At 44.0% G+C, this 58,407-nt stretch overlaps 1 protein-coding gene across 1 annotated transcript; it reads right to left on the bottom strand.

Moving 5' to 3' along the window:
* Window positions 1-15,084: 15,084 nt before the first annotated feature.
* Window positions 15,085-34,998, bottom strand: SEC61A1 (SEC61 translocon alpha 1 subunit). Its single transcript, XM_030205593.1, has 12 exons — window positions 34,867-34,998; window positions 32,940-33,007; window positions 31,415-31,480; window positions 31,255-31,333; window positions 29,164-29,295; window positions 23,562-23,671; window positions 22,961-23,114; window positions 22,289-22,449; window positions 20,546-20,743; window positions 20,015-20,206; window positions 18,113-18,189; window positions 15,085-17,366 (listed from the first exon to the last, which is right to left on the bottom strand). The coding sequence occupies exons 1-12, from the start codon at window positions 34,871-34,873 to the stop codon at window positions 17,180-17,182; spliced, it is 1,431 nt and encodes a 476-aa protein (XP_030061453.1). The 5' UTR covers window positions 34,874-34,998; the 3' UTR covers window positions 15,085-17,179.
* Between the last annotated feature and the right edge of the window lie 23,409 nt (window positions 34,999-58,407).

Below are 58,407 nucleotides of genomic sequence, written 5' to 3'. Positions count from 1 at the left end.
AGGGTCTGCTGATCCATGGGGTTGGGGGGAAAGAAAACAGTGTTAGATTGCAGGAGAGGAGGGAGTTCAGGGGGAGCAAGATTAAAAGTTCGCATCAGCCCTGCAAACATCTGTAATGTGACTTTTGTCCTGAGAAGATGGCCAAGCAGTATCTCTATATGCAAGGCAACTGTGACAGTCTACACGAAGTGCTTCTTCACCCACCTTGGTATCCTTGTGGTATGCTGTTCTAGCAAAAGAAATTCTGGACTCCTGGATGGACTGGAAGCATGGGGTGGCCAGTGATCTGTTGGGCAGGAGATCCCAGTTGAACAGTCTTGGGACTGAAATCAGTCCTGGACCTGGGAGAGTGATCACTTTTAATTCTTTGCCAGGGGATGTAGTAACAGCGGTTAGCATATCTGGGTTTAAAAAAGGTTTGGACAAGTTCCTGGAGTCTGCTATTGAGACAGACATGGAGAAGCTACTGCTTGTCCTGGAATTGGTAGCATAGAATGTTGCTACTATGTGGGTTTCTGCCAGGTACTTGTGACCTGGTTTTGGCCACTGCTGGAAGCAGGATACTGGGCTAGATGGAGCATTGGTCTGACTCAGTACAGCTATTTTTATGTTAACAACGTGACAAGGTAGTGGCCAAGGCCAAAAATGCTTGGCTGTATAGAAAGGGGCATAACCAGTAGAAAAAAGGAGGTGATAATGCCTCTGTATACATTTGGAGTACTGTATTCAGTTTTGGAGGCCATATCTACCAAGGATATGAAAATACTCAAAGCCACCAAAATACTATGGAGTCAAGTCAAAGTCGTTAAATCGCTGGAGGATTGTGAAAAATTACAAGAGGACCTTACGAGACTGGGAGACTGGGCGTCTAAATGGCTGATGACGTTTAATGTGAGCGTGAGCAAGTGCAAAGTGATGCATGTGGGAAAGAGGAACCCGAATTATAGCTACGTCATGCAAGGTTCCACGTTAGGAGTCACGGACCAAAAAAGGGATCTGGGTGTCGTTGTTGATGATACGTTGAAACCTTCTGCTCAGTGTGCTGCTGCGGCTAAGAAAGCAAATAGAATGTTAGGTATTATTAGGAAAGGAATGGAAAACAAAAGTGAGGATGTTATAATGCCTTTGTATCGCTCCATTGTGCGACCGCACCTCGAATATTGTGTTCAATTCTGGTCGCCGCATCTCAAAAAATATACAGTGGAATTAGAAAAGGTGCAGAGAAGGGCGACGACAATGATAAAGGGGATGGGACGACTTCCCTGTGAGGAAAGGCTAAAGGGCTCTTCAGCTTGGAGAAAAGGCGGCTGAGGGGAGATATGATAGAGGTCTATAAAATAATGAGTGGAGTTGAACAGGTCGATGTGAAGCATCTGTTTACGCTTTCCAAAAATACTAGGACTAGGGGTCATGCGATGAAGCTACAATGTAGTAAATTTAAAACGAATCTGAGAAAATTTTTCTTCACTCAACATGTAATTAAACTCTGGAATTCGTTGCCAGAGAATGTGGTAAAGGCGGTTAGCTTAGCGGAGTTTAAAAAAGGTTTGGACAGCTTCCTAAAGGAAAAGTCCATAGACGTTATTAAATGGACTTGGGGAAAATCCACTATTTCTGGGATAAGCAGTATAAAATGTTTTGTACTTTTTTGGGATCTTGCCAGGTATTTGTGATCTAGATTGGCCTCTATTGGAGACAGGATGCTGGGCTTGATGGACCTTTGGTCTTTCCCAGTGTGGCAGTACTTATGTCTATACCGGAAGATGTATGATGAGAGATGAAGATTTTAATATGTATACCCTGGAGGAAAGGAGGGATAGAGGAGATATGATACAGACATTTACATTCTAGTGAGATATTAAGGAACCAAACACACAACCGGAGAGGCTACAGGGCATGAAATGAATTTGTAAGGAGGGAAACTTAAATGCAACATTAGGAAAAACTGTTTCCAGGGAGAGCAGTGTCAAAAACAGTGACTGAATTCAAAAAAGCTGTGGGTTAAACACAGAGGTTCTCAAATAGAATGAAGATGGAACAAAAATATTGAGCAATTCCACTTACAGTAAATGTAAATAACTCAAAATTTAAAGAGGGAATAGACTGCACCAGGCATCGACTACAATCCTATAGACAAAGAGACAGGGAGTCAGAGGTACAACCTAACCACTTTTCTGAGCAGACTGGAAGGGTCATGCTGGTTTTTATCTGCCATTTACTATGTTACTAGTATTATAAAATACAATCCTAACAGTAGACAAACTGATACTCATGTTCACTTGTTCTTTTAAATCTCTTCCTTCACCTCAGTTGGTAAGAAGTGTCTGTGTGAAGAGGCTGTTTTGCTATTGCTTGTGAGATGGAAGCATGCAGTGATTACGCAGTGTGATTTAAGCAACATGCTGTGATAGAATTTCTGTTGAAGGAGTCCATTCAATTGAATTGCAGGTTGTTTATGGTGATGACTGGGTTGAGGTGAGTACTGTGCATTGCTGGGCCAAAAAATGTAAAGATTGTAGAAGGGAAGGGCTGATTTTTGTGATTAAAGTGGACAGACAAGTCTCACATAAGAAAGGTTGACAAACTCATACAGGGCAATGAAGGATTAATCGTTACAGTGCAACCCTGAATACTTTGAAAGAATAATTGAGACGACTTCGGAAGCACAGAAGGAAATTTTCTAGCAACATGACAATACCAGGCCTCACACAGCATGAAACACGACTGAGGTCATTGCAATATGGGTATCACAGTCTTACCTCATCTGCCAAACAGCCCAGACTTAGCGCCATGCGATTTACTTCTTTTTTTTTCCATAATGGAATACCTTCAGGGCAGGGGTGGCTAAAGGCAATCTGCCGCCTGAGGCAGGGATGAGAGGCTGCCCCTGTCCGTCCACAGTCTTGCATTTCCCCCTTTCCCTCCTCAACCTTATTCTCTGCGTTTACCTTTGTTTTTTCTTTTCTAAAACATGGCAGCAGCAATTTCCATAGGTTGCACTGCTGCTGGCACTTGCCTGTTCGCTGCAGTGTGTCTTGAACTTCACATGTCTCTAGTGTTGGGAGTATCAGTTTTTCACTCTGCCACTGAAGAAACTCTGCCATTTTCTTTACTGAGGTTCTTTATTTATTGAGATTATTTTATACTGTAATGGTTAGTACAGTGGACTGAGAGCCAAGGGAACTGGGTTTGATTCCCATTACAGCTCCTTGTTACTCTGGGCAAGTCTCCATTGCCCCAGATACAAAATAAGTATCTATATTAATAAATCCCACCTTGAACGTTCTGAAGCTCACTCCAAGGCAGAGAAGCACAAAAATCCTGTAGTCTTCATAGGCTAGGACCAGTCACCCTCACTCATAGACCCGCCCTCAGCCACGCCCCATCTGTACATAAAACGCTACCTCAACATTCTGAAGACAACTTGCTGAAGCCATCTGCAAAATCCCTAAACAGTTCGTAAGTTCATGGTGGTGAAGCCATCCAACTCACCATGTCTCTCTGCCCTGCCCTCGAGGGCGGAACACAGAGAGTAAAGGGATCCATAAAGGCACCCCTACCAACTGGCAACCCCCTCCAACAAACAACGACCCAGGCAGGGGGAGTGTTTCCATACTCCTCCCCCTGCCTAGGAATCGCTAAAGACTGCTGGCAAACTCCCCAACCACACGACCACAAAAGCCATCTGCAGCCCCCCCACACACACACACACAAAAACAAACACATACACACACATAAACACACACAAACGCAAACACACACACATAAACACACACGCAAACACATAAACACAAACACACACGCAAACACATAAACACACGCAAACACACACACATAAACACACACAAACAAACGCACACACACACAAAAACACACAAACGCAAACACACACAAACACATACAAACGCACACACATAAACACACACATAAACACACATAAACACACGCAAACGCACACACATAAACACACACAAACACACACAAACGCAAACACACACACATAAACACACACACACACACAAACACACACAAACAGCCTCGACGGTGCACCTCTAAGTGCCCCCCCCCCCCGCCGCATCGCCACAACAACCCGTGCAACGGGGCATCAGAAAGCCCCTACACCCCTTCCCTCCTTGCCACATCACCCAACCCCTCCCCCGCCGCTTCACCAAGCCCCCCCCCCCCCCCCCACATCGACCGTCTCGCCACCCGCGACTGCTAATACAAACTCTGTCCGGCGGCTGCTGCTGCTTCTATTCAGCAGCAGCAGCCCGTACATAAAGAAAACAAAAAAAAAACAACACAAACACACACACAAACACACATAAACACACACACAAACACACACAAACAAACGCACATACACACATAAACACACACACAAACACACGCAAACACACACACAAACGCACACACACATAAACACACACACAAACATACAAACAAATGCAAACACACACACACAAAAACACATAAACACACACACAAACACACACACACACACATACATACAAACACACACAAACAAACACACACACAAACAGCCTCGACGGTGCACCTCTAAGTGCCCCCCCGCCGCATCGCCACAACAACCCATGCAACGGGACATCAGAAAGCCCCTACACCCCTTCCCTCCTTGCCGCATCACCCAACCCCTCCCCCGCCGCTTCACCAAGCCCCTCCCCCCCCCCCACATCGACCGTCTCGCCACCCGCGACTGCTAATACAAACTCTGTCCGGCGGCTGCTGCTGCTTCTATTCAGCAGCAGCAGCCCGTACATAAAGAAAACAAACAAACAAAAAAAACCACACACACACGCAAACACACATAAACACACACACAAACACACACAAACGTACACAAACACATAAATACACGCAAACGCACACACACACAAACACATACACACACATAAACACACACACACACAAACGCAAACACACATAAACACACACACAAACGGAAACACACACACAAACACATAAACACACACACAAACGCAAATAAACACACACACACATAAACAAACACACACACGCAAACACACAGGCAAACACACACACACGCAAACACACACACATAAACACACACAAACGCACACACATAAACACACACACAAACATACAAACGGAAACACACACACAAATGCACACACACATAAACACACACATAAACGCACACACACACATAAACACACACACACGCAAACACACACACAAATGCATAAACACAAACACACACACAAACAGAAACACAAACACACAAAACATACACACAAACACATACACACACAAACAAACACACACATACAAACACACACACACAAACAGCCTCGATGGTGCACCTCTAAGTGCCCCCCCCCCCCCCCCTGCCGCATCGCATCGCAACGGGGCATCAGAAAGCCCCTACCCCCCTTCCCTCCTCGCCGCATCACCCAACCCCTCCCCCCGCGACCACTAATACAAACTCTGTCCGGCGGCTGCTGCTGCTTCTATTCAGCAGCAGCAGCAGCAGCCCGTACATAAAGAAAAAAAAAAAAAAAAAAAACCAACCTCCTAAAACGCATCTCCGTGGAGAACCATCTCACATTGGCTGACGTCTCTGCAGCCGCTCCTCCTCTCCCCTCAACGTCAGCGCCCCTGCTGGAAGACCCCGGAGAAACGCCGAGACGTCAGAGGGGAGAGGAGGAGCGCATGCTGAGACTTCAGCCAATGTGAGATGCTTCTCAACGGAGGTGCGTTTTAGGAGGATTTTTTTTTTTTTTGGTTTTCTTTATGTACGGGCTGCTGCTGCTGAATAGCAGTAGCAGCAGCCGCCGGACACAGTTTGTATTAGCGGTTGCGGGTGGCGAGGGTGTTGATGAGGGGGGGGAGGGGCTTGGTGATCTGCCACGGTGGGGGGGGGGTCGGGTGATGCGCGAAGGGGGGGACAAGGGGCTTTCTTTGGGTGCTGCGCCGGCTGGGGGGGGAAGGGGGGGTCTCGCTGGACATGGGTGGCTGGAAGGAAGCAGGGGGAGGGGAGGGTCGCTGCACATGGGTGGCTGCAGGGGGGGCAGGGAACAGGGAGATAGGGATGGGGCTCCACACACCACATGGGTGCCTGCAAGGGGGACAGGGGATACAGGACGGACACTGCAGGGTGGGCAGGGGGACAGAAGGGTTGGTGGTCATCAGGGGGAACAGGTGGGTCGATGGACATGGCTGGCCACAGGGGAGGAACAGGGAAAAAGGAGAGGAGTGTCCTCAGACATGGGTGGCTGCACAGGAGAGGGTCGTCGCTGGACATGGGTAGCTGCAGGGGGACAGAAGGGTCGCTGGACATGGCTGGCTGCAGGGTGGACAGGGGAGAGAGGAGGGACGCTGCACATGCGTGCCTGCAGGGGGACAGGAGGGATGCTGAGGGGGGGGGCCTGAGACCAAATGGGTGGCTGCAGGGGAGACAGGAAGGACGCAGCAGGGGGAGAGGAGGATTGATGGGCATGGGTGGCTGCAGGGGGATGCTGGACATGGGTGGCTGTAGGGGGAACACGGGGAGAGGAGGGTCGCTGCACATGCCTGGCTGCAAGGGGGCAGGGGTGAGGGGGTTCCTCACACCACACACGCAGTCACTCATTCTCTGTCTGCCACATACACTCTCACTCACACACGCACTGTCTTTGTCCCTCTCTCTCACACAGAAACACAAACACTGTCTCTCACACACTCTTTCTCTTGCACAAACACATACACTGTTTCTCTCTCTCTCACATTCTCTCTCTGACACACACGCTCCATCTCTCACACACGCTCTTTCTGAAACATACACTCCAAGGAAAACCTTGCTAGCGCCAGTTTCATTTCTAACAGAAACGGGCCTTTTTTACTAGTCTCTAATAAAAGGCACCTTCAACGTTGTGAAGCTGACTCCGTGGCTTCACTGAAGTGAAGGGTTCGTAAGGATCGTTAGGTTCGTCACTCTGTAACCATTTCTCTCAGCCCCGCCCTCGTGCCTCTGATAAGTCCGCCGCCCTCGACGTCATCACGTTTTGACGTTGAGGGCGGCGGACCTATCAGAGGCTTGAGGGCGGGGCAGAGAGAGATGGTTACAGAGCGACGAACCTAACGATCTTTACGAACCCTTCACTTCAGTGAAGCCACGGAGTCAGCTTCACAACGTTGTAGGTGGGTGGCGGGAGGGGGGGAAGAGAGGGGGAAACTACCCTGGAACTGGGAGGGGGAAAGAGAGGGGGGCAATGACCCTGGAACTGGGTAGGTGGGAGGGGGGCCGGACCCTGGAACTTGGAGGGGGGGCAGATGGACCCTGGCACACACTCTCATTCTCACACACACACACACTCTCGCTCTCTCTGTATCACATACTCACTCTCACACACACTCTGTAAAACACACACACTCCGGGGAAAACCTTGCTAGCGCCCATTTCATTTGTGTCAGAAACAGGCCTTTTTTCCTAGTTTGTATATAATATGTAAACCGCTTTGATTGTAACCACAGAAAGACAATATATCATCCATCCCCCTTCCCCTCCTGAACCAACGCCACAGAACTCCAATTGATCTAGCATTCCTTTCACCTCGCCACCCGGGACCCTCTGCACTTATCCCTTCCCATGCCTTTTAAAACTCTTATTGTTTTTGTCTCCACCCCCTTCATCAAGTGTGTGCTTCATATATCCACTACTCTTTCTGTGAAGAAATAGTTTCTGGTGCTGTTCCCGAGTCTACCTCCTGGAACCACATCCCATGACTTTTTTACACCTTGAAGTCTTCTCTCCTGATTGGTGCACATCAGTTTTTTTATCCACCCTTCCTTCTAACTCTGGACTGCGCCCATGAAATTTAGCATTCCATAATGCATGCACTTTTTTTTTTCTTTTTTGGATCATTATTGGGCTGATCTACCAATCTTATCCTTTCATGTCTTTGGCATTGAAACTTTCATAATATAGGACCCCAAAATTCCCAGAGCTTCCACTTCACCATGACACTTATGACCTCTCCTCCCTCCCACAAGTTGCCTGCTGTCGAGAAATCCAGTCTAGATTCACCTTCCAGACTCTGACCTGACCATAGACAGTTTGTGGTGCAAGAGATGGTCAACCACAAACACACACAAGTCTGAACTTGTACAAGATCTGGCTAGTCAACTACCTGGTTTAAGCTGCCACAATCAATTTTGGTTAGGCTGTGACCACTGTGCATCCAAATGGCTCTGATACTTTAGAGGTGACCTGCCCTGCCTCTCTGGGGTTACCTAGACAATGGAATACAACTCTTGTTCACTTGCACATCTACCTGATGGTTCTGAGGCTTTGCACACCGCATGACATCAACTGGCTTAGTGGAGTGACAAGCATATGCCAAGAAGAAGGGGGAAAGATGATGGTTTTTTTTACTTTGGTCCCAACTGTTTATTGGCAATTTCAGTCATACTGAGGGAGCATGATTTTCTAACAGGACATTTACATAGGTAAATTGCTATGTACCCTAATAAATGGCGTTGGAAAATTGTTCCCTCAATGGCCATTAGGATTGTTTAAATTAGAAGTCAGAGAAACACCAACTTCTAAATTTGGTGATTTCAGTTTCAGCACCTATTTAAGTTTGTATGTCTTTTGGCCGAGCATAGCTCAGTAGCACAGCTGTGCAAAATGTATTCAGCCATTGGCTCAAGAGGATAGCTCAGTTCTGTTGCAGTTGTCTGTATTATGCTGCTGCTGCTTCACTGTTGTAAAAAAAAAAGTTTCATTTTTACCAGCGTTAAGGTCTCTCTCACTCTCACCACACAATTCACTGTGAGCTCTTAACTTACAATACCTAAAGCTGCATCCAGTCAGACTTTTTCTCTGGCTGCGCAAACATTTTTAGGTATCCAAAGAGAGTCAGCAATACAGGAAATCATTGGAAGGAGGAGATCAGGAAGGAAGGAAGTCTGTCCAGGGCCTTGTGTCACAAGTATTCACTGGATCACCTCTCATTGGGGTTCAGGGTTTAAGAAGTGAAAGCAGTGCTGTTAGTGTAAGGTTTGAAAGAGAAATTCTTTTTATAGGGATATTAATTGTCCGAGTTATTTGCATGAGACCTATTTTGCATACAATGGAGACAGTGAATACAAATAGATTTCATGCATATGCATTGGGGAAATCCTGAAACCCCAACTGGATTGCAGCCCTTGAGGACCTTTTTTAGTCCTTTTGACTGTCACCAAGTGCCATTAAACTTACATCTTGTCCTTGAAGAAGAGTGGAGTTATATAAAAACGGTGCGCCTGTCACAGATACGTTATAATTTTGTGATGTTCAGCATTTATTGTTGCAAGGAAAGCACGTGCACAGGAGAAAGAATTCAAGCAGTGGGAAGTTAAACCCTGCCCATTAAGCAGAGGAGTAGCCTACATGCAAATCTCTCTCATGCCTGCAGGACCAGGTTTGGGTACCACTGGCCTAAGGGTTAGTGGAGTGGGCTCAAAACCTGGGGAACTACAACTCCTTGGGACCCTGGGCAAGTCACATAACCTTCCAGGTACAAAGCAAACAAAAAAACCCACATTGTGAATCCACTAGGAACAGAGAAAGTACCTACATATAATAAATACAAATGCTTTGGTTGTACCACAGGAAGGCAGTGTATCAAATCCATGACCCCTATCCACTGCACCCTTAGAATGCACCTCCACCCAACTGAAATGAAAATTGTCAACTTACATTTAAAAAAAAAAAGCTGGCCTTGCTGTTTTTCCTAATAATTCTCTCTCATGCTACTGTACCTTCTGTCTTTGGGACCTAGAGATGGAGACTGCAACTCACAGCTTTCAAACTTGTGCTTAATGCAATGTTTTCAAATGGCTTTGCTATTTTGCAGATTTTATCACTGCTTATTGGGCTTTGAACTTCAGCAGATATTCGTCCACAGATAAGTGGGATTTCTTTTCCATCTTTGTCTTATCCTTCCTTCGTATCCAAAGGATCTCTTTAGATCCTGGTACAAGTGAGCTCTACCCTGGTTTGAAGGTATCATTACAGTGCAGCACAGAGTAGTGCCCCCTACGGACTGAATGTACTACCCCTACTCTAGTAAGCCATGGGCTTGCTTCTAGGTGTTTTAAGAATGGATATCTGCAGTATAATGAAAAGCATCCATCCCTTTCTCTGGGTGTCTGCTCTGTTCCACCATTTCCTCCTAAAATGTACTGCCTTCTACCAAATTATCCCAGCCCTCAAACCTGCATACATTTATTACAGCATGTAACACACTATCAGAATCTGCCAAGTAAAGCAGTATTCTAGTTTAACCAATGGTGCTACAGCATCCCCTGGTGGACATTAACCAACAATTTCAAAAGAGACCAGCAGCTCCATAGAAAGTCCAAATATACCCTACGCTCCACAAGCAGCCATTGTTTGAACACCTGCAGCTCCCTCGTCACAGCTGGGAGGAGGTTGCTAAGCCTTCAGCTTTCTGGCCAGAGTCCAAACCAGGACCTTTTTTTTTTTTTTTTTGCAACAGGAAGCAGACATAGCAAAGGAAATACAATATTACTCATTTGTCCAGCTGTACATGCACTTACTGCCCTGACCTGATAAAGCTCTGCAAATTGGTTGCAGTGTAGCATGATGTAGATGGGCTGCAGTGAAACCACTAGCTGCATCCCAGGGATCACTAAATTACACAAAAAGGTCTTTCATATCTACAAGGAAGCAGTATCATTCTTCCCAGAGCTGGTGCAGCTTAGAAGCAGCCTAGTGGTTAGAGCACCAGTCTTGACATCCAGAAGTGGCCGGTTCAAATCCCACTGCTGCTCCTTGCGGTCTTGGAAAAGTCACTTAACCCTCCATTGCCTCAGGTACAAACTTAGATTGTGAGCCCTCCTGGGACAGAGAAATATCCAGTGTACCTGAATGTAACTCACCTTGAGCTACTACCAAAAAAGGTGTGAGTAAAATCTAAAATAAATACAGTAGTATACAAGCATTTTCCTGTAATAAGCGTGTGAGACAAGCTTAACATTCTCATTTACTGTTGCTGGGCCAACATATGCTTCAAGAATGAGGGAGCAGCACTAGTGGCCTTATTTAGGCTGTAGCAGAGAGACTAAATGAATTCGGTACCTCAGTCTTTACTGAGCAGAATATAGAAGAGATCCACTTGTACCAGAATGTACAAGGGCAATGATACAGAGAAACAGAAATAAATCTCAGTGAATCTGGAATATGTACTGACCCAAACAGACAAGTTAAAGAGCAGCATAGTACCTGGACCAGATGGTATTACAGCCCAGGATACCGAAAGAACTCCAAAATTAAACTGCTGATCTACTATTAGTGATCTGTAGCCAATCATTAAAATCATCCATGGTACCTAAAGATTGGTGTTACATTGGCCACCTTCCAATTTCTAAAAAGGTTTCCAGGAGTGATCCAGGAAATTACAGACTGGTAAGCCTGACGTTCAGTGCTGGGCAAAATAAGAAAAACTATTATAAACAATAAAATTACCAAACATATAGACAAATACGGTTTAATGGTACAAAGTTGACATGGATTCAGCCAAAGGAAATGTGGCCTCACCAGTTTCACTTTTTTGTTTAAGACATGAACATATGAATATAGATCAGCTAGTTGCTGTAGTGTACCTAGATTTTCAAAACCTTTTCTCAAAGTCCCTCCTGCGAAGATTAAAAAGCTATGGGACGGAGGCAATGTTCTATCATCAACTAGGAGCTGGTTGAAAGCAAACAGAGGGTAAAGTTAAATGGCCAATTCTCTCAATGAAGGAAGGCAGGGCAGACTAACAATTTGGGCAACCAGGTACTGCCCACAGGCACAGAGACCTGAAAGGCCCTGGTGGTCAAGTGGCTTATTCAGGGGCAGGAAAGAACAACACGCCTTCCTGCCCACTGCCATTTTTCTGTGCCTGGTGCTGCTGTGTTTTTAAAAACTGGCTACTGAGACTCCCTGTGACAGCCTTGCAAGACTGTTGAGACCTGTGATACTAACGCGGGAAGTCTTAGCACCATTTTGAAAACATGGTGGCACCAGCCAGAAGAGCAGTAGGTAGGCAAGAAAGAGTGGGGTTCTCTCCTGCCCCTGAAGAAGCCACTAGACCACTAAAGTCCCTTCAAGGTAGAACCGGAAAGGACGCACCAAGGTTCTGGGGGGGGGGGGGGGGGCAACAACCTTTACTGTCCTGGGGGCCCAGATCACTCAGTCCACACCTACAGGAAGGTGAATAATACAGCCACAGGGGTCTGTATTGGGACTGGTGCTTTGTAACATTTATAAATGACCTGGAACTGGGAACAATGAGTAAAGTAATTAAAGATGCAGATGCCACAAACCTATTCAAAGTTATTAAATCAAATGGACACTGTATTGTTATTATTGTAAGAAACTGTAGGAGGCCCTTAGGAAACTGGAAGACTGGGCAGATGAAATTTAAAGTGGACAAGTGCAAAGTGATGCCCATTGAGAAGTATAACCCAAATTATAGCTATCTGATGCTAGGATCCACCCATTCCATTCCACTCATTGTCTATAAGATGAGTGGAATGGAACAGGTCGATGTAGAGCGTCTGTTTACGCTTTCCAAAAATACTAGGACAAGGGGGCATGTGATGAAGCTGCAGTGTGGTAAATTTAAAATGAATCGGAGGAAATTTTTCTTCACTCCAACACGTAGTTAAACTCTGGAATTCGCTGCCGGAAAAGGTGATTAAGGCAGTTAACAGCGGACTTCAAAAAAGGGTTGGACGGCTTCAGGGAGGAAAAAGCCATAGAATGTTATTGAATGGACGAAGGAATACAGTATTTCTAGGATGGGCGGGACCTTGAGTATTGTGTTCAATTCTGGTCGCCGCATCTCAAGAAAGATATAGTACAATTGGAAAAGGTGCAGCGAAGGGCGACTAAAATGATAGCGGGGATAGGACGACTTCCCTATGAAGAAAGACTAAGGAGGCTAGGGCTATTCAGCTTGGAGAAGAGACGGCTGAGGGGAGACATGATAGAGGTATATAAAATAATGAGTGGAGTAGAATAGGTGGATGTGAAGCGTCTGTTTACGCTTTCCAAAAATACTAGGACTAGGGGGCATGCGATTAAACTACAGTGTAGTAAATTTAAAACAAATCGGAGAAAATATTTCTTCGCCCAACGTGTAATTAAACTCTGGAATTCATTGCCGGAAAATGTGGTGAAGGCGGTTAGCTTAGCAGAGTTTAAAAAGGGGTTGGACGGTTTCCTAAAGGACAAGTCCACAAACCGCTACTAAACGGACTTGGAAAAATCCAAAATCCCAGGAATAACATGTATAGAATGTTTGTACGTTTGGGAAGCTTGCCAAGTGCCCTTGGCCTGGATTGGCCGCTGTCGTGAACAAGATGCTGGGTTCGATGGACCCTTGGTCTTTTCCCAGTATGGCATTACTTATGTACTTATATTGCTTGTTCTTTTGGCTGCTGTCAGTGACAGGGTGCTGGGCTCGATGGACCCTTGGTCTGTCCCAGCAAGGTGATGCTTATGTACTTACTAGCCGTTAAGCCCGTAAAAACGGGCGAGTATTGCAGCCCTCCTCTCTCCCCTGGCCTCACCCTGTCCACCGATCCTCCCCCCCCCCCCCATATCCAGCGACCCTCCTCTTTCCCTTGGCCTCCCCCCTCCCCCCATGTCCAGCAACCCTCCTCTGTGCCCTGCTCTCACCCCAGGTCCAGCAACCATGGCCTCGCCCCTCTGCCCTCCCCCCATGTCCAGCTACCCTCATCGCCGCCGCTCCCTCCCCCCTCCGTGCCGGGCCCCCTGCACTGACCTGACAGCGCCTCTCACCTCCGTGTGAAAGCGCTACAGGCAGCAGCAGATCGCTCTGCTGCTGCCTGCAGCGCTTCCACACGGAGGTGAGAGGCGCTGTCAGGTCAGTGCAGGGGGCCCAATACGGAGGGGGGCGGGAGTGGCGGCAGGGAAGGGGGGGGGGGGAGGGTGGAGGTTGTTTTGCACGATGTTCCTTTCCAGGCGGCGTCCAACAATTCGACTCCGTTTCCCTCTCTGTTCCGCCCTCTGAGGTCATGACGTCTTGACGCGAGGGCGGGGCAGAGAGGGAAGTCTGTACTGCGCATTTGCAAGTGAGTTATGGTCACTTGCCGTTTATATGGTTGATAGGGTGCCCAGTTGAGAGCTGTTGCTGTTAGGGATAGTTGAGATGAAAGTTCATGGTCCAACAGCCTAAGAGAAGCCAGATTCAATTGAACTGGAAGTGCAAAAGGAGGAAGGAAAAGCAGGCCAAACAAAAGGTTTTTTTTTGTTTTTTTTAACTTCTTTAGTTAAGGTAGCAACATGGTCTCCCTTTTGCCTACATCATTGTAACCCATGTTATGGCTGTGCTACTCTACATTCATCATGAGTTACAGTCAAATGTTAGCTCCTTCTTGATCTGCCTTGTAATTACTGACATCATGCAGCCAATAAACCACACCTTCAGTGCCACTAGCAGAGGACTATTATCTATAATTAATCTGGATCCAGACTCATGGTTTATCACAGAAGCAGAGAAATTAGGAGCCAGAATGAATTACAAACACTGCTGACCCTAATAATATATTTTTCCCCTTTAGGACTACGAATCCTCAGTCCTACTAGACTAGTCCAGACTGCATAGGTTCGCACCCCTAGCACCTGCAGGGAGACTGAGAAATACTGACTGTGGGAGGGACCTGCACAGCTAACTTTCAGGCTGCACCAGTCCTCTGTAATTCTCAGTCTCCACCCACCTGCTGGTAGGACTACATAAGCCATCCGTCTAGGCCAGTCGGGAGGGACGCTAGCAAAACTACATTGCTACCAATGCTTTCTAACAAACGCTGAGCTAGATATACTAAAAGCTGCGAATGTGTTACCAACAGTAACAATTTTTGGACTGACATTTCAACACAATACCAAATACACCCAAACACAGCACAGGCAAGAAGAAGAGACTTATATAAAGCAAGAACAAGGAAACTAAGACAAAGGCCAGTACTGCAATTGTATGCACAGGATACTCACATCCTCTCATTCATGTACAAAGGTGTAGCTTTATTCATTAGCAAAGCAGGGACTATACTTGTAATTTCTTTTATTGTGAACATCCACTGGTTGGTCAGCAGGTCCTGCCTCAGGACATAACTGCTCAAGAATACAAATTTTCCAGCACAAGTCACCAAAATACAAATGCATAGACCAAGTGTATGTACAAGAAACTCTAGAGCCAATGGTGAAAAATATGGTACAGGGTGGTTTACAAAAAAAACTCAAAACTATTTCCATGGAAGGGTGAGCTGGTTATCAAAATTCTTCAGCCTTTTCTCTGGCAAGGACCAAGGGCTTCATATGTTTTATTCCCCTAAAAAAACACAACACTAAACATAAAATGCAGCTGAATGACAAAATGTACTTGATTCCACTGAAGTCCTGAGCCAGACATTTCTCCCACTTCAACAAAGCTCCTAGATTTTAAAGTGGCATCTGGAGGTATATCCTACCCTAGGGAAGTTAGTGACAATGATTACAGAGGAATTCACTGTGGAAGCAGATGGGAACAGGGAATCGGCTGTTAGCACCCAACAAAATAGGCCCAAGTCAGGGAGGATGCAGCTTTGATCCGGCAAACCTCAAGAGCAGCAAAAGTTACAACACTATACACAGAACCACAAGTCAGTGGGAGAAACACAGTGTCCCTTAACTCTTCCCCCTCTGCACAACACTGGCTTCAGGAAACAGACTTAGTCCTTGGCCTCCTATAGTAACTGTCTATACAACTATAGGTTTAGCTTGTCCAAATAAAATGTGCAACTTTGTTTTTCTCAAGCAATTTTATACTAATGCCACCAAAAATGAACACCAGTAGAAGCAGATTTGCTAAACATTTATGGGCATCTACCTGCTTAACTGGAAGCGTATAAGAAGTGCACCAGGAAGTGGCAGAAGACTTTACTTACCAAAGGCTCAGGAGTATGAGAGACAAGGAACAGTTATTCCATCCACCGATACAGGCCACATACACTCCGTCACTGCCCAGTCATCTCTTACTACAAAAGGGATGAAGCTTAAATATTTTAGGCAAGAGTTTCTTGCACCCACCAGGTTAGACCTGGCCTTTATAAAGAAAACCAGAACAAAGGGGAACTGAGGCAGCAGTAAAACAATTACAAAAATTTCATATCTTCACTTCTAGAAAGAATCCCTCTTCAACCCAGAGGAACCTGGGCTAACCTGAGATCAAGAGGCTGAAAGAAAAACATTGAATTCTATCTCAAATCAGCACTGCACCTTCTGACAGTCACTGTACTTTAAACTTTAAAGCTCGGTAAGAATGCTGACCAAGACCTGCTTCTCGCCCCACATGGGTAAAGGGATGCCTTTTGATGCCCATCTCTGAGAGGCGAGATCTTTCCAGGAAGAACATTTGACAGGACCAGAGTGAAGCCACAAAATGTTATTTACAAACTTGTCAGCTGAAAAATAACCCATAATCCTGGGTTTTATTTATTTCAGATCCCTTCCTGGATGAGTAAAACCCACAATTATTAAGCCGCAAAGTGTCTGCCAGTCCCTACTGGTACCTATTCAGAAGCACATGAAGCAGCCAAAAGCTTCTTAGACAAGGAGCAATACACTGAGGGCTGCAGCGATGGGGGTTTGCATTAACAGTCTCAAACTTCACTTTAAGAAGTACTCCCAAACACAAGAAGTGGAACATGGTCAAGGCAGTTTGTGCTTACAGCCAAAATCAACTCCCTCCCCCCCACCAATACACACAATGTTTCCTGCAAGATGGGCCTTAACTGAACAGCCAGGGGAGAGTAGGGAACAAACTCCTTCCCAATTTAACCAAAAGAAAATACAAGAAAATATAGCTGGGGATGGGATTTAAACAACTACCTAAGCCACTTCATTAAAAAATTAAACATTTTTCTTAAAAAAAAAAAAAAAAAAAAGTTACATTTTCCAAGAATTTCAAAATGCAAATATACTAACAAAACAACTACACAAACGGGTATGCTGTGTGTAGCTATTATTGTCAAAAGATCTGTTATCACTCCTTGATACAGTGCCCTCCCTCTTGGAGTTGCTGGAATAACCGATTTTCTCTGCCTGCCTCCTCCCCGTTGAGAGTTTGAGAATGCTTTCCTCTGGCTCCTCAGGAGGTCTGTTTCAGAAGAGAAGAGCGCCCATGCTTCCCACTTCACTCTGCTCCTTTACAAAAATTTCAAAGTACTGGTAGATGATGGTCACTGCCAGTAAGATTCCAGTTCCAGAGCCGATGGCCCCGAGAAAATCCGCCAGGACAGATAATGCGCCGATGCAGAGCCCACCAAACGCTGCTGCGGTGGGGATGTACCTGATAAAGAAGAAAAGGGAAACACGTTTTTAACTTATACAGTACTTTATTACTATGAATATCACGTGTTCCATCTTTACTCCACGTGTTCACTTTGTCTATGTAGTCAGTCTCCCAAACAGGGAGAAAGGCCAGGTTTCATTTTTCTCCCTTGTGCAAATGAATGGCATTCTGATATAAGCTATACAATTATTTATCCTTCTCTAAATCATTAAAAACCTCTTTTCAAAAAATTCATTCTTCACAATGCTTAACATTCTCTCAACTGTAATATTGATACATTGTTACTGCAGCTCTTTACTCCATTATTTATTTTTTTACATTTGTACCCCGCGCTTTCCCACTCATGGCAGGCTCAATGCGGCTTACATATTGTATACAGGTACTTATTTGTACCTGGGGCAATGGAGGGTTAAGTGACTTGCCCAGAGTCACAAGGGGCTGCCTGTGCCTGAAGTGGGAATCGAACTCAGTTCCTCACTTCCCCAGGACCAAAGTCCACCACCCTAACCACTAGGCCACTCCTCCACAGCCAACATTCCTATCACTGATATTCCTATTAAGCCTATAATTTCCTGAATTTTTAATATTTATTAAACGTAATATATTTTCATAAATTGTGTATAAGCCACATAGAACTGAAGTTTCTTTGGAAAATGTGAGATAAATTCTTGCCCTTTCACAGTCACAGATGAATGAAAATTTACTAGCTGAAACACACAAATGTCTTTCTCTGTCATACGCACCTGTTCAGCTCATGCACCATGGATGTCTCCCGATGGCCTCTCATTACCATTTGCTGCTCTTTTAGCTGTTTAGCTACCTAAAATTCAAACAAGAGAAAAATTATTTTGCAAAACACAGAATGTTAATAAATCAAAAACAATAAAAGATGGTTTTTAGGAACATGAAAACAGAAAGCACTCCTATTTCCTCATTACATTTATTTATTTGTTGCATTTGTATCCCACATTTTCCCACCTATTTGCAGGCTCAATGTGGCTTACATTATGCCGTAGTGGCGATCGCCATTTCCGGGATGAGAAATACAAAGTGGTATTGCATTAAAGTTCATACATGATAGAGTAAATTAAGCAGTCAAGTATAGAGAGTTCGTTTCCGGCTTCAGAGATAGAGTGGTGGTGCGTTAGAGTTCATTAGTGACAGAGTGAACGAAGCAGTCAAGTGTAAAGATGCATTATGGGGATCTTTTACCAAGCTGCCGTAAAAAAGGCCTTGCAGTAGCAGCGAGGGCCATTTTTGCCACATGCCAGGGCCCTTTATATTGCAGCAGGTAAAAATCTCCTAAAAATAATCATGGCCATGCTTACCGCCACCCACTGAGGTGCGGGAAGGGTTCATACGGTAACCAGGCAGCACCGATTACCACTGGGTTAGCGCTGCACTAGAAAATACAGAATTATTTTCTGTAGTGCCGGAAATGGTGCGCGCTCGAGGCAGAACTACCGTCAGCAGCCGAGTTGGGACCACTGTAGTTCTGAGCTGCTGCACAGCAACCCTTTAGTAATAGGGGCCCCTATGAGTCTAAGGCGACAATACAGGAAGAGCAAGATCAAACTGACTGCATTGCTTTCCCTGCGTACTACGCTTTCTCTCAGTGCTAAGATTCCTTAGTCCTGACTAGGCCTCTCCCCTACCATCTCAGCGCCACATTTCATTGAAGAGACGGCTATACTTGCATCTACCCCACCCAAGCCGATCTCTGGTACACCAGGGCTAAGCAACATGTTTCTGTTACAAAGGCATAATGAGCACAGAGCTGTCCACATGCAGCTCGATACAGAAAGGTTTTCGGACAACTGTTACCCTGAAATCTGGATTTATTTATTTATTTATTGCATTTTTATCCCACATTTTCCCACCTCTTTGCAGGCTCAATGTGGCTTACATTACATCATGAATAGTATAATGATCCCAAAATACCTCAGTCTGCTATCACAGATAATGACATCATCAAAACTACTAAAACTGCAAAAGAAACATGATCTTTACTCACACAATCATTAACCTTACAAAATAATAACATAAAAATACAAAAAGGAACGTTTTCCTTCAGAATGAGCCAAATTTCAAACCATCATCTTTAGGGCCCCTCATCTTGTTCACACAGAAGTCATACAAATAATCCCCTGTATTTACAGATTAATGCAGAGAAAAACAATTTTAGGACTGAATGAACAGATCAGAAAATATGAGTATTTTGATGCATGTGTGTTTAAAACCGTTTGTTCTTAACTATTTAAAAACTTGGTATATGAGTGGTTTCTTAAAATGGCTCATACAGCTTCAGGAGAACATTTGCTCTAGTGTTCAGATTTATTTCTATTACTGCTGCCACGAAGGACTTGAGCCCCCTCTCCATTGGCATCTCTTGCCTACCCCCTTCCCCCCACAGTCCCTCATCCTTCTGTCTTGCCCATTCTTGCTCCTTGCTTCCTCCAACTCTCCATTTCTGTCCTCCCCACAGGCCGCACCTTTGTAACTGAACAGCAGAAACCCTGACCTAGCTACTGGATTGCAAATTCTGAAAATGTTTAGCACTACTTTTTTTTTATTTTAATCAGTGCCCACATTTGGGCACCATTTATAGAATTGAGTCCTATATGATTTTGAGGACCACCACTTACATCTTTAGCAGAGGATCCAGACACTTCAATCCATGTCTTGGAGAAAAATGCACAGGAGCCCAGCATGAAAACTATATAGACAACCGCATGGACGGGGTCATCTAATACAGATCCAAAAGATTCTGGTGGGGACAGGTAGTAACAAAGTCCACCAACTGGGTATGCTCTAGCAGGCCCTCCAGCAGACGTATCCTAAAACAAACCCAAATGTTAGTTACACAGAATGTTTCTCATAAGGTAGCCCCTTTCTTATGACCATCCACTTGTGTGGAAAGGGGGAGCCACAAACAGTATTAAGACTACAGAAACCTCTAAAATTATCAAAAACCCAACTCCTTCTACCCTCGCTATTGAACCATCAAATCGGACACAGTGTAATAAAAAAGAAAATTTCAAATTCTGATGGGCATCACTACTGGAAATATTGCACAGCTTCACCACAAGGTGTTAAAAGACCCCAGGGTATTACAGGCTCTGTTGCCCAATTCCACCACTGTGAGGTGCAACAACAGAGTCTCTTGCTATACTTACAGACCAGGTGCCCAGCAGATTAACCAGCAAGTTGCCACTGAAACGGGCAGACAGCATCTGTGAGATGACGTACAGATTGGACACCAGGGCAGACTGAAGGATGATGGGAATGTTTGAAGTGTAGAAGAGCTTGATGGGATACGTGTTGTACTGGCCACGGTATCGGGCTGACTTGATAGGGAGGTCAACTCTGAAGCCCTGAAATGAAGTTTAAATGTATAAATACCCCATAAAACTCCACAATTTTTTGTTATATATTTGATTAATTGAACTTAAACTAGGACATTTCCAGCCTTAGATGAGAGTACATTTCTGAGCAAATTCAAACTGTCAACCTCAATAAATACAGCCTCAAAAGAATAGCTACACTGGGTCAGACCAACAGTCTATCTAGCCCAGTATTCTGCTTCCAACAGTGGCCAATCCAGGTTACTAGTACCTGGCAGAAACCCAAACAGTAGCAATGTTCCATGCTACCAATCCCAGGGCAAGCAGTGGCTTCCCCCATATCTACCTCAATAGCAGACTATGAACTTTTCTCCGCCAGGAACTTGTCCAAATCTTTTTTTAAAACAAAGATACGCTAGTCGCTGTTACAACATCCTCTGGCAGCGAGTTCCAGAGCTTAACTATTCTTGGAGTGAAAAAATATTTCCCCTTGTTTTAAAAGTATTTCCACGTAGTTTCATCGAGTGTCCTCTAGTCTTTGTTCTTTTTGAAAGAAAGAAAAATCAATTCACTTTTACCCCTTCTACACCACTCAGGACTTTTTAAACCTCAATCATATCCTCCCTCACCTGTCTCTTTGCCAAGCTGAAGAGCCCTAACCTCATATGAGAGGAGTTCCATCCTATTTATCATTTTGGTCACTTTTCTTTAAACCTTTCCTAATTCCGCTATATCTTTGAGATACTGCGACCAGAACTGAATGCAGTACTCAAGGTGAAGTTACACCATGGAGTGACAAGTCCTTATAGCATTCTTGGTCTTATTTACCATCCCTTTCTTAATAATTCCTGGCGTTTGCTTTTTTGTCCGCTGCCGCACACTGGGCAGAGGATTACAGTAACGCTTAGATCTTTTTCTTGGGTGCTGACTCCTAAGGTGGATCCTAGCATCAGGTAACTATAATTTGGATTATTCTTCCCAATGTGCATCACTTTGCATTTGTCCACATTAAATTTCATCTGCCATTTGGATGCCCAGTCTTCCAGTTTCCTAAGGTCTTCCTGAAATTTTTCAGTCTGCATATGTTTTGACAACTTTGAATAGTTTTGTGTTATCTGCAAATTTAAGCCTCAACTAACCTTCAAGAAAGACAATAAACATACTGATGCTACAGTAAAGACACTAAACCATCTGCTGAGTATATTGACTTATTTGAAGAACTGCATATGAGAATTCAGACAGTATGATTTTAAGCCAACTTCCTCCCCCCCCCCCCCCCCCCCCCCCATTTCCTCAGCTTCTGCCATCCCCATCTCTCCTACAGATAGACTGCTTAGATGGTACTGTTGACTGTCGCTAACTCCAAAAATGGAGAAGAATCACCGGAGGCGCACCTTCAGTGCCACTAGTGAGCCGGTAAAGACCACCACTGTGACAGCAACCATTTCTTCTCTCCTTGGTGCACTCAAACCCAACTGGCCGACTAAACAGGGGATCCCAATTTGAACCCCTAATCCGAAATGTGCAGACTGAGCTACAGAGGCTAATCAGATTCAGGCTTTAAAGTTGACTGACCTGGAAGTATATAACAACGGCAAAGACAAAAATGGTGGCAATCAGATTCATGAGGTTGGGCAGGTTCTGACGGTAGAAGGCCTCACGGAGGGCTCGGACTTTGTCACTACGTGTAGCCAGAAGATGAAACAGGGCAATAATGGCTCCTTCAAACTCTGTGCCTAAAGGAAAGGACAGAGGGAAAATCTGCAGGTGAATCAAAATGTTGGAAATGACAGAAGACCCACACCATATTCATTGAGACAGCGGCTGCTTCACAAGACAAACTAAAATATACAGTATTTTTGCTTTAAACAAGTGCCAAGTTGAAAATATACCTGGAAAATAAAATGTAATACTTAGTATGATGATTTAAGGCACCAAAACAGGTCTGTTTAAATTGTGCCAAATACTTTCTCTCCTTTTTTTTTTTTTTAAACAGGTATAGTGAGGCAGAAATACAGTTCACCCACTGGTAACAGGTGCCAAAACAAATCTGATTTTTTTTGGAAGGCTATTAAACCAAATGGGTGGGATAATGTGGGATACAAATGCAATAAATAATAATAAATAAAATAATTTGCCTTTCACCCCAATAAGTCATATTTCTATGAAGGGTGCAAAAAGGAGAATCACTTTCATCTTCATGTGCCTCGGTGAAATTGTACAGGACAGGAAACGGGCATATTTTACCTCTACCAGTGTTGACAGTGGTGGGGCTAAATGCCTTCCACACAATGGTCTCACAGATGTTGGTGGCAATGAAGAGAGAGATACCAGAGCCCAGGCCATACCCCTTCTGCAGGAGTTCATCCAGAAGCAGAACAATCAAACCAGCAACAAAAAGCTACAAAAAGAGAAAAATACTGAATGGAAAAACACATTTGCAGAACAGAAAACGAAAACCACACAAGAGCCATTAAGGTGAATAATGAAATGTAGTACCTATAACCTACTACTACTTAACATTTCTAGAGCGCTACTAGGGTTACGCAGCGCTGTACAATTTAAGAACAAAATGTATCTAAACGCATCACTGAACCTGTTCTGACCTCATCTAACCCCTCCTGTGCCAAAAGAATCCTTTACTCAATCACACAAGGCACTCTCCAATAATTTTACCAGACAGAGAACATATTTCAATAGACAGATGCCATATATTACTGCAATGCAGTGTTTTCTTCTAACCATTTGACAAACAACTAATAAAGTCAATTTTAATTTGAAAGTGAAGGAGAAGTCAGATGTATTCACAAGTGAGAAAGCCCAGGCCCAATCCACTGCCCAAAAGTACCTGAATGGTGATGAGAAGGCAAATACCGGCACCCATCTCGGAGGGGTCTCCGTACATTCCTGTCATTACATACACAATAGCCTGACCGATGGTGATAATCATCCCAAACACTGTAGAATGAAGAACAGTGACATGTTAACACTCACAATAGGAAGACCCTACACTCAAACTCAGATGCACCAAAAGGGATTGTCAATGCTCCTGCAAAAGAAACGCAGCAGCCCAAAGTGGTGTCTGGCAAGCAATATTGCTCTGTGTATTTCTGGTAAACCTGCAAAGTTCATTTCTAATATGAATGTGAATGGATAAACGACACAGAACACAAATGTTTCACCTTAGAAGTAGGTGTTATTTTCCAGCTAAATTAGGGTTCTTCAAAAGTAGGAAAATCAAGTATTCTCACCATGGGCCCCCGTAGTCAATGGGTGGTGACCAGCGTTTTGACAACCATTGCTGGAGTTATCCCCACAAATTCAATGCCAGGTCATATCTGGTCTCCAGCATTGAATTTCCGGGTATATGGGGCTGGCAATAGCATAGCCGGTTAAGTGTGATATTCAGCACTTAACGTGCTACGAGGCGCCATGTAAACACAGGGCCTCATAAAAAAGTCAGTCCTATTTATGCGCTTACCTTGTGACTATCGGCCAAGTGCTGACTCTGCCCCCAGAACACCCATGGGCTCTACTGGACATTTTCAGTGGCACTATTCCGTTAGATGCCACTGAATATGCTCATTAGCCTTGGACTAGCAATTTAAACCACCCAATTTCATGAAGGCTACATATCTCCCCTAAGTCATAGCACAGCTCCAGTACTCTACCATTTCAACAGGTGGTATCACATGCATGTTACAGCTTCTCCTCCCCTCCCTTCTAGTTAGGGCAGCAACAGCAGGAATAGCCTGCAGATCTGGCTCTCTGCCCCTCTACACAAGGTGCCTTTAAAGCCAGATTAGGCTTGTGATGTTTGAAAACTTTCTGCAGCTTGAGAATAATTAACAACTAAATACATACATAACTAAATATGGTGGGGTGGGGAACTGCTTCATCAGCACCTTCAGGTTCCGTGAGCACTTCCTAACCCTAATCTGTATCACTGCAAGAAAAGAATGCCTTTGGCAATGTTTGTGATGCTACACAGTGGTTAGTGCAATGGACCTTGATCCTGGGGAACTGGGTTCGATCCCCACTGCAGTTCCTTGTGACTCTGGGCAGGTCACTTAACCCTCCATTGCCCCAGATACAAATAAGGACCTGTATATACTATGTACACTGCTTTAAATGTAGTTGCAGAAACCACAGAAAGGTGGTATATCAAGTCCCATTCCCTTTCCTACAGCATTCATCTGACAGGGGCAAGTGAGGAAGGAGATAGTCAGCTCAGCAGACAGAGGGAAATTGCCTCCTCAGAAAGGCATTGTGCCTCAGCAAGGAAAACCTGGCGACCCTTATTTTCTAACACTTAATTCCTTAGCATCCCTCCGGACCGGCCCAGGATTGGACTGATGGGTTGTGCACGTCTACCAGCAGGAGGAGACTGAGAAAAAAAACTTTGACTAGATAGCCAATAAGAGCCCTGGTCATGTGACCCTAGCCTCAGTATTTTCTCAGTCTCCCAGCAGGTAGGAAGTGAGCCTATTAGTCTCTTTCTAAATATCTAGTTGTTTTATTATTATATCTTTCTCTGTGCCACAGGAATTCTTTGAGGCTGGTTAGGTTTGGTCAGCTGATTAGCTAAGCCTCAGGGGGGTATACTCGGGTGCCCCGGGTCACTCCCCCTATTCCTCCCCATCTCCCTTCTATTCTACAAATCTCTAAGGGAAGGGTTCCTCTTTTGGTTAGCAAAGAGGTCTTACCTTTGGGAAAGGCAGCCAGATTAAAGTATATAAGCTCTGTTTTTTCCCCATTGTTTTAACGAGCAGCCAGCTCTGTTTACGTTTTGGGGTGTCAGTCTTGTGTGTCTCTTTAAAAAAAAAAAAAAAAAAAAAAAACGAACCAACCATAGAGCACAAGTTTAGTTTGGTATTGTGCTTAGTTTTCATTTCGCTAGGTTATTCTTACTAGCACTGCAGAGCGGAGTGTTTTTTCTAAGGTTTAAATAATAATTGCATTTAGGCGCGAACCGTGCACGCGCGTTCCCGCCATGTCGGAGAAACTTAAACGATGCGCTGTTTGCCAGCGTCGGGGGGTTTCTTCTACGGGCGCATGTAAATATTGTACCTCGCCAGGAGCAGCGTCTTCGTCTGTTTTGCCTACGACGTCGGGCTCTCTGTTGGCGGTATCGGGTCCCTCGCCGTCGCGGTCCTCGTCTGCAGCTCCTGAGGAGTCAGGCGCGCCTCCGGAGGCCGTCCCGGCGAATTTGGCGCGAACGGCGGCCATTTTAATTCCTACTCCGTCTTCTCCTTCGCGTATTCAGCAGCCTGCGGCCCTAGGTCTTCCAGATGCTGATACATTTAATTCAGGAGCTCTGGTGCACTCTGGGGCCACTCAGGCGGGAGGTTTTCCTCCTGAGTTTGTGCTCCAGATGTACCAGGCGTTTTTGATGCACAGAGGCGATGCAGGAGCTGGGACAGCAGATGCTGTCACACCTACACCTCCACCTCCTAAAAAAGTTAGGGAACATGTGTTCCATGGGGATTTTTGGTCCGATCGCGATCAGGAGATGCCCTATCTGGAAGAGGAGGAAGATTTTGAAGACAATGCCGGTACTGATCCTGATTTTTCCCTCTCAGATCCGGAGGCGGCAGCTTTTGCCCAGGGGGATGATCCCGCCATGGCTAGGATTTTTCACAAAGATGACTTGCAGGAGCTCATCTCTATGGTCTCCTCTATTTTGAATTTTGAAGATGTTACGCCGGTTTCACAAACCCGTAAGGTGGACTTCTTGATTAAGGGGTCTAGATCCGCGCCCAAAACTTTTCCCATGCATCAGGATATTTGGGATGTTATTAAAGCGCAATGGGAGGTTCCAGATGCAGCTTTCCGTCCGACTAGATCTATGTCTCGGCTCTATCAGATTCCAGAAACAGATAAAGCTATGCTTAAGGTGCCGGTCGTGGATGCAGTGGTGTCGGCGGTTAATAAGCGGAATACGGTTCCCGTGGATGGAGGCACGGCTCTTCGGGATGTTCAGGACAGAAGACTAGATTCTCTGCTCAGGAGTAGTTTTTGATGTTTCTTCCTTGGCAGTTCAGGCTGCCATTTGTGGTTCCTTGGTGGCTAGAGCTTGCTTTAGGTGGGCAGAGAGAGTCCTGGACAGGACTTCGGATGATCTTCATTCTATCGATGTGGACGTAGCTAGAATTGAGACAGGGGCGGCTTTTCTGGCTGATGCCCTCTATGATTTGCTGAGAGCATCTTCTAAGTCTTTGGCTTTGGGGGTTGCTGCTCGCAGATCTCTGTCCCAGATACAAATAAGGACCTGTATATACTATGTACACTGCTTTAAATGTAGTTGCAGAAACCACAGAAAGGTGGTATATCAAGTCCCATTCCCTTTCCTACAGCATTCATCTGACAGGGGCAAGTGAGGAAGGAGATAGTCAGCTCAGCAGACAGAGGGAAATTGCCTCCTCAGAAAGGCATTGTGCCTCAGCAAGGAAAACCTGGCGACCCTTATTTTCTAACACTTAATTTCTGGGTAGCTCTTGAATGGGCCATCATACCAAACTGAAATCTACCAGTAGTCTCAGGTGACTGTGCCCCGGTTCTTGATTTGGCCCAAATCAGTTGTTTTTATAATTGTGGAAACACACAATTATATCTTTGGGCAAGTTTGGACTTAAGAGCTCTCTGGGACAGGGGCCAGTCTTGATCTCACTAATATCCTGATGTGTTGGAGACCTCTCTCCAAGAGCTTAACTATAATCTTCCGAACCACCGCTTCATATTTTGAATATCCAGGTCTCTCGGGAACACCCCAAGTCGTAAATTGCACTGTCAATTCCTATTTTCAAGGTCTTCAAGCTCCTCCACCTGTTTCCCCAGCCCTATTTCCTGGGCTTGCTCCTCCACCCATCTCTCTCTACTGGGTTCATTCACAAGTCAGCTCCCAGAGTCTGTCTTCTGGAATCACTTCTCGAGCTCTACACACTGCACATCTCCTCAAAATTCCCATATGACAGCACAGAATCTGCTGCTACCATATTTGCTCCTTCGCACCGGGGACAAGTGGTCCCCATAAAAGCATACTCCTGCGCATCAGCTAGCTCACTTATTTGCCACCATCAGCACTATTACACACCAAGGGTGTCACATGGCCATACCACTAGCTGATGTTGTGTGTCCACAAACACCTTTCCCCCTCCCCTCCCTACCCCTCCCCCCATGCACATCCGGGTAATTTCTTGGTTCAAGCCTAAACTTTGAAGCCCCAATTAAAGGAAACTAAAAAGAGTGAAGCCTTTTTTCCCAAGGGAAGTATTCTGTACGTTAGTGCAATCATTAGTACTGAGCCACCTGGATTATTGTAACTCCATTTTCGCAGGATGTAAAGAAAAAAACATTAAGAAACTTCAGACTGCACAAAATACCACAGCTAGACTTATATTCGGAAGGGCGAAATATGAGAGCGCCAAACCCCTCAGAGAAAAATTGCATTGGCTTCCACTAAAAGATCGTATTACTTTCAAGATTTGCACCTTAACCCATAAAATCATACATGGAGAAGCTCTTTCATACATGTCAGACCTAATTGACTTACCAGCACGAAACATCAAAAGTTCATCACATACCCTTCCTAAACCTCCACTATCCTAATTGTACAGGACTCAAATAAAAATCATTACACGCATCTAACTTCACATACCTCTGCACAAAAGCATGGAATAAACTACCGAATACTATAAAAATAACACGGGACTTGACAGATTTCAGGAAATTATTAAAAACGCACTTGTTCGAAGAAACTTACAATAAGAATCCTCCTTAACGACGTGATTATTCTATATCTAAACCAACCACTTACTGATCCCTCTGAATTGATTATATCATATTATCATTTTTGATCGTATTTTACTGCTTCTTAGTATGAGTTATGTAAATCATTCTACAGACATCTTCCTCAATTCTTGTATAGTAATATGTTAAATTAGAACAAACCTCTTACTCTGTTTATAATTATATCTTTTGCAATACAATGTAAGCCACATTGAGCCTGCAAATAGGTGGGATTATGTGGGGTACAAATGCAGCAAATAAATAAATAAATCCAAAAATGCACAGAAAACAGAACGACAATCCAAGGTTTCTTTGAATGATGCAAAATTTACAAGAAGCAATGAAAGGGAAGAGGCCTTTAAAGGGACAAATACCAACTTTTGACCAATCATTAGTGATCAAAATCAAACTTACATGTTAAAACATTTTCTAAACACCAAGGATGGCACTCAGTCTCTTCTTGTTATTTTTTTATGTCATTCAGCCCAGCACCATAAATAAGAAGATCCCCATTTTCATTTTGAAAGAGGCACGATGAAATGGAGCAGCTCTTGAAGTAACACCCCGAAAGCTCTCTCTTGGTGCCTTCACTCAGTTCAAGCACTAAATGACTGTAGGGAGATTAATGACCAATTTATGGCGCCGAATGGTCCACTACTTACATTTCTGAGCCCCATTGAACAAAGCTCTATCTTTGGGAGTATCTCCAACTTCAATGATCTTAGCACCAGCCAGAAGCTGCATGATGAGGCCTGACGTGACAATGGGTGAAATACCCAGCTCCATCAAGGTACCTATTAAAGATAAAGACAAAAATTACTGCACTGTAAATCCAAAAACTTTACAACTGCAGCAACTCAATATGTGAACCATCTCTATATATCACCAATCCCAGGCTAATAGCTCCTTGCTGGAATAGAGATTGTTCAAGGAAGATGCATGCACTTTTTTTCACTGAGAAGTCATTGCAGTCTGAGAGCCAGTGTTCTAAGGGACATCAAGCATACTGGGTCCAGTATGCTTTAATAGTGTTAAATACTTGCCCTAATAAACTAAGGAGAAATTAGATCTTACCTGCTAATTTGCTTTCCTTTAGTCCCTCCGGACCGGACCAGTATTAGTATTTTCTCAGTCTCCACCTGCTGGTAGGCGAGCACAACCCATCAGTCCAATCCTGGTCCGGTCCGGAGGGACGCTAAGGAATATGGATATGAATGGAAACAGAATATCATTTCTCTTCAAAAAATGATTTATAAATATTACTACCACCATTACATATGCAGCGCTATATAGACACAAAGACCTCCTGCTCTATAAAGCCTACAATCTAGTGCTAGACGATTGTTTAGTGTATCCTTACCCATGTGTGCATGCCTAAAATCCCTAACTAAGGTGACATCTTTTAGCAAGTAAATATTTCACTAAAAGCCTAAGAACTTCTTGAAGGAGTTGAACAGAAACTGACCAAAACCAATCAGCAGCCAAAATTTGCTGTTTGGTTTCAGCCAATGCTAAACCCAAAAAACAGCACCAACCCCTCCTCCCCTCCAAGCCCAAGACATCCAAATTGCGATTCTAGAATGGCAGAATTTGGACGTCCTATACTGCAGTGCATCCAAATCATAAGGGAGTGTGTTGTGGGCATGAGTAGGGAGGGCCCAAAATTAGGACATCCTAACAATGATAATCGAATGAGAAGAAACAGCAAAGTCTAAAAAAAAAAAGGATGTTTTTATTTAGACCTGTTTTGATCAGATTCCTGGTACATAAAGGCACTCTAGATTAAACAGCTGACCACTGGAGGAATTAAGGCATGACCCCTCATGAATCCTAAAGTGGTTACTATCCCCCTCCCTCACCCCTGAAAGTGACACAGGAAAGGAAAGCTAGGTTCCCTGACAACATTAGCTATTATGGGACTTCTGAACACAGCAGCAAGGTCTGAAGTGTAGCCTGGTCAGTGCAGTGGACTGTAAACCAGGGGATTCAGATTCAAATCCCATTTCAACTCTTTTTTTTTTTACCTTTAAACTGTGAACCCTTAAGAACCAGATATACCTACAAGCCTGAGGGCTATTGAGGTAGTGCACATTCAGATACAGTGAGTATTTCCATCTCTGGAGGGCTCACCATTTAAAATTGCAGTGGAATATGAATCTGGGTGCTGTTACTGTTGAGAAGGGATGTCAGAACAGGCCAATGGCCTTGACAAATAACTAAAAAGAAGAACCGAATAGAGGGACTGCGCAGACCTCTCACACTGTTTAAAAACAGAGCTGTGCTTTGGCAGTAACAGTGCCCCGGTTTAAAGTCTACTGCACTGACCACTAGTCTGCTGCTCTGTTCTACATCTTTGTACAAATGCTGCTAGGCAGACATCTTTTTCCCTGTTTCTTTGCAATTCATCATTTAGATGTTTTAGTTTTGGAAAATGGCTGTTCATTTTGGACACATGTATTTTCAACCAGGAAACCTCAATGTTTTTCTTGTTCAAAAATGACTGAGATGGACTTTTTTTTTTTTGGTTGTTATGAGCGGAATGACCCAATTCTGACTTGGACATTCTTTTTGAAAGTGCTCCTCTTTGTGTCTATGGGGAAAAAAATGCTTCAAACTTTGGGATCAAATTTTGAAGAGGAAGAAGGGCAGTAAATTAGAGGCAAGAATCAGTTTAGAAGTAGAACTTAATGAGAAAACAATCAAACCTTCTAAAGAAAAAATGGATCTGCAATAACAGAGATATTTGCACTAACCTCTGTTTGATGCCAGAATCACTCTCATCCAGTAGAAGGGATCTGCAGAGTCTGAGGACATGATCCCAAAGAGGGGAATCTGGAAGTCCAACCAATGTCAAATGTTAAAAACAGCATTTTTTTCTTCCACACAAAAAAAAGCCAATACATCTGCACTTACCTGACAACATACTAAGAAGATAAAGAGCGTGATGGCAGTCCATAGTACTTTTTCCTTAAATTGGATCTAAAGAGCATGAAAAAAAAAAGTTATAGCAGCTGCTTGCATATTAAATACCAGAGCTAGCAGATAACCTGTATCATTGGTTGTTCCCCTCCTCATAAGATCTTTGAGATCTCAGCACAAACGTGAACTTGCTGCTCCCACATTTCAACATCTTCAATTGGCGGTTACACAGTCTGGTACTTTTTCCGTGCGTGGGCTTATTGAATGGAACAGATCGACCTTGTGGCTCAAAACAGCGACTTCCCTAACTTCAAGAAAGACTTGAAGGACTTCTTGTTATATCAGACAAGTATTAGACTCCTCGATGGAACTGTGTATTGTTATTTTTTGTATTTGATTTTTAATGATGTTTGTTCCTTTTGTACCCCACCCTGGACAAGGGCGGGCTAAAAATATTAAATTTCAATTTCATAAGCTACATCTGATGCTTTCAGATTCAAAGTCGTAGAACAAAACCATCACCACCCATATCCTATATCCTGACTTATGTATTAAACAATCTTGTAGTAAAATCACAAACTGATGAACAGAGTATGTCATTTTTAGGCTACCCCCTTTCAAACTATCTGCACTATGTCAGCGGGATACCAAGAAAAAACTCTTATTTTCTTAAGATCGTTTCTGACATGAAAGAGAAAAACCAAGAGCAAACTATTTCTTGAAAAAACAGATCTTATATAAAGTAAGAAATAAGCTACTAATCAAAAAAAGGTCAGAAAAAGCGTTAAATATATCTAAAAAAAACCAGAAAGTTTAGTCTCAAGATGTAGAGTAACAGGTTTCTTAAAAATCTGTTTGCAAAATTCTGTTAGTTTTTAAATGCAAAATACTCTTTTATCAATTAGCATTCTCTTATTGATTTCACCTGTCACAGCAACAAAAGCTTAAACACAGACACTGGAACTTTAATATGTATATTCAGTGGCATCAAATACACTACCACAACCCGTGATACAGTGTTAATCAAAAAGTGATCTATAAGAGCTAAGGCCCAGTCCCCTTCCCCTGGGGAAATGAAGTTTAGGTAGAATTCTTCAGATATATCCTGGGACTTCTTATGTATGAAGTGTTATCAGATAGTAATGGTGTATATTTTGGGGTACACTGAATCCCAAAGTACCCTTATACTGTACACAAGTATTACTGTGCTATTTTCTTGCAAGCCTTGGGGAAATTATCATTTGAGTAGTTATGTGTAATTCTGATTGTTAAACATTTGGTGATTTGCAAGGGTTAATGTAGGACCCTAACTTACTTCAAAAAGTTATATTTCCTGTTAGGTTAACGCAGCACTGTTCTACCAAAGACCACGTATTATTGCCACAAGATATAGGAGAAAAACAGGTTTAGTAAAAGGCTCTTTAGTGAGTAGATTCCAAACTGCACATAGCTCTCTTATCAACAAAGGCTTTTCAGCCTTAATGACTGCACGCCTGTGAAGGACATCTGAATAACTTACCTTCCTCTCCGGCTTCTGGATTTCAGGTAAAATCGCACAGAAGGGCTTGATTACTTCAAGAAACTTAACTGTGAAATAACAAGGAAAGCAAATGAGAACTGCAAATGCAAAACATGTAGAGTTTTTAAAAAGCCTACCACAACTTTTACCACAAGCCTTAAAGCACAAACTCGTAAAAAAAAAAAAGCCCTCATACCCCATTTGCACTTTTAAACAATCAGTAAGCACTCCTTCAAAAGATAACAGAAAACCCTACTGAAATGGGAACTTAAGTGCACAGGATTTGGATTCTGAATTCCATATTATCTTGAAAGACTGTGCACTGTATCAGATTATCTTAGAAAAATGTCAATATGTTTAATCTTAAAAAGGAACACCAAATGTGATCCCTGCAAGTCAAGCACAAGCCATTAAGAAGTGACACCTGAAAAGATACCTTTCTGAAGGTGCTTTTCACTGTTAAAGCCTTGTTCCCCTACTCATAGCTTTGTTGCTTTAAGTGGTGTAAGCCTGGTCAGACCAACAGTCCATTAAGGCAAGAGTGGAGGAGTAGCCTAGTGGTTAGTGCAGTGGACTTTGATCCTGGGGAACTGAGTTTGATTCCCACTGCAGCTCCTTGTGACTCTGGGCAAGTCACTTAACCCTCCATTGCCCCTGGTACAAAATAAGTTCCCGAATATATGTAAACCGTTTTGAATGTAATTGCAAAAACCTCAAAAAGGCGGTATATCAAGTCCCATTTCCCTTCCTAAAGCTGTCAATTAACCAGATTCATTATAAGTGTCCTGAAATGTTATTGTCTGGACTAGACTGAATGCAGTCTACAATATTTTACATACATCTGTCCATAACTGCATACATCTACTAGCACAAATAGAAAGCAATAACAAGCAACTATAATAACCCCCACCACCCTCTAATCTTCCAATCCCAACAATAGCTGACTTCTACTACCCCAAGGAATCCTAACCCACCCTGTTAAAATGTCTAGGGGTACAAAGTACAACCCGTTCTGTATGCTCTAGTGGAGGAGAAATATGCCCCCTATAAAGCACAGTAATGATTTTTTTAAATCTAAAGAGGACTAAGTCATCAGCAATCTCAGGACTCGGTCTAGCTCTCCTAACTTCCACAGTCCTTCCTGCAATAGAAGATGTCCTGGTTGCAGGAATGTAAAGGACTTCCCATGCAAATGTTACCAGTTATGTCCAGCATGTTTGCTTGTTTTTCCAAAACGTCAAAATATTGATTGTCTGCATTACTCAAACATAAATAACAGTCCAGTTCATTAATAGGCTTCAAAGTAGAGAATGACACGGGGGGGATAAAGTTCATCCCCGTTCCCACGGGCTCTGTCCCCATCCCTGTGTCATTCTCTACCCTTGAGGCAGAAGGAACTACAGGAGAACGTAAGAATAGCCCTACTGGGTCAAAACAATGGTCCATCTAGACCTGTATACTGCTTCCCCCATTTCTATCTCAATAGCAGGTTACGGACTTTTCCTCCAGGAACTTGTCCAAATCTTTTTTAAAACCCAGATACACTAACCACTGATACGTCTTCTGGTAACGAGTTCCTGTGCTTAACTATTGGTTCAAAATACTTCCTCCTATTCGTTTGCTGATTAGAAATAATAAGCCAGTAGGACCGGCGCTTCCTCGGGGATGTCAGGCCCGGTAAAGCCTTTTGGATGAGCTCAGACCATGGGTCGCTCCAATGACCTGACCGGAGAACGAATGGAGGGAGGGTGGAGAGCAGCGCCAACACAGCACAGCGAGCGGCCCCCAAATACCCCGGACCAACAGGTTTCTATGGTAACCGCGGAGGGGGACATGGGGGGCACGAGAAAGGCCTGACACGACCCGTCCTCCACCTCTCCAGCCGCCTCATTCAGCCTCAGGCGTTCCTCCCGCTGCCCGTACTCACTCCCCATGGCCGCTCCGCTCGTTGTTCGCCTCCCCTCGGCTCTGCTCCCCGAATTTCCGGCACTGACTGACTCTCACACCGGCCGCCGCTGCCAGCACCACCAACCTCTTTCGCTGTAAAGACACGTCACCGCTCGCGGCCGCCGCAGCCACGCGTCACCGTCAGCTGCCGTCCAATCGCAGAGCTCCCCCTAGCGCTGTCCGCCGATCGACTCCGCCCCCTCTCTTCCGCTTCCTGCCACGCGCGGCTCTGCCCGGGGTTGGTGGGGTGGGGGAGGCGGTTGGGAGCATGCGCAGTTGGCGACTTCACTTGGGCAGTGTAGTAGGTTAGGGAGTGGGACTGGGAACAGTGGGAAGGGGTAGAGAGGAAGCTTAGAAAAAAAAAATAAAGTGCGGGAGCTTTTACGTTGCAGGAAACTGCAGGAGCCGGCTGTGTCCCAACATGAGAAAATTCCGTGTATTTACTCAGAGAGGGGTTATTTCCATTAGGCTTAGCACCCCCATTGATTTTGAAAAGTTGACTCCTATGGAGCTATAGTATACTAGGGCATAGGGATGCCAGCTCTGTGGGTGCTGTAGGTGTTTGAGCACCCCCAAAATTGAGCAAACTCTTTGACTTTATCCAGGGAGAGGTAATTTCCTTGAATTTAGTACCCCCCACCTCCAATAATATAGAAAAGCTGTGTGCTATGTACTATGTACTAGAGGTGTGCAGCCTGAAAATTTTCGTTTCTGTTTCTTGTAGACATGGTTTCTAGAATAGCATCTAGTGTGTTATTCTGACACATCTACATTTAAGGTGCCTTTAGAATATGGCCCTATATGCAGGTACCTTTCTCTGTCCCTGGTGAGCTCACAATCAAAGGTGTGTTTTGTACCTGGGGCAATGGAGGGTTAAATGACTTGGCTATAGTTAGTGGGAATTGAACCCAGTTCTCCAGGATTTCAGCTCACTGCGCTAACCATTAGGCTACTTCTCCATTACCCTCTAGTAGCTTCTGTACCATTATTTGTAAAAATTATAGAAGGTCTGGTAACCAAACAGTTAAGATTATCTCTAGAAACCTCAGTTGCTACATGAATCTCAATCAGGTTTTCATGCAAATTATAGTACCGAAACCATTCTTCGTTAGCAGAGGGCAGAAGTTTATTAGGGAAAGGCCAAAAAACAAAAAGCTTTTGGTTTAGTGGTTCACCAATTGCTATTAAGTTTAGTATTCCCAATAACTTTGATATTGATTTAGAAAAATTACTGGTTTGTTTTGAGGGCTTCCTAACATTCAGGACAATATAGAGTGAAATTTCATGATCATTTTTCAGATGCTTGGCAGGTGAGACAGGGAGTCCCACAGGGTTCCCCTGTCTTCCCCCTTCAATTTAATGTGTTATTGCCTTCTGTAGGAACATCATTAGCAGATTTCTTTATTCCCATTTACCAGACAGAAGAAGATATTTTGCTTAAAATTAGAGATAACCTTTATTATGTAGAAAATTGGATTTCCAATCGTATATTAAAGCTAAATATGGAAAAAATACTTATTATTGGGCCAACATGACAACATTTGAAGTGATAATCTTAAATTAAGCAATCTTAATTTCATATTTGAAAACAGTATCAAAATTCTGGGAATAACATTATTTGGATCATTGAAGTTGGATTCCCAGATTAGTTTACTAGTAAGGAAATCATTTTTACTCATGAGGAAACTTAGGGGTCCTTTTACTAAGGCACGCTAAATGCTAAGATGCCCCCATTACTTTCCTATCGGCATCTTAACATTTAGCATGTGCTAATCATTAGCACGTGCTAAGTCTGTTAGCACACTGTAGTAAAAGGACCCCTTAGATGAGTTTGCAGTTTCTTCAATGTAACAGTTTTTCATATTATAGTCCAAGATCCGCTTTCGTTTCATGTTGGACTATAGAAATATAATCTAAGCAGGAAGCCCGGAAAATCATCTTAAAAGATTACAGATTTCCAGAATACTGCAGCCCGCTTAATTTTCTCAGCTTGTAAATTTGATAGTGTAACTCCTTTATTGGTAAATCTGCACTGGCTTCCTATGAAAGCGCAGTTTAATTTTAAGGTATGTGTGACTGTTTACAAGATGCTTTATGGGTTAGCACCTACTTACAGGTATGATCTAATTCATTTACATCTAAATACTATATTCATGCCCAAAAGCCTAAAATGTAAGAGTAGTTACACTTCTTTTATGTATCAAGCTCATCTTATTTGGAACGAACTTCCGACAGAAATCAGATCATTTTAGGAAAGCACTGAAAACTTTTTTTTAATGTTTATTAAGTTTCATATTACACATCAAGAAAACAATCTTGAATAGAAATTTTCCAAATTAAAGAAATAAAATAATTCACAAAGAAATACAATAAGTAAGGCAAGTATATCAAAGCCAAAAGACCACATTAGGGGAATTCCAAGAACAGAAAATACAGAGAATACCTTTAAGAAATAACTAGAAATACCTCCTAAGAAGTTAAGGCACTGACTTCAACACTATCACCCATTTATTAAGCTGCACTAGTGCCGACACAGCCCTTTCACTTTGAATGCGCTACGTTGACATAGCCGTGTGTAATGGAAGTGAATTTTAAAGATTGTTTTTCAACCCTGTCTGGACCGACCAGTGCACTCGGGGTCTGTATTGTTGATTCGAAGTAATTCTGTTTAAAAATGGTTGTTTAACTTTGATTGTGTGAAAATAAGTTGAAATGCAGAAGATAAGACACAGCTCTAACTAATTTGGTATGTGAAGGGGAGGATGGCACTTGTTTTTCCGGGCCCAGCTTGGCCACCTGGACTTTGGAAAGCATGTGACCATGTTCCCAGAGTCCCAAATAGAGAAGCATTCTCTAACTTTCCATAGCTCTGAACATGAGCACAGAGCCTAATAAAAAGGGAGGGCTTGTCACAGCAGAGCGGGGGTTCATCTGTGGGCAGACGTGTCGTGCAGAGGGTCTGTTCCTGGTCTGAAGCTCCTAGCTCTTGCAGTGAACCGGGCCCCCCCAGCTGATGATAAGAACCTGGATGATGGAGACCAGTGTTGTATGTATATATATATAATATATATATATATAAAACATAGTAACCTAGTAGATGACGGCAGAAAAAGACCTGAACGGTCCATCCAGTCTGCCCAACAAGATAACTCATATGTGCTACTTTTTGCGTATACCCTACTTTGATTTGTACCTGTGCTCTTCAGGGCACAGACCGTATAAGTCTGCCCAGCACTATCCCCTCGTCCCAACCACCAGCCCCGCCTCCCAACCACTGGCTCTGGCACAGACCGTGTAAGTCTGCCCAGCACTATCCCTGCCTCCCACCACCGGCTCTGGCACAGACCGTATAAGTCTGCCCAGCACTATATATATATGTATCTGTTTTATAGCTTTCTTTTAGTTAGATGGTTTAATTAGTGTGCATAGCTCCTAATTTGACTCAGTCAGCGTGTATATTTCTTAATCATTGTATAGACTGAAGCAATAATGATTTATACACTCTCCATTTTTTGTTTTGTTACATTTGTACCCCGTGCTTTCCCACTCATGGCAGGCTCAATGCGGCTTACATATACAGGTACTTATTTGTACCTGGGGCAATGGAGGGTTAAGTGACTTGCCCAGAGTCACAAGGAGCTGCCTTTGCCTGAAGTGGGAATCGAACTCAGTTCCCCAGGACCAGAGTCCACCACCCTGGAACTGAACCAAAAACTCCTGCAAAGGAAAGGTTTAATTCTGACCTCTAAATCCCAAATCTTCTCAACTAGCTGGTTTTTTAGGTGAGCTACCTGATAATCTCTTTAAATTTTAATACTTATTGCTTAATAATTTTAATTAGCACTATGAAACCTCTCTCTCTTTCTGGCTTTCTTTCTGTTCCTGCCAAACTCTGATAGAGAGGAACTGCTATAATTATTGGGAATATTTAGACTTAGTTAGAAGGAAAGTTAGCAATATCTAGGGCAGTTTTTAAAAGTTAAAGCAATTGAAAATTCTTGCTCAGACTGGACCATTTGGGTCCATTCAACTAGAGCATTCCCTTGATAACAGCACTTGGCGGCCACTCTAAACTCAAAGTCCTGGATTTCAAGCGAGCTGACTTTAACAAAATGGGAGAATACCTGAGGAAGGAGCTGATGGGCTGGGAGGACATACGAGAAGTGGAAGGACAGTGGTCCAGGCTAAAAGAAGTAATAAACAGGGCCACAGACCTTTATGTAAGGAGAGTAAATAAAAGCAAGAGAAAAAGGAAACCGATATGGTTCTCAAAGCAAGTGGCTGAGAAAATAAAGATTAAAGAGTTAGCGTTCCAGAAATATAGAAAATCTCAAGAGGAGGAACACGGGGAGGAATACCGGATGAAACTGAAAGAAGCCAAGAGAGAGGTACGTCTGGCAAAGGCACAAGCGGAAGAACAAATGGCTAGAAATGTAAGGAGAGGAGACAAAAACTTCTTCAGGTATATTAGTGAAAGGAGAAAGACTATAAAGGGAATTGTGAGACTAAAAGATACAACAAAACGCTATGTAGAAAATGATGAAGAAAAAGCCAATTTGCTAAATAGATACTTTTGTTTTGTTTTCACTGAAGAAAACCCTGGGGAAGGACCGAGAGGGACTGGCAAAAGTACACCTGAAAATGAGGTGGATAGAGCGCCGTTCACAGAAGAGAATGTGTATCAACAACTTGGAAAGCTAAAGGTGGACAAAGCCATGGGGCCGGACGGGATCCACAGAGAGGTTCTGGCGGGTCCTCTTAAAGACTTGTTTAATAAATCCTTGGAGACGGGAGAGGTTCCGAGGGATTGGAGAACGGCGGAGGTGGTCCCTCTTCACAAAAGTGGTGATAGGGAAGAAGCTGGAAACTACAGGCCGGTAAGCCTCACTTCGGTTATTGGAAAAGTAATGGAAGCCATGATGAAGGAAAGGATAGTGAATTTCCTGGAAGCCAATAAGTTGCAAGATCCGAAACAACATGGTTTCACCAAAGGGAAATCGTGCCAAACGAATCTCATTGAATTCTTTGACTGGGTGACAGGAGAATTAAATCAAGGACGTGCTATGGACGTCATCTACTTAGATTTCAGCAAGGCTTTCGACACGGTTCCCCACAGGAGGCTCTTAAATAAACTAGACGGCCTGAAGATAGGACCCGAAGTGGTGAACTAGATTAGGAACTGGTTGACAGACAGACGCCAGAGGGTGGTGGTGAATGGAGTTCGCTCGGAGGAGGGAAAGGTGAGTAGTGGAGTGCCTCAGGGATCGGTGCTGGGGCCGATTCTGTTCAATATATTTGTGAGTGACATTGTCGAAGGGTTACAAGGTAAAGTTTGCCTTTTTGCGGATGACACCAAGATTTCCAACAGAGTGGACACCCCGGAGGGTGTGGAAAACATGAAAAAAGATCTGAAGAAGCTAGAAGAATGGTCTAACGTTTGGCAATTAAAATTCAATGCGAAGAAATGCAAAGTGATGCACTTGGGGAGTAGAAATCCAAGGGAGACATATGTGTTAGGCGGGGAGAGTCTGATAGGCACGGACGGGGAGAGGGATCTTGGGGTGATAGTATCTGAGGACCTGAAGGCGACGAAACAGTGCGACAAGGCGGTGGCAGTAGCTAGAAGATTGCTAGGCTGTATAGAGAGAGGAGTGACCAGCAGAAGAAAGGAGGTTTTAATGCCCCTGTATAAGACGTTGGTGAGGCCCCACCTGGAGTATTGTGTTCAGTTTTGGAGGCCGTATCTTGCGAAGGATGTTAAAAAAATGGAAGCGGTGCAAAGAAAAGCTACGAGGATGGTATGGGATTTACGTTCCAAGACGTATGAAGAGAGGCTTGCTGACCTGAACATGTACACCCTGGAGGAAAGGAGGAACAGGGGTGATATGATACAGACGTTCAAATATTTGAAAGGTATTAATCCGCAAATGAATCTTTTCCGGAGATGGGAAGGCGGTAGAACAAGAGGACATGAAATGAGATTGAAGGGGGGCAGACTCAGGAAAGATATCAGGAAGTATTTTTTCACGGAGAGGGTGGTGGACGCTTGGAATGCCCTCCCGCGGGAGGTGGTGGAGATGAAAACAGTAACGGAGTTCAAACATGCGTGGGATATGCATAGAGGAATCCTGTGCAGAAGGAATGGATCCTCAGACGCGTAGCTGAAATTGGGTGGCGGAGCAGTTGGGGGGAAGAGGGGGTGGTGGTTGGGAGGCGAGGATAGGGGAGGGCAGACTTATACGGTCTGTACCAGAGCCGGTGATGGGAGGCGGGACTGGTGGTTGGGAGGCGGGAAATACTGCTGGACAGACTTATATGGTCTGTGCCCTGAAAAGGACAGGTACAAATTCAAGGTAAGGTATACACATATGAGTTTGTCTTGGGCAGACTGGATGGACCATGCAGGTCTTTTTCTGCCATCATCTACTATGTTACTATGTTACTAACCACTAGGCCACTCCTCCACATAAATGAGTAAAGAGTTTCATTTACCCAATACGAATCCAAAAGAATCTGTAGTATTTTATTCTGTGAACAGTCTGTGGTGATCAAGTAAGCAGGCTGCGATACCAAAGCAATACACCGTGCGGCTTAGTAAACTGAGGGGGGAGGGGAGGGGTGTAATTCTCCATAAGCTCACACATTGACATTGACCACTCCTACACCTGATTTCTTGCTCTGAATGAAGGATTGCAATTGTACTGGATCACAAAATACATTTGCATGAAAATCTATGGAAAAATTTGGCACCTAGTCCAAGGGCCTCCTACTTCATAGTAAGAAGTTGTTTCCTACGCTCTTGGGTTTTCTTACAAACATCAGGAAAAATTCTAATTTATGACCCAAGAAATTCCACATTTTGAAAGCGCAAATGCAGACGCATCACCGAGTCTTTGTCTTGTGCAAAAACAAAAGTCACAATTAGAGTTGCTATCCCTGTCACAAAATCTCCAGAAGTTTCCAATAGGCCTGTAATATCAAGTGTAGAAACCTCTGCATGTGTAGGCCTCACTTGATCTTTCACTACTGGTACAACATAATATATATTTATTTTTATTATTTTTATTTGTAGCATTTATACCCCACTCTTTCCCGCTCGATAGCAGGTTCAGTGCTGCTTACATGGTATGGTACAAAGTAGTACAGAGTTAATACAAAGTATGGAACAAAGTATCAGAGATGACATGGTTACATAGGGTGTGGTACAAGTATCACAGAATTAGTACAATGCAAGAGACAAGGTATCAGAGATGACATTGTTACATAGAGTAGGTCAATCGTAAGAGATGTGGGGAAAGGATTGGTGTTTGGGTAATACTAGTATTGTGGAGTTGGGTTCAAGAGTTAGGATGGTTCATTTGGGTAGGCTTGTTTGAAGAGGTAAGTCTTCAGTAGTTTCCGGAAGGGTAGGTGTTCAATGGTTTTCCTGATGTGTCGAGGTATGGCGTTCCAGAGTTGGCAGCCTATAACAGAGAAGTTGGATGCGTAGTAGGTTTTGTATTTGAGGCCTTTGCAGTTGGGAAGATGGAGATTGAGATATGTTCGAGAAGATTTGAGCCAGTTCCTGGGTGGAAGATCGATCAGGTTGGACATATAGCTTGGAGATTCGCCATGGAGGATCTTGTGGATCATTGTGTGGGCTTTGAAGTTTATGCGTACCTTGATGGGGAGCCAGTGAAGTTTTTCCGTAATGGTGTTGTGCTTTCGAATCATGATTTGCAAAAGATGAGTCTAGCTGCTGTGTTTTGGGCAGTTTGGAGTTTTTTCATGATTTGGCCTTTACAACCGATGAAGATGCTGTTGCAGTAGTCGGCATGGGTGAGCACTGTGGATTGTACTAGATTGCGGAAAGTTTTCTGTGGGAGGAATGGTTTTATATTGTTAAAAGGAGGAATTGAGGCATATTTTCAAAGCACAGAGGTTCTCTTTTATAAAGCCACGCTAGTGATTCCCACATGGGAAATGAGAGGAAGCCCATAGGAATTGAATGGGCTTCCTCTCATTTGCTGCACCGAGAATCTGTAATGCAGCTTTGTAAAAGAGGCCCATAGACTTACAAAGTTCCATGGAGGGGCATAATCGAAAGGGACGTCCAAGTTTTGTTGAGGACGTCCTCGCAAAACGTCCTGATGGAGGGGCGGGGAAACCCGTATTATCAAAACAAGATGGATGTCCATCATTCGTTTCGATAATACGATCAGGGATGTCTAAATCTTGAAATTTAGGTCGTCCCTAGAGACGGTTGTCCCTAGACTTGGTCGTTTCTGATTTTCAGCGATAATGGAAACCAAGGACGTCCATCCCAGAAATGACCAAATGCAAGCCTTTGGTCATGGGAGGAGCCAGCATTTGTAGTGAACTGGTCCCCCTGACATGCCAGGACACCAACTGGGCACCCTATGGGGCATTGCAGTGGACTTTAGGTTCAATAATTTTTATTGATATATCAAACTCAACATTCAGCATTCACAGAACTTAACCGTGTAAAACAATAAGAGCAAGATACATACAAAGTGATAGTCTTATCATCAATGTTTTTACATTTCTCCCCACTGTTTCCCCATCTCCCATCCCCTGCCCCTCCATAAGTTGGTTTGACCTTCTTAGTAACATTTTGAGCATAATATGGGCCAGTAGACTCACCCTTGAGATCACTATCTATGATCATCGGCATTCCACCGAGCTTCAGAGCGCCTGGTTTCTGATGGCCCTCTTCTCTCAAGTATGTGATCTGTCCCTATACACAATAACTTAGGCCATTTATACAAACTTTACAATGAACATAACATAAGTACGAACAATTTCCACTATTTATCCTGCAATCCTTATTGAACTTCCCCCTCTTTTCTTCCCCTTCCCTTCCTATCCCCCCCCCCCCCCCCCCCCCCCTGGTCTGCACCTACTACGCTCATGGTATCTTTCCTCTGGGCAAGGCAGCAGCAGTCTACAGTCTCCTCTTTTCACATTCCCCAAGAGGCCAGCTTGATAACATTCTATCCCTCCATCGTGGCGGTGACAAATAGGGTGTATGTGCCTCCTCACCCCATCTCCATTTCCCTTCCTCCCCCCTGTCTCTCTTACCCTATAACAGGCTACTGCCGGTCCATGTCCTGGGTTTCCGTGTAAATGAGTATGTGGGTACTAATGTCCTCTTTGGTCTCCTTGCCTCTGTTATGCTGTGGCACCCGGGGGAGGGGGAGTGGATGGGGGGTCAACTAATATGTGCCCCATGACTCCCGGTTGCCTTTCCTCTGGATTTTCCTCTCCTCGCTGTTAAGTCTTAAGAAGGTATACAGTAACTGGGAGACTCTAGAAGTTTAATAGCAAACTTCTCCCTCTAGGAGGGAGGGTGGCCCACAAGGGTTCCCACTGTGCCTTAAATCGTTGACCCAGTGTGCTATCTATATCGCTAACCCCGCATTTATCTATCCGCATTTGCTTTATCAATTGTGCTCGCCACACCTGCAATGGCGGTTACTTTCTGGATCTCCAGAATTGTAAAATAGAAGTTATTCCAAAATATACACCCATCTTGGCAAACGCCGTGAAACCTTCCGGGGGTTCTGCCGAATAGGTAAATATGTTGAATAGTATCTGGGGGTCCCTTATAAAAGTACACTGCCACATCCGATCTATCTCTCGCCCCACCCTTTGCCAAAACCTTTCAATGTATTTGCAACTCCAAAACATATGTCCCAACGAGGCCAACTTGTGCTTACACTTGGGGCATTCCCCATTTGTTGAAAACCCTGCCCTTATTGCTCTGCGTGGGGATATGTGTGTTCTCAATACCCATCTATATAACGTCTCTCTCTGTGGTACCGAAAGCCTCTGCCTGTACAGAGATTTCAGGAACGTCCTGCATACCTCGACCGATACCTCGCAATTAAGATCTCGAGACCACTCCTTGGCCAGACTAACAAAATCCGGTTCTTCGGTCGTGTCTTTAAGCTGCTGGTGGTGAAATTTCAGGGGTACGGATACTTGCGCTCCCAATGTGAAATCCTCTGAGAGGACTTCCACCACATCCTCAGTCAAATCTGTCCAGTTCAGAGAAGCTACATAATGTCTTAATTGATGGTAGGCAAAGTAATTTCCCCCCGAGATCTTAAATTTTAATTGTAGCTCTGGATAGGAATACATCTTCCCCTCATCTGTCACTATATGTGCTAAATACACTATTCCTTGTTTTGCCCATCTGCTAAATATATCTCCCTCTTGACCTGGTGGAAAAGCCGGATTGCCGCAGATGGATAGCTAGGGGGACACCCGAGCCGAAAAATGATGATGTCTACATATCCATCTCCAGGTTTCTCTAAGGGCTCTCAACAGTGGGTGTATTTTAAAAGCGTCTCTAGGTAGGCTTCCCCCAGTATGCAATAGTGAACTAAAATGGATTCCCGGGAACCAGGAGATCTCCACGGGTGTCAGAGAGAAATCCGATGTCCCGCGGTACCAGTCGTTTATGTGTCTCATTGAGCAGGCTATTGTTAAAAACGTAATGTTTAAGAGGCCCATGCCCCCTGCCTCTCGCGGGGTTGCAATTTGTTGGTATGGTATTCTGGTTTTTTTTCCCTTGCCATAGATATCCCTGTATTAATCTTATCAACGCCTTTTCATCTCTATACTTTAAAAAGAGGGGCAGCTGTTGGAATATGTAAAGCCACCTAGGAGCAATCATCATATTGAAAAGTGTTATTCGATCCCAGATGGTAAGCTGTAACTCTTGCCATAGGGATAGTTTACATTTAGTCATGTCTAATAATGGGCCAATGTTCTCCTTATATAAAGAGGATTGATTGGTTGTAATAATCACCCCCAAGTATTTCAATTTAGAGTCTATCCATTTGATGGGGAATTTCCCTTTCCATTTTGTTCGTACACTACCGTCTAGGGGCATTGCACCCGATTTGTTATAATTAAGGGTAAATCCTGATACTTGACCGTAGCCCTGGATCACCTTCAGTGCAGTCTCAAGTGATCTCTGAGGCTCGGTAAGCACTAACAGAATGTCATCTGCGTATGCTAAAGCCCTAACCTCCTGATCTCCTATGTGTACGCCGCTGATGTCCGGGTCTGAATTTAAAAGCCGAAGCAATGGTTCTAAGGTTAAATCGAATAGTAAGGGGGAGAGAGGGCAACCCTGTCTTGTTCCCCGGCCTATTGGAAAGCCTTCCGACTTTCCTTCATTGACCACCACGTGTGCCTTCATGTCTGTATAAAGTGTCCTGATGGTCCGTAGGATCCCCTCGAGCAGTCCCACCCACTCCATCGCGGCAAACAAGAAATCTCATCCAACCTGGTCAAATGCTTTGTCTGCATCCAGACTTACTATTATCCCTGGAATTTTCTGACATCTACATTTGGCCATTGCTAATAGTGCTCTCCTCACATGCAACACCGAGTGTCTCTTGGGGACAAATCCCACCTGCGCTGGCCTGATAATGCTGGGGAGGCATTTCTTTAAGCGTTCTGCCAGAATCTTTGCCAAAAGTTTAATATCTATGTTAATTAATGAAATTGGTCTATAGGATTCTGGTTCCTCCTGGTCCTTTCCTGGTTTCAATAGCAGGGATATACATGCAGTATTTTCATGCCTAGGGAACCGCCCTTCTTGGATGACTGCCTATCACAGAGTTCTGCATCATTTTGTAAAACTCTCCTGAGTAGCCATCCCACCCAGGTGCCGAAAAGGATTTTAGACCTTTAATCGCCCCCTGTAACTCTTTGGGCTGTAACGGGGAATCCAGTAATCTGACTCCCCTAATTTCGGCATATGGGCTTTTAAAAACAACTCTCTCCTCTCCCTCTCTCCTCCCAACTATCCCTGGGCATATAATTTTGTAAAGTTCTCCTGTAAGATCTTACATATCTCATCCGATCTATTGGTCAGATCCCCCTTTTTGTCTTTCATCGCTGGAATTGTGCGATTACCTCCCTTTCTCTGGACTAGTCTAGCTAGTAGGCCCCCCGCCCTATTTCCAAATCTGTGAAACCTGTACTTTTGAAAGGTCTGGTTTCGAAGCATTCGTTCATGCAACAACGAGTTAATTGTCGCCTTTATAGCTAGATAATGGTCTTTGTTATTTTCTGACGGTTGTGCTATATGTCGACGCCTTGCCTTCTGCAATTGTCTATTTAAATTAACAAGTGTACGGGCAGACTTCTTTCATCTTGCAGCTACATACACAATCAGGTCTCCCCGTAACACTGCTTTCCCTGTGCACTAAAATAGTTGTGGGTTGGATTGGTGTTCTTTGTTATTTTGTACAAAATCCTCCCACTTTGCTGCTATGAATTTCTGAAATGCTTTATCCTGAACTAGGTGACTAGGAAATCTCCAACGTTTGGTCGATTGGAAGCTACAAGGGGCATCCAAGGTGCACCAGACGGGACTATGATCGGAGATTAATATCTCCTCTATCTTAGAATCTCTCACGCAGTGGAAGAGGTCCTCTGAAATAAATATATAGTCTATCCTTCCCCACGTTCCGTGAACTCTCGATCTGTGCGTGTATTCTCGTGTCTCTGGATGCAGGTTTCTCCATACGCCTACCACAGAGAGAGAGTTCCCAAATTCATGCAGCATTTTCCCTGTCTTTTGACCCTCGTGTGTCTGCCCTCTGGTTCCTGTACAATCTATCTTTGGGTCCATCAAGCTATTCATGTCCCCTACTATAATCAAGTTTTTTTCCCTGATATGGTAACAGCTGTCTCAGCACTCTGGGGGAAAAGTCTTGCTCTGGCGGTGTGGGGCATAAACATTGAATATATATAATTCCCTGCCTTGTAACCATAATTTAACCAGGAGGAACCGCCCTGCAGGGTCCTGCAAGACCTTTTCTACAGTGTATGTCAAACGCTTATGGAAACAAATTGCTACACCCCCTTTTTGTCCCTCAGACGATGCATATAGTACCTGTCCAATCCAGGCTTGGCAAAGTTTTTCGTGTTCTATATCTGTCAATTTTGTTTCCTGTAAGCACACAATATCCGCATTTAAATGCTTTAAATGTGCTACTATCTTTTTCCTTTTAATGGGGGAGGTGATGCCCCCCACATTCCATGTTACTAAGTTACAGTGTGTTACCCAGATCGGTTTCAAAATATTCTAAATCTACTGCTAATTCGGCGGCCTCCGGGTCCCAGCCCCTACCCGGTGGCCATGCTGCATACCTTGCCCCTTTAACATAGTTCCTTGTCCTCTCATGTTTTGACCTGTTCAGATTTTTGGTGATACCCTTCCTGTAAGAGCTTTCTCTTAGGTGCAGAAAACCCTCCCTCTCTAACTCCCATCTATAATGTTGTCTCAACCTTCCCTCCCTTCTACCCCACCCCGCCACCCTACCTTCCCTCCTCACCCCTCTCTCCCATTCCAAAGTTTCCCTCTTACCCATAGGCTTCTATCGCCTGCAACGAGCCCCTAGCTTATCCATTTACGGTTTGGTAATGGTTTCAACCCTCCTCCCTTTGTGTCTCTGCTTATATAACTGATGTCAGGCATCTAGGGAACCCTGTAGGCCCGGTGTTTGGTGTAACCTCCCCCGATCCCCCCCCCCCCCCCTATATTAACTCTCCTTAAAGAACAGTATATTGAGCACAGAGTATAAATCTGAATCATTACCATAACATTATTCATCATTTACCAGCCTTTCGGCCTCCCCCTACTGTGGGGTGGAGGGCAACTTTTCCGATCTCCAGTTCGGATAGGGTTTATGTGCCTGGTTCTTTCAGTTCTGCATCCAGGAACTGTTGGGCCTCCTGGGCTGTATGAAAGGCACGCCATTGGTTCTCATGTTGAATCTTCAGGATCGCTGGGTATAGTAACATGAATCTAGTGTTCCTGTTGACCAGCGCGGTACATATAGGATGGAATCTGCGTCTTTGCTCTTGTACTCCTGCCGAATAGTCTTGGAAAATTTTTATTGGGGATCCCTCGTACGTAAGGGATTCACGCTTCAGTCTGAAACCCCGTAAAATTTCTTCTTTGTCTAGGTAGTTGAGCACCTTTATGATGACTATTCTCGGCCTTTGCATGCCCTGTTGCCAGCGTCCCAATCTGTGGGCTCATTCAATACAGAGCTCTCCATAGCTATCCGAGAGGGCCAGTTCCTTTTTCAGCCATTGTTCCAGGTGATGTCCTAGCGCTTTCTCAGGAATCTTCTCCGGAAGGCCAGCTAATCGCAGATTGGATCTTCGTGCTCGGTTTTCCATATCCTCCATTTTATCCTGTTGTAACTTGAGCTGTTCCCTCAGACGTGCGATCTCCTGTGTGTAATGTGCGGTAGAGTCCTCTACTGCTGAGATCCGATTTTCCGCTTCCCCCACTCTTTTTTCCATATCAGCGCCAGAGGACTCCAATTTTTTCAGCTGCCCCACCAACAAATCGAATCTCGGACTTAATGCAGCGCTCACAGCCGCTGTTATCTGTGCCAGTTGTTTTTCAGTGAATTCTCCTGCGCCTCCGCCTTTTACCTCAGCCATTTTGTTGCCAGTTTTTGGCGGTGATGTTTTTTCTTTATCAAATTTCGTACCTCTACGGGTGGTTCCGGAGGGCATAGGTTTCAAAAATTGTTCCATGCACGCTCTAACTTTGTCCGCATGCAACTTTTGCGCCACCACAGGTGGTTGAGCTGTATGCTTGGTTCAAATTTCTTTAGGTGCCGATTCTAATCCGGATGTCTCAGTTTATTTAGCTGATATACAAGCACCTATTTCCTGATCTCTAAAGTTCTTTAATAGGGGTCTTGTATTTATTTCATACCCCTGCGCTTCCAGTCAGACTTAGTGAGGGGGGGGGGAGGGGTATATCCCACCTTGTGCACTTTACAGTTCCCTTCCCCTGTGCCGCAACCGCTACACTTGCCGTTGTTCACTGTGGGTCTCTCTCAGTTTGTAGTCTCCGCTACCAGTGGTCATTCCCCTCCCGTTTCCCACTTGACTTTCAGCTCTGTTCCCCGCTGTTTATTTATGCTGCGCCCGGCATGGCCTTCCCTCCTGCCCTGGTATCATCTCTCTTCGGGGACTTATCCAGCCTGGCGCGTTCCTCCCTCTCTCCCCGCTTCCTGGTCTCAGCCGCGGGTGCGCACCACTCTCCTTCCCGTTCTCTCTCTGCCTCCCCTGCTCACCATTTAGTTCAGGTCCCGTTCTGGTGTTGCTGCCCGCCTTAGGCCGCCATCTTGAGTCGGGATCCAGGTACCGGGTGTTCAACAGTCCTCGTGCTGTTACGGGCTGTAGTGAGAATCGTTCGGGGAAAGCAGTTGGGGACGTCCAAAATCAGCTTTCTATTATACCGATTTGGACGACCCCGTGAGAAGGACGCTCATCTTCTGATTTGTGTCGAAAGATGGGCATCTTTCTCTTTTGAAAATGAGCCCAATAGTAACCTATGTTAGTTTGTAAGTCTAAGTGCTTTGAAAATGAGCCCCATAATAATTTATGGAAAGTTCAAAACAGCCTTTAAGTACTTATGAAAAACCTCCCTAGGTGCCATGGAAAAACTGAAAAATGTTTAAAATACGCACGTTTAAAGGCCTAGTCTTGTTTTCCATAAGTTCCAATCTCCGGTGAATCACTATTTTGTCAACTACCAGAGAAGACTGAACAAATTTAATAGTTTTTACCTCTTGGTCCAGATTGACAACTTTTTTCTTAAGTGTACTTGCCTCAGACTTGAACTGCTGCGATTTGGCCAAAAACTGAGACGCAAGTTGTGCAAAAACTCTACAGAACTTATGCATAGATTCTACTGCTTGCCAGATATCTTCCTTGGTGACAGTTGAAGGCTTGACCAAAGAAGGGACAGTGAAAGATGGTAAAGAAGCTTCAGCAAGTCCTTTGACTCCCGGTACCGTGAGATCTCCAGATCCTCCTGTACCATGAGGCTCCCAACACTGTTATCTCAAGGTCTACCGCTCGACTAAGAGTTTCCCCTGGAGCTGGGGCCATCATTCCAGGCTTCTCCTGCACCTGACTCCAGAAGGAGCTTGAGTTGGTGGCAGAGGTTGAGAAACCAGGCTTAGTGAAGCATCACTACCCAGCAGCACGGCGGCCTCTGCCCTGCCTGCTGCAGCAGGAACACCCGGAATAGATTGGGGTGTTGTAATATACTGCTCCATGGAATGCTGCATGAAGCCATTAGAGTCGGTGTCAAGGTTGGAGGGGGATTACCCATTCTTCCCCATCTCTTAGGCATCATAAGACCAGATAAAAATCTTGAAGAGATAGTTATAAGGGAAGGAAACCAAGGAGCCCTGCTACAGCATATCAGTGTCGGCAGCCATCTTGGAAATCCCCCAGAAAGCACTGAAAACTTATCTGTTCAAGCGATTCTTAACTAGTTGATTGGTTGTATGAAGTATGAAACTTAACTGTCCTTTGTAATACTATATTTTTATTGAGTTTGTTTTATAATGATTGTTATTCTCCAGATGTTGCTGGATCTCTTCAGATGTAAGCTGAATAAAACCTAAATGGGTAATTGTGGAATATAAGAACATATGTAATGTAATAATTGATTGTTAACAGCCAATTATTGATTTTTAACAGCACGTTAATGAATTTGCGCATGGATCTCATGATTGCGCATAATTTTTGGCACCCAAATTGGGGCGCCATTTATAGAATCCAGAGGATGATGTCTGATTATGCATTTTTAGAGGATCATTATGTGGGTCGGTATTTGGATGATCATGATTATAGATTTTAAACAGAATCTTGGGGAGGAGGGGAGCTGAAGAAGAGATGGGGCCTGAAAGGTAATTGAATGAGTGGGGGCATAAGGCTAAAGTGTTGCCTAGGGTACTCAATATCTTTGCAACAGTCCTCTTTGTCGCTGGTTGGTAGCAGATTGTTAGCATACTACAAAGGAAGGATATGGGAGTAGTTTGGAGCAGCTGTTCCGATGTGGATTCACTGTGGGGCCAATGCAGAAGTACATGGTTTACAAGAGGAATGCATGACGGTTAGTGGGCAAACAATGCAGACATGAAGAGGTTCAGCATGGCAGTTAGCCTGTACAGTAGACATCAGTGCACAGCATATTAAAATAAATGGTTATTAGGTATTAGGTCTGTGCACTGCAGATTTAGATCAAGGCAGAAAGGCTAATAGCCCCCTCAAACATCTAGCCCCTCCCATGAAATGACTGCCAATCCTCCAGTTCCCTCAAAAAATAACCTGGTGTCTAGCGGCACCCCAAACACTAGCCCCGACAGTCTAGCGGTCCCCTGACCTGAGCCAACTCCCTGGCCCCCAATATCAAAAAAATATTTCCTGGTATTCTCAGTTTTGTTCTCCGTTTCAGTCCTAATAATTCCTAACATTCTGTTTGCTTTCTTAGCCGCTGCTACATACTGAGTAGAGGATTTCAACATATCACCAATGATGACACCTAGATCCTTTTCCTGGGCGGTGACTCCTAATTTGGAACCTTGTATCACGTAGCTATAGTTTGGGTTCCTCTTTCCTAGATGCATCACTTTGCACTTACATTAAATGTCATCTACCATTTGGATGCCCAATCTCATAAGGTCCTCTTGCAATTTATCACAGTCCTCTTTTGGGATTTTGCCAGGTACTTGGGACCTGGCTTGGCCATTGTTGGAAACAGGATACTGGACTTGATGGACTGTGGGTCTGTCCCAGTACAGCAATGCTTACGTACTTCTGTATTTATGAAGGGCTGAGAAGCAGGAGGGGGGAGGAGGCAAAAATAATTCTGCTCCTTCCTTTCCTCTCTCTTACTCATCTACCTTCATCTCCTGCACAGTTCCCTTTTGCAGTGGCGTAGCTAGGGTAGTTGACACCCAGAGCCGGTCATTTTTTAACACCCCCCCTCCAAAATCTAGTACTAGGCATGCCGAGAATACAAAACACTCAGGACCTATAGAGCAATTCTACCATATCATAAGCAGTCATTTCTACGAATCACACAAGGAAAAGGAAAGAATCTTAAACACTACAGTGAGCACTAGAACATCAATTCACTTATTGTAAAACGAAACCAGACAGAATAGTACAGATGTTGATCCTGCACAGTCAATGCCAACTGAAAGCCATGTCTTTTACACAAACACAGATACACCCTTGTGCTAACAGCTGGTTTAAACAACTGACTGCTTGATTCTTCCTCTGATGCTATGTGGCAAGATCAGCAATTTACTTTACAAGCCTAACTGCTGCATACCTGAACATTTGAAATGAATGTGGAAACAGAATGCTAGTGATTTCTTAGCAGCATAGGTTCAGGTACTCTAAGCTGTGTGAACTGGTGATTGAAGAAGTTTGTTACACTAAAAACAGCTAGCAGGAATCTGAATATTTGGCATTGTTATTATCAAACTGCTGAAGATTATGAGACTCTGCAGGAGTTGCAACCTAGAATTGTTGTAGAAACAGCATTTATTCACAATAAAGCAGAGAGATTTTTAAAAATGCAAAGCTTCAATAAGTGAAATACAGCTTGCATTTATCAGAAACAAAGTTTAAAAGCTTTTGTGACTGCATTTGAAAGTGAGAAGTTCTATTCACTTGCCTAAGTTGTAAATCTTGAATGACTGTTTTATTGTTGTCCAGGAAGCAGAGCTGCAAAGGTGTGTGTGTGTGGGGGGGGGGGGGGGGGGGGGGGAAGTACACCCCTTCCTCAGCTCAAGGTTTTAACTTTTACATTTAATTGCAGGTAGGCACCCCCACCCCCCATCTAGGCTCCGCTCCCGCTGCTCCCAGGAGCCTTCCCTCACTCTGTCCCGCCCCGCCCTCACAGAAATAGGAAGTTAGAGGAGGGCGGGACAGAGTGAGGGAAGGCTTGAGATGATCTACTTCATTTACAAGCAGGGCAGATGGAGGTGCTGCCTGCCTGCCACCGCTTCACTGATTTTTATTTAAAGGTAGGGTGGGAGCACCCCCCACCCGCTGACACCCGGGGCGGACCGCCCCCACCGCCCCGCCCTTGCTACGCCACTGCCCTTTTGCCTTCTAACTACAGCCCACCCATTCGGCTCTTCTTCTGTCTTACTCCATAGCGGAGCTATTGTTAGAAATTTGTAATTTATCCTTAAAATCGAGCGTGGTACCGGAAGACTGGAGTGTGGCCAATGTAACGCTGATTTTCAAAAAAGGTTCTAGAGGAGATCCGGGAAATTATAGACCGGTGAGTCTGACGTCGGTGCCGGGCAAAATGGTAGAGACTATTATTAATAACAAAATTACAGAGCATATTCAAAAGCATGGATTAATGAGACAAAGTCAACATGGATTTAGTGAAGGGAAATTTTACCTCACCAATCTACTACATTTCTTTGAAGGGGTGAACAAACATGTGGATAAAGGGGAGCCGGTTGATATTGTGTATCTGGATTTTCAGAAGGTGTTTGACAAAGTACCTCATGAAAGGCTCCAGAGGAAATTGGAGAGTCATGGGATAGGAGGTAGTGTTCTATTGTGGATTAAAAACTGGTTAAAAAATAGAAAACAGAGAGTAGGGTTAAATGGTCAGTATTCTCAATGGAGAAGGGTAGTTAGTGGGGTTCCCCAGGGCTCTGTACTGGGACCACTGCTTTGTAACATATTTATAAATGACTTAGAGATGGGAATAACTAGTGAGGTAATTAAATTTGCTGATGACACAAAGTTATTTAAAGTCGTTAAATCGCAGGAGGATTATGAAAAATTACAAGAGGACCTTATGAGACTGGGAGGCTGGGCGTCTAAATGGCAGATGATGTTTAATGTGAGCAAGTGCAAAGTGATGCATGTGGGAAAGAGGAACCCGAATTATAGCTATTTCATGCAAGGTTCCACGTTAGAAGTCACGGACCAAGAAAGGGATCTAGGTGTCATTGATGATACGTTGAAACCTTCTGCTCAGTGTGCTGCTGCGGCTAAGAAAGCAAATAGAATGTTAGGTATTATTAGGAAAGGAATGGAAAACAAAAATGAGGATGTTATAATGCCTTTGTATCGCTCCATAGTGCGACCGCACCTCGAATATTGTGTTCAATTCTGGTCTTCGCATCTCAAAAAAGATATAGTGGAATTAGAAAAGGTGCAGAGAAGGGCGATGAAAATGATAAAGGGGATGGGACGACTTCCCTATGAGGAAAGGCTAAAGCAGCTAGGGCTCTTCAGCTTGGAGAAAAGGCGGCTGAGGGGAGATATGATAGAGGTCTATAAAATAATGAGTGGAGTTGAACGGGTAGATGTGAAGCGTCTGTTCACGCTTTCCAAAAATACTAGGACTAGGGGGCATGCGATGAAGCTACAATGTAGTAAATTTAAAATGAATTGGAGAAACTTTTTCTTCACTCAACGTGTAATTAAACTCTGGAATTCGTTGCCAGAGAATGTGGTAAAGGTGGTTAGCTTAGCGGAGTTTAAAAAAGGTTTGATGGCTTCCTAAAGGAAAAGTCCATAGACCGTTATTAAATGGACTTGGGGAAAATCCACTATTTCTGAGATAAGCAGTATAAAATGTTTTGTACTTTTTTAGGATCTTGCCAGGTATTTATGATCTGGATTGGCCACTATTGGAGACAGGATGCTGGGCTTGATGGACCTTTAGTTTTTCCCAGTATGGCAAAACTTATGTACTGGATCCTATGTCTTTTAAAGGTGAAAGGATAGGATCCAGATGATCTGGCTTCTTTCTCAGAAGACCCGGGAACTGTAGTTTATACTTTCCATCTTAATTTCCACTGGACCTTTGTCAGATCCTGCAGCTTTTAAAGCTGAAACTATTGGATCTGGGGTGATCCAGCAAATCTGACTTTTCCTCCAGGAACTTGTCCAAACCTTTTTTTACACCCAAATATGCTAACCGCTGTTTCCACATCAAGAACCATGCATAGCTGATGATGTGTCATAACTAAAACAAAACTACATCCTATTGAATTTGAAAAATCAAGGAAAGAAAAGGACTAAAAATACAAGTAAAAGTATCATTGAAAAAAAACGAACAAAATATATAAAATAGTAAAATATTAAGAAGGTGGGATAAGTTATAGCTAAGGAAATTATAATCGTGGGAAGTAGTAATGGTGAAATTAACAATAATAATAAAATATTAATATTAATACAATTAAAATAATGATAATGAAGAGGAAAGAAAAGATAGATGAAAGAATAAAGATTAAAGGCATAAAAGTAAGTATGAATGTAGGAGTGCCTATTGTCAGCTGGCAGCATTTTACAAAGTGGAACAGGTGGAGCAAGAGCAACTGGGGAGTGCTCCAGTCTCATGTGGACTCTGGGGCAAGCTAGAGGAGTTCAAAGGGAAAGGGGAAACTGCTATGGAGGGGGGGGGGGGGGGTCGGTTGGTGGCAATTCTAGTTTATGGTGCTTTAAATGCTTTTTGCTTGAAAGCTCCCTACTCCTTTAAAAGGGTGGGTTTGAGAGACCTTGCCATACAGGCTGAAGTGGTGCTTGGGATAAAGCATTGCTGAGACCCAGGTGCAGAATATGCCCCTTCACTCCTCTGCCCCAGTCATCTGCCTACTTGCCTTGCAGAAAATAAATCCAGGCCTACTTTTGTCAGGTGCAGCCTTCATTTCTAGCACTAGATGGCAGCACTTCTCCACATAAGATCTACATATGTTTGTACAGTGTTGTGCTTTTCTATATTTGAGCTTTAACAATGCATAGTATAGTCCCTGAGTAATAGTGTACATCTGTTTTGTGAACATTGCTTATCACAAAATTTGAGCCAGGAGAGACCTAAGTTAATCTACTATATTCCAGCCTCTATGGGGTGAAAATGGTGTTAGTAAGGGCAAAGAGGGCCTTCAAAAGAAAAGATTTGATCTAGTCTAATTTCTGAAGACTGTCGTGAGATTGAAACTCAATGCCAACTCCCAGAGAGAAGACTAGTTATCATAATTAATGCCATTATAAATAAACTTGATTATCAAGCACTTCTGTGCTGTGGTTCATGAACTCCAGGAAGTAATAGGCAGAAAAACAATCTTGAATTTTCACAGAACTGCAAGTTTCTGCCATACGCAATCAATCTCTTTGCTTGCTTCAAATTTAAGGTTTACATAAAAAGTTCCTCTGTGAATTTAAAAGTAGCGCAAAGAGAGCCACTAATTTTGTCTATGAATATTAGTACTCCATGAGTGGTGCAGGTCTTCTATCCCCTCCTCAAATCTGACCTTACGAGCCCATGTGCCGCAGTCCCTAGGCCGTTGGTTGATCTGAGATGGGCATCATTAGATGTATAGGGAAAGGAATGACCAACAGGAAAAAGCAGAGAAGTCTCCTAGTCCATTTTTTCTGTATTGTCTATGTGAAATGGACTTGTGTGTTTGCTTACCCCTTTATACTGTATTCTGAGCCTCCAAAACTCTTTAAAAACCTACTGTACCCAACTGTATACAACTACAATATCCATTATGGGTGAAGGGATGTCACCTATATATGCATACAGTAGGTCGTGGGGGAGTGTGGGAGGAATCCACCACAAGTGCAACAAGTAGACTGTGATTATGGGCCTGGGCCCTCCTCTCTATAGTGCACTTCACCGACCACTACACTACTCCAGGGACCTGCTTGCTGCTGTAATAGACCTGGCTATAACATCTGAAGCCGTCATAGAAAGGAATGCCAACAACCGATAGAAAAGCCATACACAATCACACAATTACCATCAGCTGACCTTTCCCTTGCCCCCTCCCAGGATGGCACCTGCAGAGCAGTGAAAGGTTAGCTCACCTCAGAGCCTGAGTGAATCAAGGCCAGTGGCCATGGCTTACTTGTTGACAACTTTACAATTTATCATAAATGCTCTCCTGCATCCATCATGACATAATTGATAATGCCCGCTGGGGAACCGTAACGTACATTAGGACTGAGCTGACTTGCATTAGAAGAGTTGTGTGGGAGAAAATGAACTAGCCCTGACCATGACCTGCCTGTCTGGAGCTAGTGCTCTTACTGTTTTGTTTTCTGAGCTCTTTTGACTGGATGAAGGGAGCATTGCATGACTCTCAGAGGCCAGTCAGAAAGGTAATATTAACAATCAGCTCATCTAAAACTTGAGCTTCATCAGAAACTTTAAGTTGCTTCCTGTGTGGTTCCTGGACAAAAGGAGTATGTTTGCCTTAAGCAAAACACATTACACAAGAGCCAATTACAAACCTAAAGCTGCAGGTCCTAGCTAAACATTTTTGCATAATTCACTCTGAAATTAAAACAAAGAAAATCTTTTAGCTCCTCCTGGCTTGTTGATTTCTGTTTCATTTTTAAGAAGACAGTTACTGCTCAAAGTTAGTCAGTTGCATCATAAGGAATTTTCTTATAAAAGCCCTGAGCAGACTTCAAAACTGTGAATATGACATAAACAGCTGAAAAGTCTAGTCAAGAAAGGAGTGGGGCCAGTGGCGTACCAAGGGGGGGGGGCGGTCCGCCCCGGGTGCATGCCGCTGGGGGGTGCCGCGGCGCGCGCCTTTCGGCTCCGAGTTCGCTAACTTCGCTCGTTCGCTGCAGCTCCCTCTGTCCTGGAACAGGTTACTTCCTGTTCTGGGGC

This window comes from Microcaecilia unicolor, chromosome 6, assembly GCF_901765095.1.
Source record: "Microcaecilia unicolor chromosome 6, aMicUni1.1, whole genome shotgun sequence".
NCBI classification, from domain to species: domain Eukaryota; kingdom Metazoa; phylum Chordata; class Amphibia; order Gymnophiona; family Siphonopidae; genus Microcaecilia; species Microcaecilia unicolor.
Note: the sequence above shows the minus strand (reverse complement) of the source record. Positions and strands in the feature narration are given on the sequence as shown.

Coding starts and splice junctions, on each gene's coding strand:
- SEC61A1 (XM_030205593.1), bottom strand. Junction 23,115..23,561: donor GCCTTCTCATCACCATTCAG/GTACTTTTGGGC, acceptor CTCTTTTTGTAG/CTTTTTGTTGCTGGTTTGAT. Junction 18,190..20,014: donor CTGGATCCTCTGCTAAAGAT/GTAAGTGGTGGT, acceptor TTTGAATTTTAG/GTAGCTAAACAGCTAAAAGA.